The sequence below is a fragment of the Diadema antillarum genome, unplaced genomic scaffold (assembly GCF_040938485.1).
Source record: "Diadema antillarum isolate AM-2024a unplaced genomic scaffold, OU_Dant_1.0 scf00000178, whole genome shotgun sequence".
Taxonomy (NCBI): Eukaryota; Metazoa; Echinodermata; class Echinoidea; order Diadematoida; family Diadematidae; genus Diadema; species Diadema antillarum.
This window is the reverse complement of record NW_027271067.1, coordinates 244,200-316,288: the sequence shown is the minus strand read 5'-3', so window position 1 is coordinate 316,288 and position 72,089 is coordinate 244,200. Positions and strand designations below refer to the sequence as shown.

At 38.9% G+C, this 72,089-nt stretch overlaps 3 protein-coding genes across 3 annotated transcripts in view; 2 read left to right on the top strand and 1 right to left on the bottom strand.

Moving 5' to 3' along the window:
• Positions 1-9,381, bottom strand: part of LOC139722930 (biotin-dependent 3-methylcrotonyl-coenzyme A carboxylase beta1 subunit-like) — an 11,791-nt gene extending 2,410 nt beyond the window's left edge. Inside the window, exons 1-8 of the mRNA XM_071634212.1 lie at positions 8,723-9,381; positions 7,419-7,597; positions 6,804-6,884; positions 6,065-6,243; positions 5,360-5,549; positions 2,974-3,065; positions 1,779-2,055; positions 564-659 (exon numbers count right to left, since the gene is read on the bottom strand). Coding sequence (XP_071490313.1) covers positions 564-659; positions 1,779-2,055; positions 2,974-3,065; positions 5,360-5,549; positions 6,065-6,243; positions 6,804-6,884; positions 7,419-7,597; positions 8,723-9,182 — 1,554 coding nt within the window. The 5' untranslated portion in view covers positions 9,183-9,381. The remainder of the gene's footprint in view (positions 1-563; positions 660-1,778; positions 2,056-2,973; positions 3,066-5,359; positions 5,550-6,064; positions 6,244-6,803; positions 6,885-7,418; positions 7,598-8,722) is intronic.
• A 13,208-nt stretch (positions 9,382-22,589) lies between these two features.
• Positions 22,590-27,289, top strand: LOC139722958 (allatostatin-A receptor-like). Its single transcript, XM_071634240.1, has 2 exons — positions 22,590-22,866; positions 26,307-27,289. Exons 1-2 carry the CDS (start codon positions 22,590-22,592, stop codon positions 27,287-27,289), a joined length of 1,260 nt encoding a protein of 419 aa, XP_071490341.1.
• Positions 27,290-38,465: 11,176 nt separating this feature from the next.
• LOC139722957 (DNA repair endonuclease XPF-like) lies at positions 38,466-63,777 on the top strand. The gene is made up of 25 exons (XM_071634239.1): positions 38,466-38,542; positions 39,331-39,427; positions 40,308-40,390; positions 41,306-41,428; positions 41,990-42,160; positions 42,609-42,648; positions 42,970-43,083; positions 43,696-43,791; positions 44,574-44,629; positions 45,186-45,239; positions 46,053-46,122; positions 48,415-48,517; positions 48,965-49,042; positions 50,097-50,245; positions 51,986-52,079; positions 52,146-52,219; positions 53,184-53,305; positions 54,725-54,818; positions 55,318-55,455; positions 56,457-56,597; positions 57,280-57,366; positions 59,531-59,704; positions 61,023-61,163; positions 62,396-62,562; positions 63,519-63,777. Exons 1-25 carry the CDS (start codon positions 38,466-38,468, stop codon positions 63,775-63,777), a joined length of 2,802 nt encoding a protein of 933 aa, XP_071490340.1.
• Positions 63,778-72,089: the final 8,312 nt, after the last annotated feature.

Genomic DNA, 72,089 nt, shown 5'->3' with positions numbered 1-72,089 from the left:
AAATAAGGTTAAGAGCTGGTCTGGCCACAAGGTACCCTTGAACAAGCCTGCAAATAGATGATCTAACAGCTGTCATTTTGAAGGTACCAAAATTCTGGCACCAAATTTCGCAAAAATATTTCCCCTCATAATGATGGTCGCCACAAGGCACAAACTAGCAACAACAATCACATTAATGCACATCTTTCATAGGGGATACAACCAATGTTGGTGTCTCACACCTATGCAGTCAAAGTAGAAATGGCCCAACCAAAGAATTACACTGTCTTGGCTCTTGATATAAGAGTAAGACATTTTCTATTCAGCTTTGTCAGAAACTCTGAAGTCAATTCTAAGTCATCCTGCTTGCATTGAACTATAAACATCTGCTAGTCCCACAATGTGTTGTACCAAATGACAAAGACACTGCCATTATACATCTTATAATTTGTTTTCAAGGGCAACTTAAAAGTTTAAACTTGGCTTCACATAGTCCCTTTACAATATCTGTAATCCTACTGGGATTGTGACATTGCAACATCAAAACAGAGCAAAAGAAGTACAATTGGAAGTATTACTCCTACCTCTGCTACCAGTCTTGCCCTCTCTCCAGGCTGCATGAGAGCAAACTTGGCATTGGGCCACATGAAGCTGAAACGAGGGTCAAACGATGCACCACACTGCAATCATAAAACAAGGACACAAAGAAAGAAGGGGGGAGGGAGTGAAGGTATTATACAGAGAAAGAAATGCATAACCACATCACATGCCAATACAGAGGACTCCCATTATAACGGTCCTCTTGGGACCGGCAGTTTTCTTTCCATATACCAAAATTTCGTTGTAACTGAACAAATACACACACACAAAAAAACATGGAGCGGAGAATGTTGTGGTGTGAAATTTTACTTCGTTGTAACCGGAATTTCAACATAACCATGTTCATTATAATGGAAGTGCAGTGTGTCTTTCTCTTGGGAATAATAATGATGGTGTATCATAGCACTAATGTGCGCCATCCACTTAGTACATTTAACATTCAGATTAAAAAAGAGGGGGAGGGGGAAATGGGCTACTTTTCAAACAAAATGTTTTCAGTCTGGTCTCAAACATTGTCAATAATGTTAAATTCCACACACTAGGCAGTTGAATATGTGTCACAGACATCATTTTCTCAACTGACTCTGTGTGTGTTCCCCTCACTACAAGTAGCATCTTCCTGTCTACGGACATGCCTTCCTGTCAGTGACACTAAACAAGCAACCAGCCAACCAGAGAAGCACTGTTCTTACACCGACACAACATGGTGCCAACTTTGCAGGACAAAAATGTGTTTCTCTGAACCAAGATTGTCTTTTTTTTGATAGGCTGACCAAAGCTTTCATGCTAACAAAATACTGAGGATCAAAAAATTTTAAACTTTTTGTTGTGATAAAAATCAGATTTTCTGGGAAACCTCATAAAGTGGCTAAAGGATAAATTTATTGTTGCCCTTCTGTGTTAATCATGAAGTGTTGTAGTCTACTTATATAGAGATGACGGCACATGGACTAAAGCAAAACTTCTAAAATTCATAACTTTTAAACAGACTGTCTAATTTTCCTTAAACTTCATAGATGTGCACTGCTAATATTTATGGATTAACCCAAATCCAATAATTATCTAAAGCAAATACCCCTTTTAAGTATTCAAATCCTTTCTGCACCAGGGACTTTGGACAATGCGTACAATGCTATGGAGGTTTGTGCCAATCAGCACTCTGAGCACGCAAAGGTTTCAACTGTCGAGATCTCGCTTACCATGGCAACGCTGCTGGAGCCGATGCTGTTGCCGACGAGGAACGTGATCTTGGGCACCGTCAGGCAGGCCACCGCCGACGCCATCCCTGCCCGGGCCCGGATGGTCTCCCCCAGGAGCTCCGCGTCCCCCTCCGCCCAGCTCTCCTCGACATCCGACACACTCTGGAGGAAGACCAGCGGGACGTTCCGGTGCTGGCACAGCTGGGCGAAGTGCGCCCCCTTGATGGCGGCGTCGTGCGTCAGGGGGCCATCGTTCGCCGCAATGCCTACCAGGTGGCTGACAAATGGAGAGATAGAAATTTCAATGAATCATTTGTTTGACGGTAGACATTCAAAATCTTACAGCGTGAGTAGACAAACTGGCATACAACACAAAGTCAATTTTCTGTGTTTGATGTTACACGTCACAAACTCAACTGTGTTAATGCTGATGGATATCCCCACAGGATGATCAGACTGAACAATCCCAAATCTAGACTTTGGTATAATATTCTAAAAACCCAAATGTCTTTCTTTTTACCATACGTGATGCAATTCCAAACTATTCATGATTACAGTATTAAGTTTTTGTGTGCCACATTATGCTGAGACCACAGTGCATGAGCACTTTTGGAAAACATGCTGGTTTTTCAAAGCCATGTACTAAACTTTTTATCAAAACATTTATGCTTAAAATGCAGTACAGCAATCTTTGCTGTGATGCCAATTTTATTACAAAGTTATGGCTATGACGCCTTTGATGTACTATGTCATATTGCTACTTACCAATCAGTTTGTGCACAACTGTGTGTCTGAGCAAAATTTGCGTAGTTGGCAAGCTGTCGATCGAGTCAGGCATGCAAACGTGGCACACAAAAAGTTAATTCAGCCACAGAAAAAAGAGATTAACTTGTGGCCACTCACAACAAGACTGGGCTTGAACCTCAGACTTTCTTAACAAAAGTAAAGCATGCCTTCCCTCAAAACATGACTTGTCCACTTTCACACATAAGGCAGCACTCATTGAAAAATGGCGTAGGCACTCACACAAAAAGGTACATTTCTGCAGATCAGCAATTGATATTTGATGTGTCAAATAATATTTTGCCCTCCACTGATATTCAAGATTATAAAGTGACAGGGACAGGACAGGGAAAGCATGTATACAATATATTTTTCAGGTGAGTTCTCTTGCAGAATTCTGGATATTTCTCACCCTTTCACAAATGCAAAGCCTGTGATCAGAGTTGGACCGAACAGCTTCTTGAATTCATGCAGTCTACTGCCGTCCACAAGTCGTGCCAATATCTGCATACAAGACAGTCAGGAGATATTTTAAAAGATTTGCTATCAAACTCTTCCGTGAATACATGCATAAAATTGTCATAAATTCATGGGAAGTTGGTGGGGCATACCACATGCTGATGGTATAACAAGTATCTATAAAGACAGCATATCTTTTTTTTAAACCACATATCCTTTAAATCATTCATTATATAACAATCCACTGAAAAGACAACCATTTGCAAAATTTGGTGATGAGAACTTCCCCAATTCCCAGCCTATTCAAGGTTAAAGGACAAGTTCACCTTCATAGACATGTGGGTTGAGTGCATGGAGCAATATTAGTAGAACACATCAGTGAGAGTTTGAGGAGAATTGGACAACCCGTTCAAAAGTTATGAATTTTTGAAGTTTCTCCTCACTCAAGGCTGGATGAGAAGACTACTATAGCTTGTGATGTCACATGAGTACAACGATATTTATAAAGAAAGAATAATTCAACATATTTTCACTTTTCTCGCATAACAAAAGAACACTTGACTTCTTTCAGAAAGCAGGGGGAATAATATTACCCTTAACGATGTATAAAAGTAACATGTCGAAGAAATGTGCACTTTATTCAAAACGTGAAGTTTTGTGAAATTCTCCTTTTATTTTCTTTATATCGTTGTACGCATATGACATCATGCACTGTAGTAGTCTTCTCATCCAGCAGTGACTGTGCAGATACTTTAAAAATTCATAACTTTTGAACAGATTGTCCGATTTTCCTCAAACTTTCTGATGTGTTCTACTATATTGTTGCATTCACTCAATCCACATGTATATGAAGGTGAACTTGTCCTTTAAAACACTCCCTTAAAGTGTTTCATGCCATGGCGCTAAGGTCACACAAGAGAAAAACAGAACAGAACAAAACAAAAATATAAATAGGCAAAACAAACTTAAACAAGAAAAAGAACAAGAAGACAAATCATACTGTTTTCTCTACAAGATGCCTTCATTCATATTTTCCTGTTAGAAAGACTACTTTAAACATTGACAAATGACTACATAGATGTACTGTCCTTCACATTGATATCTGTAACTGTAAGTACCAACAATTATCTGACAGTGACATTCCTCTTATGAACTTCTGCAGATACCTTGTGTACGCTGACAGAGCTAATCTATGTCTAATTACACTTCTGCACTCTAAAGCGGCTCAAAAACAAATGTACTGTAATGATTAACAACTCTTGGTCAAAGTTCATGCAAACGTTCCATTTGTCCATTCAAATGTTCTGAAGGACGGGCAAGTGTAGCACTTCTCATTGATATGATTAAATAGTATGATCTTTATCAAATACTACATGAATATATGCTACAAAGGTTAAAATGGCTAAGTTTTAATATAGAACACACTATTGATGACTGAACTAGCTGGGGAGCATTTCAGGGTGCATTTTTTAGTGTGCAGAGAATGTGTATAAACCAAAAAGAGTATTTTCTTTACATGTCAAGCAAGGTGTTGTGAGGATATCAATCATATGGGCAAACACCACACTTGATTTGAAGCTTTTTTCAATCATTTATTATGTGTATACATGAGTAGCTTTTCCTGCACTCACAACTGACAAGAGTTTTTAAAAATAAGAGCTTAGCTCTTGAGAAGACCGCATGGTTACCTATCCATCATTTGGACAAGTTCGTATTGACCACAATGTAGCAGATGACTCGTAAGCATCGAAGTTTTATGTAATCACAATGAATTGTGAAAACAGTCAAATTTATTAGTCAAAACCAATGAACACATCACAGTATAGCCAATTGGAAAGCTTTATCCTTTAGCCCAAAACCAGGCACAAATACCCTATCTCCGAGAGCACATTGACACAAAATGATTTGACCTGTATTCTATCTGTGGTAATACACTGTACGTGATCAGGATAGATAATCCATTTAGGTGATTATATTTTTAAAGAGAGAGAGCGAGAGATTGAAAAAATGCAGCATTCATCACAGATACAAAATTCTCACACAATCATCTACTGTATACAAAATGTATGCTCCTTCTATAAAACGTTCAGAAATACCTTCAATGTTCAACAAGACAAACTTGTTCAATTTTTCCAGAACTAACAGCTCTGTTGTACTGTGTCATTCAATAAATCAATCTGTTTTTGCAAAAGAACAAAAACATAAAATACTTTTGAGAACTTTGTTTTGTTTCAAGTAATGTGTTCACTGTTGCATGAACAAATTTGGACAAAATTTACATCTAAAAGTGAGGACAAAATGCTAAATTCATCCAGAATAAAGAGCGCAAGAATCTTTACCTGCCTCATGTGACCTTCGACCTCTCCTGCCGCGCTGACAAGCCCGAGAATCTCGTCCTGGCTGTAGAGAGGCTCGTTCCAATCCCGGGGCTCTTCGGGCGTGGCCACGTTGAAAGTGGAAACGGCATCCCGCCCCATGGCAAACGCCTCCTCCTCGGTGGCCGCAAAGTGGTCCGTGACCCCGCTTACCCTTTTTTGTATGGACAGGCAAACGAACAAAAAGGTAAAAAACAAAAAACAAAAAAGGAGACTGGGTGGAGAGAGAGAGAAAAAAAAAAACTTTACAATTGAGCACTGGACAAGAGAAGAACCAGTCTGGACCTAACTGTTATCCCATCAAAATCCAGCATTTTTATACTTGTCTTTGACTTGTGGCAGTCATGACCTATTTGTTATCTTCACTCAAAGATGCTCGCATATGTGTAATACATTACATCCCCAAAGAAAAGAAAAAGTGAAGTCTAAAACTTGTTGCAGGACACATCTTGCTTCAAATCAAAGACAAATCTCAAATATAATATGTACAATCTTCAGTCTGAATTTTGTACTTGGAGTTTTGACAGTGAAGTCATTCTCATTTTTGAGGCTTGATCATGAATATGACACTTTGTGCATCAGTGGTCAAATTATTCTTGATTCTATGAATTGGCAATTTAGTCAACAAAATTCTATTGCATGTGGGTCCAATGACATGATGATTTGTACCTGCAGTGAAGCGTAGCTCCACCCAGATTCTCTGCAGTGACTACTTCCCCCGTGGCTGCTTGGACCAATGGAGGACCTCCAAGGAAGATGGTGCCTATCTCGTGGACAATGATGGCTTCGTCCGCCATACTGGGAACATAGGCTCCGCCGGCTGTGCATGACCCACACACGATGGCTGTCTGAAATGACAAAATATGCTCATTTAGTAACCATTTTACCTTTAATAGCTTTGCTTCATTTCATTATTTGTTTATGTTGTGCAATTTGATTTGCTTTGATGCTCGGGTTCAAATCCATCTACCTGGTACAAAGACTAATCAGGGGAAAGAGGACATGCTACAATGGTCTTTCTTGGAATATGGATCTAATCAAGTCCATAAATCTCTCATGGTAATAGAATCTAGTGGTCTAAATATATATTTAAAAAAAAGAAATGAAGTGCGAGAGAAGATGACATTCTTGTTACATTGAATGCTGTGGAGTGCTTTATATGTCATAGTTTCACAGCGACTGATTACCCATCTACGATGTGTGTATACTAGTGTTTGTAGCTTATAGTACCCACTTTTCAATCCAGAGGGGAAAATTCTTTGCCTCAGTACCTATCATCACGCTAGAGCTTCTAAACCTGATACACACACACGCACTTTGGTTTTAAACCCATGGCTGCAAAGAAGGAGTGAGGCGACATGTACCAGCCATTTTACCAAGTCTATCGCTTCAATATTGTGCTATTCACCTGTGAAACACCGAGCGCCGAGAGAATGGCCTCCTTGTAGAAAACACGCCCGCCATGATTCTTGTCCGGAAAGATCTCCGACTGGAAGAGAGAAACATACAATCAACATTAACCCGTTGAGGATGGACAGATTTTGCTACAAAACGCCTTTCCCATAGACACCTGCGCGAGCATACTCGTGACTCGTCTTCAACAGGTTCATGGTTACTACCTCATGATCCTGATAAGGTGTGCTTGAGCTTACCACGCTAGGCAAAAGTTTCTTGACCTATACTTTCATGTACTAACCATTACAAACAAACAAAAGAGGGAAATCATAACAAAAACACCTACTGTACAAAAACTGTCTACAGATTTATAAAAGGCAGTTATTTACTGGTGTCAACCTTGCCAGGATGGTAACGTTCCATCACATGCTATTTAAACAGTATGCATGAGTATAAGACCCATTCAAAAGCAAATGTTTAACAAGCAACAGAACTTTTACAGTTAGTTACATGGACAAAAGCATTTTTTTTTTTGAGGGGGGGGGGGCACTGCTTGCCCAATAAAGCACATTCATTTCGGGTTTCAAAACAAAACAAAACAAAAATCAATTAGCATTATCTGTTTTACCTGCATGGGAAGGAAGGCCCCACCGCTGTCGATGATGTATATTGCAGGAATCCTGCTCTGCTCACAAATGTCCTGCAGACGCAGCTGCTTCGTGATGGTAATGGGATAGCTGGTGCCCCCCTTGATCGTGGCATCTGATCCACTCACTGCACACCACTTGCCACGAATCTTCCCAATGCCTGTAATTTGTAAACAGTGCAGTGGAGCCAGACAGAAAAATAAAAATAAATAAAAAATATGGCCTCAAGGTATGGCCTAAAATAACAAACAATGGCTTATGTTGCAAATTTTAATGTCAGTGGGTAGTGAAGCATGAAATTCAGTAACTGTGACCGGCCCGAGTATATCTGTGTACAACGGAGTGGCCCGGGGTAAGAAATTCAGAAGTCATTTTATACTGGCTTGTGCTACAACTGTAGTTTATGAAAATATATTAAAAAATCAAAGGTTTTTAATTAGTCTGATGATACTTACAACACAAGCACAAAATGTGTATGATCTAGCAAGAAACAATACAAAAGTGGGAAAGGTACTGCTGATCTGGAGCACAAAACTTTGAATCTTTTCAAACTAGAATGAAGTCTCGCATCCTGGTATGACAGCTGCATCACTTCAACTTGATTTAAGTTGTGAAAAGGTGAAGAGTTCCCAGTCATCAACTGACATGAGAACCACGAACAGAAACATGTATCGTAAACAAAATTATTCAGCACTTCTAACGCTGAATGACAAGAATCTCCAACCCATAATTTCCTGATGCAAACCCAATAAACCTTTTGACACAATCAAATTGTTGAACTCCCTGCCACAAATTCCGTATTAAATACATAGCACCTCCCTAGTCTAGGTATCGGTACAGATCTTGAAGCATGGAGTGCATCAAGTTAGGCTTCGTAAGGCCTCTCTCCTTTTGTTTTGATTTGTTTGGTTTTGCTTTGCTTTGACCTGCACACAGAATTGTACAATTTGCAGCGAGGTTTTCACTTGAACTGTTGTGTTTATTTGGGCACTAACAAGTAGGCCTACAATAACACACCAACAGCAGTCTGTATTCAGCTTGATCAAGGAACAATTGATAATTGAGAATCTTTTTTGGGGGGCGGGGGGTTTTCAAAACAAAATTAAAAGTAATTTTGTAAGCAGGAGCAATTTAATGGGCAGAATCTAGATTTATTTTTAGGGCATATTATATTGTTTGCATCTAGAAACGTCTAGACTAGCTAGCCAAAAACATCTCACTCCCCTACATGGCCTGGATATTTGCCCTTCAGGATTGTATGAGTTGTAAGCAGACCCCTATTTACCACAAACATTGCTTCCAGCTGGTATTGTTCCATACTCCATTTCCCAGCCACACAGGGGAGACAATTCCAAGAACTCGTTGTCGTAATCATCCAGAAGAAGACGAAGTCTGTCTCGGATGAACAGCTTTTTATTGCGCTCGGTGTGCTTTTTCATTGCCCTTTCACCGCCTCCAGCTCGAACAACTCCGAGCATTTCAGTCAACTGCTCATTCAGTTCATAGTTGTGAATGTAATTCGTCTGATAATCAAGGTGTGACTGGTCAACTTCCCCGTCGATGGGTACGAATGGAGTTTCCCCTCGCCGAGACGCCCCCGCTGCGCTACAGGAGCGGGACGGCGTGCAATGCCACTTCCAGCGGCTCGATGACGATGTCTGCAACTTGGCTCTCGAGCAGCCGACAGTTCGCGCGATCGAGCAAACCGACTTCATTTTGCAAAAACCAGCGATCAGATTAGACATGCTTATTCAGTACCACAAGGCGTGTGTCACAAGGGCAAATCCAATCGCAATCCAGACGGTTAATAGCCTGCCTTCTACGAGTTCAGTCGTCAAGTGCAGCCATACTGCCTCGCCTCTCGGTCCAGCAGCATTCACATTTGCCGAGCAAATCAAGGTAACGTGAGAGCGCTATCCCTATGAGCGTAGTGCAGTGACTGAAAAACACATGCAACAGTGCAGTCCCAGTCAGTCTGTGCGTCGATACACGTCCTTGTGCTGCCCTACTCACAACATCACGCTACGAGCGCAGCTGGGATTTGTAAAATCGTCGGGATTTGTATAAACGTCTCGTCAAACGTCTCGCCGGGAAATGTAAAAATCTCGAATATTGCATCAACGGGATTTGTAAAAACGTCTCGCCGGGAAATGTAAAAACGTTCAATTTTGCCGGGAAGTGTACAAACTACAAACGCTGCGGGGAAATGTAAAAATCATGTACATATCAGGGGCGGCACAGCCGTGGCCTGGGGGGGGGGGGGGGGGGGGGGGGCTTGGGCCCCCACACTTTTTGTGCACCATACTAAGGAATACATAAGGTGTCATCACTTTGGGCCCCACACTTTTTTCAACCCGGAAGTACGTAAGAGGCACTACAGGGCTCACACCCATAAATATTTCCCCATAGGGATGTGTGTTAAAAATCGAATTTCAAAAAATTCTGTAAAATAGCTGGGAGAAATGAAGTGTTTCAGCTTCACTAACCTGGATAAGTTATGATGTAACCTTTCATCAATCAAATTCTCAGGGTGGATAATTCAGTTCAAATTCTGTCCAGGGGTCCGAAAAGCCAGACTACGAGTTCTTGTCACTCAAAAAATCACCCATTTTCCGTACACGTACCCAATGAAATATAGTCCCCTCAAATTCCACCAGAAAAGCTTTCATCTTCTAACCAAAATGCAATTTGTAGAGGAATTCATACTCAATATCTACAGCTATTCAGTTTCTTGCCAAACTACATCACTGATTTTTAATTAATTTTTTTCTTCATTTATTTTGGTATCTTTGGTACGAATTTGTGAAGGGGTCTCAGACATTCCATTGTATTTACGGGTGTGAGCCCTATAGTGAAGGTCATATTTCTCATTTGACTTTTAAACATCATAAATGTGTTTTTGATGATATTTGCACCTACATCATATGGGAAATTACACATTCAAGGGTTATAAAGCTTCTCAAAGGGACACTTTTGAAACTCACACCCTTTGAGGTTTTTTTAAAAAAAAATAAAAATGTAGTGTTGATCAGTTCTTCATAAGATGAATACCTAGATGCAGGCAGTAATCTTTGATTATGGGGGTGTCATCATCACATTATTGCCTACAAAATACTTGAAAAGACTTTGTTTTGTCAAACAGACTAACTTTATGAATTTTGACCTGTTTCAGTGGTAGCCAAACAAAGAAATACATTAAAATAACACAGTCATTCAAAGTTGTGTGATACTGATGACTGCTATGTACAAAGATCTATCTATACCACAACAACATAATAAGAAAACAAATTATAGCCAAACAGAGTTGGGGGGGGGGGTAGAGGAGAGAGGTGGGGGGGGGTAGGAAGGGGAAGGGGGGAGGGAGGAAGAGATCTGACACAATAGATCAACATAAACCAGCAGAGTTTGTATGGGATGAATACTTCCCATAGACTTGTGTGCATTGACCTGTTTCAGTGGAAGAGATCTGACACAATAGATCAACATAAACCAGCAGAGTTTGGGATGAATACTTCCCATAGACTTGTGTGCATTGCATGCATCCTCTATAGTGAAGGTCATATTTCTCATTTGACTTTTAAACATCATAAATGTGTTTTTGATGATATTTGCACCTACATCATATGGGAAATTACACATTCAAGGGTTATAAAGCTTCTCAAAGGGACACTTTTGAAACTCACACCCTTTGAGGTTTTTTTAAAAAAAAATAAAAATGTAGTGTTGATCAGTTCTTCATAAGATGAATACCTAGATGCAGGCAGTAATCTTTGATTATGGGGGTGTCATCATCACATTATTGCCTACAAAATACTTGAAAAGACTTTGTTTTGTCAAACAGACTAACTTTATGAATTTTGACCTGTTTCAGTGGTAGCCAAACAAAGAAATACATTAAAATAACACAGTCATTCAAAGTTGTGTGATACTGATGACTGCTATGTACAAAGATCTATCTATATCACAACAACATAATAAGAAAACAAATTATAGCCAAACAGAGTTGGGGGGGGGGGGGGGTAGAGGAGAGAGGTGGGGGGTAGGAAGGGGAAGGGGGGAGGGAGGAAGAGATCTGACACAATAGATCAACATAAACCAGCAGAGTTTGTATGGGATGAATACTTCCCATAGACTTGTGTGCATTGCATGCATCCTCTATAGGGCTCACACCCATAAATATTTCCCCATAGGGATGTGTGTTAAAAATCAAATTTCAAAAAACCCTTTGAGGTTTCTGTAAAATAGCTGGGAGAAATGAAGTGTTTCAGCTTCACTAACCTGGATAAGTTAGATGTAACCTTTCATCAATCAAATTCTCAGGGTGGATAATTCAGTTCAAATTCTGTCCAGGGGTCCGAAAAGCCAGACTACGAGTTCTTGTCACTCAAAAAATCACCCATTTTCCGTACACGTACCCAATGAAATATAGTCCCCTCAAATTCCACCAGAAAAGCTTTCATCTTCTAACCAAAATGCAATTTGTAGAGGAATTCATACTCAATATCTACAGCTATTCAGTTTCTTGCCAAACTACATCACTGATTTTTAATTAATTTTTTTCTTCATTTATTTTGGTATCTTTGGTACGAATTTGTGAAGGGGTCTCAGACAATAGATCAATTCCATTGTATTTACGGGTGTGAGCCCTATAGTGAAGGTCATATTTCTCATTTGACTTTTAAACATCATAAATGTGTTTTTGATGATATTTGCACCTACATCATATGGGAAATTACACATTCAAGGGTTATAAAGCTTCTCAAAGGGACACTTTTGAAACTCACACCCTTTGAGGTTTTTTTTAAAAAAATAAAAATGTAGTGTTGATCAGTTCTTCATAAGATGAATACCTAGATGCAGGCAGTAATCTTTGATTATGGGGGTGTCATCATCACATTATTGCCTACAAAATACTTGAAAAGACTTTGTTTTGTCAAACAGACTAACTTTATGAATTTTGACCTGTTTCAGTGGTAGACAAACAAAGAAATACATTAAAATAACACAGTCATTCAAAGTTGTGTGATACTGATGACTGCTATGTACAAAGATCTATCTATACCACAACAACATAATAAGAAAACAAATTATAGCCAAACAGAGTTGGGGGGGGGGTAGAGGAGAGAGGTGGGGGGGGGGGTAGGAAGGGGAAGGGGGGAGGGAGGAAGAGATCTGACACAATAGATCAACATAAACCAGCAGAGTTTGTATGGGATGAATACTTCCATAGACTTGTGTGCATTGCATGCATCCTCTATAGGGCTCACACCCATAAATATTTCCCCATAGGGATGTGTGTTAAAAATCAAATTTCAAAAAATTCTGTAAAATAGCTGGAGAAATGAAGTGTTTCAGCTTCACTAACCTGGATAAGTTAGATGTAACCTTTCATCAATCAAATTCTCAGGGTGGATAATTCAGTTCAAATTCTGTCCAGGGGTCCGAAAAGCCAGACTACGAGTTCTTGTCACTCAAAAAATCACCCATTTTCCGTACACGTACCCAATGAAATATAGTCCCCTCAAATTCCACCAGAAAAGCTTTCATCTTCTAACCAAAATGCAATTTGTAGAGGAATTCATACTCAATATCTACAGCTATTCAGTTTCTTGCCAAACTACATCACTGATTTTTAATTATTTTTTTTCTTCATTTATTGGTATCTTTGGTACGAATTTGTGAAGGGGTCTCGGACATTCCATTGTATTTACGGGTGTGAGCCCTACAATGGGAGGGAGAGAATGAGCTGAGGACCCTTTTTTTTTTTTTGCTTGTCAGCTGAAGAAACCCGGAAGTGGACGGGGACGGGGAGAGATGAGCTGAGGACCTTTTTTTTTTTGTTTTTGCTTGTTAGCTCATGAAACCCGGAAGTGGGCCCCCACACTTTTGAAAACAGTGCGCCGGCCCTGCATATATATACTGTACTTCAACGGTAACCAAGGTTATCAAGGAGCTTAAAGCTCCTTGGTTTATACATTGGAGTTCAAACTGGCTGCAATTATTCAAACAGTTGTCAGATTTCTATTGATGTACAAACGGATTCCACAGGTGCACTTGTGCCTTTGATGATCGATGTTCCAAGCCGCCGTCTTGCTGAGCAATCTGAAGATTCATTTTGAACGTTATCATATAATGTTGGCTTATATTTTGCTTATTTATTTATCAAATGAAATGAAATTTTGCATAATGATAAAGCATGTAAAACAAAAGTCAATTCCGTCCAGAAATTTGCGCAAAAGTGTAAATCAGAGCTGTATCATGTGAAAATGTTAAAAAATGTACAATCCTGGAAAGCTGCTTTTATCGACTTTTCCTCTTAATTCCCACAAATGAAACTAATATGGAATAATCTTCAAGTATAATTCTTTATTGATAGATACATCAGATTAGTGCCCGGGTATGCCCAGTCGAGTAATTTTCATCATTATTTCAGCGTTTTTTGCTCAATTTCTATTCGCGCATCCTCGTGTCTGTACCACCTACCTTTTATAAGAAGGGACAGCGAAAAGTAATTACCATCACAAAGACATACCTTCGTTTGAAAGTGGCTGGTGATTATGCAATGAGACTCGAGTCAATTGTCTTCCTATCTGAGCGGCAGATCCAATTTGCCACATGCTTCAAATATTTTTGAGCGGCGGCTTCGAACATCTAGCAAACTTAAGACGGCTGTGATTCCATTCTCTAGAACCTTTTGGTATTACCAAGGAGGTTATATGCATAGTCAAATAGAGACATACAGAATAAGCGTATACAATGTATTGTGATATAAAGAAATGAAAAAAAATGAACACGTACTAGTATACCTGCCATTTTCATTCCTTTTTCCAAATATTTCAATTTATTGTGTATTTCCCCCATACACTGTTGCCGAAATGATAATAAAATGAATTGTTTAAAGAAAGATGAAACTGCCAGTTTCTAAGTTGTCTTTAATTGTTGTTGGTATATTGTTTGGCAGCCATGTGGCCTTGTTTGTTTTGCATAATGCACTGATAGATTAGAGTATAATATGAGCAGAGGCAAAAGGACTCACATAATTATTTTGGGTTTGTTTATTCGTTTGTTTGTTTGTTTGTTTTTTGGTTTGTTTGTTTGTTTTGAGGGACCATAATGCAGCTTCGTTAGCCTATTTGTCCCTTCTCACACCAATCAGTATGCCAGATAATCACAACGAAACGAATGTCTTTTTTTAATCTTTACTGATAGAAAATAAGTTTTTCTTTTTTTAAAATCCATTGCACCAATTGACTGTCGCTTCACTCATGGTACAAATCCTGCACTGTCTCGGATGCATTAGTTCAATTCAATTTACCGTTTCTGTGGAAGCGTCTGTGTAAGGTCCGTATTACATGCAGCGCTTTTATACAATCTGAGGGGTTTTTATTAGGTTGGCTGGGCCCGAAATAAAGGCAGAAGAAAATAGACGCCCATGTTATCGGATTTTGGGACGGTTAAAATACAACATCTATAGTTCATGTTTATGACGGACCCGTCATTTCTCTTCTCATCCGAGATTGAGCGATCTGTTTTTGTTTTTGTTTTTCGTAATAGTGTATGTATGTTTGTTTGTTTGTTTTTAGATACGCCTATGAGAATTCAGTCTGCGCAAACTATAAACCGTATATGTATTTCTGTTGTTTTGTTTTAGATTGATAGACGTCCGTAAAGTATACGGACTTGGATAGGCTGTTAGGGTAATTCATTCATTCATTTTCATTCATTTATTTTTTCCATTTCCAGCAGAAACATATAGATATTTTACAGAAATTGAAATACGTAAATTACATCATAATGCATAATAAAAGATAAGTTTTCAGTATATTCTATTGTTAGTATACGGAAATGCTGGAAATAGGGTTCTTTTGCAACCATATTAGCACAATTCTACAACTTCATGATGTTAATAAACAAAACATTAGTTTTGGTGATAAGACTAAGATAGATTTTTGTAAATAATCAACAAAATTTGTCTTTGAATTATTTAGAAAGGACTTGAACTTGGGGACGCTTTTAAACTATCACTTCATTCTGCATTAAATATACGGTCTTACCACATCCCAACATGCAGATGAAAATTTCGTTATTCCTTTGCACCAAAGACGCGATATTCAACAATCATTCTCTTATAATAAAATCATCAATTTATTCAAACAAGACTACACACACACACACACACACACACACACACACACACACACATACATATGGGTATATACATTGTATTTGTATTTATATACATTTCATATATTGTTTTCATGTCTGACAGGTGCTATTTTAGGTGCTACAAACCCGAAAGAGACGGCTGTTGCTGCTTTATGCTGTTAAAGAAATGCCTCTTCGAGAAGTGTTGACGGGCAAGAGCAGATATTGAATTCCCGCATGCATTGCAGACGTCAGCTCAAAAAAGAGTATGCTTCAGTTATACTCGTGCTTACTAGAAAAAAAAAAGAGAAAGAAAAACTGAACCACATTCTGAAATTGTTTCATCAATCCACAAACTGGATTCGTATGGCTCATTAAATCTTGTTTCGGAGTAAATGAGGCGAAATATTATATGATTGCAATTTTCTTCATTTTTGCGGTATCGCAAGCCGGCAATAATATCAGACGGCTGAATATTTTGATAGCCAGGCATCATGTTCAAGCATTAGTGATGCGTGAGGAAAGAGAGGGACAAGAAATTGACAGGTCTGACACATTCTGAACGCTTGCCTTTTAGAGATGTAAGGTGGCGTTCAGTTGACAGGCGGAAAGTTATGTGTGTATGATCACGTATAATAACAACTGCTAGTATAATCGAACATTAACAATTATACCTAATGTCAAGAGCAAAGCTTCCGATTTTCTGACCGTATGGTGAGTTTGATGAAGCATGATTTAGTGACATCGTATAATATGGGAGGCGCGTGGACAGTTATACTGAGAAAAAAAATAGTTATGTCATTATGTAATATCAAATACTTTGTATATATAATTATATATACATTATATATATATATATATATATATATATATATATATGTGTGTGTGTGTGTGTGTGTGTGTGTGTGTATGTGTGTGTGTGTGTGTGTGTGTGTGTGTGTGTAGTGTGTGTTATGAAATCACGCAGTGACAGCGTCACTCTTATCAGTCATCAAGCTAAAATGGTCGAGTGGCAATAAAGGTATAGTATCAACTATAATTTCATTCAAGCTTCTTTTTGTCATAATGTCTTATCAGGATGAGAAAATCACACCCGTAACGGAACGTACCTTTCGGGGAATTTTAATAGGCCCAAAGTCTGATGCATCCACCTTTTATTAGACACCTAGCAAAGTAATCAGAAAAGAAAAATGGTTCCTAATAACATATACACTGGATTACCATAATGAAAAATTAAGAATCGCCCAGCCTCCTATTGCACTTGAACAACAACAACAGCAACAAAGACCAGTATCAATTTTATTTCCAGCCGCGCTCGAACTTTACGATTTGAAAACACATACTGCAAAATTCGAAAAATGAAACAAAATGAAAGAGAGAGTGGAAAGTAAAACAAAGCGATTATAATTAAAGATGGGTCCCATCTTTTATTATGATTGTTGGGTTTTTTTTTTTTTTGGGATATCTCAGTAATTTCAAAACCAATTTTAATCAGATAAATTTGAATTCATCATGGAATTATATGCTCTTTCATATTTCATGAGAGGTTTCTAATTTTCTCCCCCCAAAAAAAACATTAAAAAATGGGAAACCCGAAGCCCCATCTCAACCAAAACTACACCAGCCATTTAAAGAGCATATCATACTAAGAGGAATTAAGAATTCATTTGACAAAGATCGGTTTGAAATGATTAAAATGACTGAGATACGTGTAGATGGAAACAAAGAGGTCCTAATAAAAGGTGGGACCCACTTTTTGTTGGGACCATTTTGTTTTACTTTGTTGTTAATATCTCGGCAATTTAAAAAAGAAACGATTCTCATCAAATAAACTTTTAATTCCGCTTAGAATAGTACGCTCTTTTATATTTTCATATTTCGAGTGCAGGTTTCATTATCTCGCAAAAGGTTAAAAGCCGAATCCCCATCTCAACCAAAACTATACCATCCCTTTAAAGGGAAGTTTCCCTAATCATGTCTTCTGACCGCCCTTCTCCAGATATAGAAACTCTGCGTCTGTTTGTGATGTCAGAGTAGGAATATCATTTTAAAAAAAAGTGTAAAGAAAATGACAAAAATTATTTTGTTATTGTAGTTTCCTTCACTTGTGACATGGGCCTACCTTAATAACTCCTCAACGTAAGCAGGTACAGAGGTATTGAGTTGTTTTGTTTTGTTTTGTTTTTCATTAGTAGGCCTTAATATCGTTGTGCTATATTGTCACATCACAATTTGTTGTAAAGTTCCTATCGATAGAGGTCGTCACTGTGGAATTAAGCTTCAAAAATTCGTAAAATTTGATTTTGTTTTTCCCTCAAAAGTTTACTATGATACTCGTCTCATACCGTTTCATTATGATCTCTCTGCATCCACTATACACGCGCGTATGTTTTGCAATACATATCAATCGATTATCCGATTTTCCTTGGACTTTACTAATTCTGCTAAAACATTTCTGCATTCGCTGAACCCACATGATTTTGGGTAAAATTCCCTTTAAGTGACAATTCCACGCGAAGAGATATAACTTGGTAAGATAACTGAAGTAGACCTATGAAACATCTTGATTATGATCATGGTTTAACACAGACATAACGTCATAATATACCTTTGCTGTACACTCTTCTCCATTCGTCGTTACAACGCCGTTCGCCTTTAAATTCTTTAATACACTGTAATCTCTTTCACGCATGCGCGATGCATGCGCGACGAGCAACACACACACACACACACACACACACACACGCTCTCTCACACACACACACACACACACACACACACACACACACACACACACACATGTGCATTATTTTCGGTGACGTACGTTCCCCCGTACGTCGAAGTACAATTATGTAGTCATTTGCTTGTGGGCTTGGTGCGACTTTCTTTTAATAAAAAAATCAATATAAAATTGTGCATCCGGAAGGAATACCAGTTCCATCTTGGCTCAGCTGATGCAAGGACCAAGAGGTAACCCTCAAGGCTAGATCGGAGGTAAGTTTTCACCATTTTCCCATCGAGGGGCCGGATTATTTTCTGCAAAGTGGAAATCCACTTCCGATACGAAGTATTTCAAATTATCTGCGCAGTCGAATTCGCTTTTTAGTCTGTGTGACAGAGATCTCATGTAGTCTTGCTTTTCCCGCTGTTGCATCCCACAGTGACATATTGGACAATATTGCAATCTTGGACACTTTGCCTTGAGTGTACTAATTGAATGTGATTTGTTAGATATTATTATGTTTTGTACAATATATATATATATATATATATATATATATATATATATATATACCAGTTACACCGCGCATTTGTTTCTGGCCAAGTATCGTGGAAAGGATTAGCTTAGGGTATTTTGTTGTATATTTTCACGCGTTGGGGTATTTTAGCTGTCAGATGAGGAGAGCAAAGCCATTAAAACTTGTGCCAAATTAGGGTAATATAATGTTCGGGTTTTTTCCCCCGAAAGTTCGTAATCTGAAAATGAGTTAATATGGTTTGTTATTCAATTCATTTCAATTCAATTCAATTCAATTCAAACATAAATCATATTGTAAACCATTTGTAAGAAATAAAAATCATAAAGTGTAATTCAAAATATACATTGAAGAAATGATTATAAACAACGCATACTTTGCAATGTGTGGTGACAAAATAAGAATAAATATAGCGACGGGAGAAAAAAGATCTACAGAAAAACAGCTTGTAAAACGTGGATCACTCGAAAAAAAAAGTTTAAACATTCGTATCCCAATTCATCTGTTTTTAAGCTGCTTATAACGGATATGATATACCATGCCTTATGGGTAATATAAAAAGCAAAAATAGTACTTCTTTCTTCTTATAGGACTTCGGAAGGTTCGTTATTCCGTAACACACAAATTCTATATACCTAGATGTTCGTTATAATCCGAAAATAAAATGTGGCTCGTTATTAACAAATCCAAACAAAGGGCCTAATAATGTGGCGTTATTCAGGAGGTTCGTTATACCGAAGGTCTAGATTGTTACTAGGGGACTATAATATGTATAGTAATCCGAATATGAAGTATAGAGGGTTCGTTATTCCGAAGGTTTGTTAATCCGATATGATATATATATCATCCAAAGCAGATATAGGAAGATTGAATGTACGCGAAAGACATAATCAGTGTGATACACCTGCATGTATATAGAGCTACCTTATGGTGCACAAGGAGGTGCGCATAATAGACTACATGCATACGTCAGGCTTATAGTAAGTCAAACCCAAACCAAAATATGTTTGTGTCCATGTATACTTTACATAACGATGTATGTGCGTGTGTATGTGTGTGCGTGTGTGAGAAGATTACATGTAGAATTGATATGAGTGTGATATGCCAAGACACAGAGAGAGAGAGAGAGAGAGAGAGAGGAATTGTATATTAAAGTTGCTTTCTGTGTGATAAAAAAAGAAATACATCAAGGTTGCTTCGTGTCAAAGTGTATTCAATGATATTAATTACTAGTGGTAATATCTGACAAATGAGTGTTCGCGTCTGTACACGGAATCGAGTCTGATATATGCCAAGAGACAGGGGGGGGGGTATGTAAAAGTTGCTGTCCGTGTGATTTAAAAAGAAAAATACCTCAAGGTTGCTTCGCGTTGAAGACAGTGATATAATAGTCAATTCAATGTTAGTGGTAATATCTGACGATCGAAAGGGCAAGGCTAAGAGATAGCATAGATAGTTCCTAAATGTTTCGCCTTTGGGGGTTATCTGATAGGCAACACCTAAAAGCCAGAGTGTGTATGTATACCTCGTTGTTGTGCAGCTCTTCTGGTTATAATTTGCTCACTGCTGAAGGCTAGTCCAAATAAGATCAGATATACAGTGCGAATGGGCGATGAAGCTGGGGAAGTGTCATTATTGGATATCAAGTTTCGACTTAAGAGCTTGATAGTGAAAACCAAGTCATGAGTTGTATTTTATGGGGTTTTACGTGATTGTGCTGCAGACGTGCTCCACTTATTGTGTCGCTATTGCTTCTGTTAATAATGTTAGTTCCATATATGCCAACTATATGTATTTGTTTTGTATTTCGATCTGAATGTATTTAGAATTAAGTGATAATTGACAAATTGCCCTACATCGACGTAAGTAAGCACTGAATTGATCGGTGTTTTTATAGTAACCATGATAAAAAAAAAAAAACCATAGGATTCGAACCTACGACCCCCTGATCTCCGTAGGTTCGAATCCTGCTCGAGTACGTACGCCCATGATTTTTTATCATGGTTACTACTAAAACACTGATCAATTCAGTGCTTATTTACGTCGATGTAGGGCAATTTGTCAATCAGTCGCAATAAAAACACCTCGAAAGAATTTCATGAATTTGAATAACTTTTATTTGCAAGTGAATATTAAGTAGAGGGGTGAAGATTGAAGTTTGAATTTTCTTCAATAACAATTATTTGTCTCCCTCTAACAAATGAAATTTGTAAGATTTTTCCAACATGCTTGTTAAATTACAGATCAGCAGTTGCGATCTTACAAATTTCATTTGTTAGAGGGAGACAAATCGAGAAAACAAAAATAAAACCTCAAATAAACTTTTAGCTACCTATATATAAACCAAATTAGCGGCCTACTGACACACAAATCTCTGAAACTTGTGACTGCAGTCCTGCTTATACACGTCAACATGAGAAATTCACATTTCAGCTTCGAAAAACATTTATTTTGTGCTCAATCTCTTCTTTTTTCTTTTTATTTTTGTCTATCGTTCGCGTTATTGTTTGTGTTCAGTGTGATTGTTATTGGTGAATGCAACAGATAAAAACGCCGTGAAAGGGCTTCTGATGTCGATTAAACGCATTCCAGTCAAAGAACCCGATAATATTTAATCATTGAATGACAAATTAAAGTTTTATTGCAGTGAGGAGAAAAAGAAACCGTCATCCTTCTTCTCCTTCTTTTATTTTAGCATACGTGATGGAGATGAATAGAACGTAAGGGTGGATGATTATTCGTCGTTGTTTCGCTGAAAGCCGCCGTAGGCCGACATTACTTCAATCAAGTTAGATGTTTATCATGTACAAATGAGTTTGAATATATCATTGGTAAGGGTTGATTCAACCGATGAAATTTTCTCCCCACACTTTTCACCAACCTCAGACTTGAACAGTATTTACCGCAGTATACCGTGTTCGAAGCTGTTGCATATACGCGTCATGTCAATGTCTTTACGCCCAGTTCATTTCTGATGTTATTATCCCGGTTCGCATGGTTGATAAACCACAACATTACACCTCATTTCGTGTCTGCACCTCGTCTATGTTCTCCTCTCAGACGCGATCGTCTTCTACTTTCCCTATTAAGGATACACTTTCCTGCCCTCTACATTATATAGATACACTAACTGTATGGAGTATACTTTACATTTTCTCTCGAAAATCCTCTCATTATTTCAGCAGTATCGTGTTTGTAAAGGCAGATAATATTGTCACAGATCAATGGCAAAAAAAAAATGTTTGTCCAGGCGGTGGTTATATAACTTACTTCTGTCCGTCATGTCAGATTTGAAATCAATCAGTTGAGATTAGGTTCCTTTTAAATTCTCTCTTAGAAATATTGGATTGTATTTCTTTTCATTTATTTCTTATGGTGAGGCTAAAAAATGTTATCTCTTGGTACAGTTTTGCAAACGCATATTCGCTTTAGTGGAGATGGGTTTGCGGCTACACCATGTGGTAACATCAAAAACACACTATGGACAGGTTGGGAAATTATATCGACATTGATCTTTAGTTGTCGTCAGAAAAGGGCGTATAGCTGGATTAAATTTATCACCACCAAATTGCTTCTTTATGCGACTCGGAAAAGTCAGTATTCCTATTCAAAATTCCTCTATTTCAACATGATCCTTTTCACTTGCCTTCTAAATATTTCCACCCTCTGTTACTTCTTTTCTGACTGCATCACTCTTTCAGAGCACATTCCATTTTTGCTACAGACGTCCCCTTGGTTCACGTGGATACCATGCTAGCAGACTTAATTGCCAGGTCGAGTTTACTTGCTACGCTGTGCAAAATCATCGTCTATATGCAGCATGGCACCTTCCCAGTTGACGCCACCTTATCTAGCTCGCCCGAAACAGTGGGTCATTCGGCCTTTACTACAGACGTGACGGACCTCCTTTTCACAATGGACGATTTCGGCAGAGGGAAGAAAGATGTTACGGCGTGGGCGACCATGGAAACGGTCATCGTCGACTACGAGACAGACGTGATTCTTAACGAGGAAGTGACCGAAGAGGGTAAGTAAACTCGCCATGTTGCTATTTGCGATCACATTCAGGTATGTATAAGTTCCTACGACGGCGACGCATAATCAAGTTCAGAATTAAGCTTTGAACTGTTTAAAATAACTATAAAGATGGTGTTATGAAGTGATGTAAAATTAAGAAGCTGAAAACTTAACGGACGGAGAAGAGCAATATTATTTCAAGTAGCATCGTCGTTCCTCTTTCAAAGGGAAAGAAGTAAATATCGACGACATAGCAATAAAGAGTTATGTATGTTCAATTGACATCCCTCTAGTTTTGTATCAAGAATGCTGTGATAAGAAGATAATATGACCAAATGATAACATTTTGTGAAGCAGGGTGATAGACGATTCAAATTACCTCGTGAAGTAAATTATATCGTGCAAAAGAGACAAGACAGGCACAGCGCCCGTGGATAGTAACGTGCTTCGGAAAGTTAAATCTTTTCCTTGAATTTGAGGTAAAATACTGTAAAAATAATTCTATGCTCGCATTTAAACAATTCCATTGAATCCAACTATTGATATAATAGCATGTAATTGCCTCACTAAAAATTTGTATTGGGCCCACGAGAGTTGGGCAATTTATTTGCTTTGTCTTTTGTTGCATCTAACCTCGCATCTTTATGGTGATTTCTTTTAGCTATCTCTGGAAAAGCAAGCAACTAATCTGTGAGGTGTTGCTGCTTTTCGAATATGTTTGATTCAGGGGCGTGAAGTATCAAACGGGGCCTTCGATACCCAAAATCCTTTCCCTCTCATGACCTCATCCGCGGAAAACCATTTTGTGATTGGTTTTCGTTTTCACTCCTATATAGTTTAGATATAAGTATCAGCATGTCTCCCCTCTGTTCACTTACTTTCATCTTTATTGTCTTATTGCTACCACTTGCCCTTACCAGCCTAAGGTTCCTTTTAGTTACAATGTGTTTTTTTTCTTCAAAAAGTGACAGAAATCCAATCGAATTGTAGTGACGTCAAATCAATGTTTGTGGAACAAGACAATAGAGATTAAAGTGTCAAGAGCGTGCGTTAGTGTGTCACTCATAAAATGGGAAAAATCGTCTATGATTATAGGAATGATAATCATTATTCACTGAAGCCATAAAACATGTGGAGCTGTGAGTATCTCAATCGCCACCACATCAATGTGAACATGAATCTGTAGATCTCGCAGCACACATGAAAAACACGCCGATCTCCCGTTCATGATGGGGTACCCCGGGGGTACTCCATGTCATTTCAGAGACGCCACAGCCAGTGGGAATGAAAGAAATCCGAAATAGGAGTGTTGTCACTTACAATCTCCTTTCGGTGTGATAAGGTTGTAACCGCTGAGTAGCAGTCCATATTGCAGCTGTAAATGGATTCGATCCTGAGGCAGTGTTTGATTCTCAAAGGCGGTGTTTTCTAGAGGTATAAGTTCTCGTCACGTAATGGGGTAACGCCGATAGACGACGAATTAGACTGATGCCGAAAAGGAGTGGTAATAGATGGAGCGCAGCATCATTAATGACGGTTTGATCAAGCAGGTTCAAGAGAGGGAATCAAAATAGACTTTCTTGTCCCCTTTGAAGCCGCATTCGAAGTCGCCACTAAAAAATATTTATTGTATGTGCCAAACTAGATCTGCCCTCACAGATAGGAAGACGATATTGATCAATCTCTCATTACATAATGATCAGCAGCAGCCACTCTCTGAGAAAGAGTCTTTGGTCATTATTGTTCGCCATCCCTACTCATAAAAAGATGCGGGATTGGTAAAGATATATGAGGATGCGCAAATAAAAACTGCGCAAAGACCGATTGAATAAAACTAAAAATTACTCAACTGGGCATGTCCACGTATTATAAATGCCACAGTTTATAATAGCAAACTATACTACCTTGAAGATTGTACCTTAATCATGTGTTATCAGTCACATTTGTATGAAATAAGTGGAAATCGGCTTTAAAGGAGGGTACAGTTTCAAACACCTTGACAACATACAGCTCTGAATGATACTTTTACACATTATCATTTAAGTATACGAGATTGATTTTAGTTTGATATGTTTATCAATACTTAAAGTATAATTTTGTTTGATTTAAAAAATATACTCAAAACATATACTCGGCATTAAGGGTGCAAAATTAATGTTCAATTTAGGCCTACCAAAAAAAAAAACCAACAAACAAACAAACAAAAAAACAAAAAAACACGGTGGTATACCCCGATAATCAAAGGCGCAGTAGCATGCACCAGTGGAATTCATTTGTCCATCCATAGAAAACTGACTGCTGTGTATAGCCAGTTGGAACTCCAGCTTTTGAACCTCATTGGTTTGACCAAACAATGAGATCGACACCTACGAGTTATACAACCCACGAGTTATACAGCCCACGAGCCAGACACAAGTGAACAAGACGCACTTGCTAGCCACCAGGCAGATAAAGGTCCACGAATTCAACCTTACATCACGGGATATAAGCTCATGGGCCGTATTTGCCTGGCTTATGGGTCTGTTTTACATATACGGTAGAACTAGTGAGACTGTTTTATTTAGTGTCTCACTCATGGTCTGCGGGACTCGAAGGCGTATGACTCACTGACTTATTTTTTTTCAATGTTAAACTCGTGGATGGTATACTCGTGGGTGTGGAGCTCGTGGGATGGCCCCTGAGAGAAGTGGGATCTCATACTCAATTCTAATTGCTCAACATGAGGGAATGGACTCCCTTAAGCTTTTTTGACAAATACATTAATGACTCCGACAAATATATATATATATATATATATATATATATATATATATATATATGGATTATGCATTAAAATGCATTAAAAGTGACTGGCGTCAAGGCATCTAAAACATTATAATCGATAATGGAATTTTTTCCAGCCATGTATAGATACTTGATTCTGGAACTTCTATTCTGCAATGGAAGATATTCGAAACCTTAGGCAACATTTTGCAGAAAAAGAAGGATAAAACTACATGTATCTCTCTAATTATAATTTACTATTGTTGTTGGTATTGTCAAGACGAATGAATAAGCATTACGTTTCATCACTCGATGTATAAAACCTGTCTATTACACTTTAATGCAAGTATATTTTTATCTATGTATACCTTTGGCAAAGCTCTCACAAATGGCGTGTTAAAACCACTCGCTGTAAGTAGTCACTTTTGATATTGTCTTGTCTTATGATGAAAACAAAAATATCTCTTTCCTAAAAAGATAAAACAAATTGAATTTGCATCAGGCGAAATTTTGTACGACCCATTTTGAGCTATAAAAAAGCAACTTAATTAGGCTGAAAGATCTGTCCACATGCATCTGTTCTGGACTATACACAATCATCTGGAACCGACTTTTGTCTTCGTTGACAAAAAAGCGTCACCTAATATTGTGTTGGATTATTATCATTCTTTCTGCCACCATTCCCAGGCTCCATGGTAATCGACGGATTTCCCCCATCGAAAGGAACGTGGTCGTGGATGCCGATAGAGATAAACTTATGGCTGTCGCTGCAGCTGGTCTCGGCCGTCGTTGGCATCATAGGCAACCTTCTCGTCATCGTCGTCCTTTTCAAGCGGAGAGCCAAAAACCGCTCAACCGACACCCTCATCAACGCGCTCGCCGTCGCCGACTTCATGACGTCGTTGTTTCTGCTCCCGTGGCCGACGGCGCTGACGATGCCGAACAACGTCCTGGGCTGGCTTTACTGTAAAATCATTTTTAACCACTACCCACTTTGGGTGTGCATCTCCGCATCTGTTTACACGCTTACGGCCATATCAGTGGAAAGATATATTGCCATCAAACACCCGATCTACTTCAACCGAATAGTGACGAAACGGCGCGTGAACATTGTCATCGGTTGCATGTGGATTATTGGCCTGATAACTCCGTTACCCGCTCGCTTTGTCTTCACCATCCACCCGATGACATACGCCTGCATCATCCTGTACGACAAGCCCTACAAAAATCTCATGGTATCTTTGTTTCTGGGCACCATGCGTTTGATTATCCCTCTGTTGACGATGCTGTTCACCCAGAGTGCAATCATCATTGAATTGTACTTGCAGTCAAAGAAGTTTCGACGCAACACCAAGGGAGACGCACCGTCTTTCCACATCGTTGCGAGGACGCGCGTGATCAAGATGATGATGGTCGTCATTGGATTCTTCTTTCTCTTCTGGACTCCGCTCAACATGTACTTCATACTGATCGGTTTCCAAGCGGTTCCCGTGTCCAATCTCATCGACGAGCTCATGTACGAGCTCTTCATAGTCCTCGGATGCTACAACTCCTGCATCAATCCCATCATATACACTCTACGCGGAGCGAACTTCCGAGCAGCGGTGAAAGATCTGTTCAGGTCCTCGAAAGAAGCCTCGAGTGTGACCGACCGAGGAGGTCTGTTCTGAGACTGCTCGTGGAATGTCATAAACCGTGAGTTTCCGCGAGATTCAAAAGGTCAAATGTTCTAACAGCTATTCCTGGTCCTCAAATTCGAATGAAAAGGCAATCCTCTTGACCTTAGTTTGATACTCAAGATATCAGATATTTATCATTATGATTTCTATTTCTTTTATTTCAGTCCAATTTATTCAAAGACACTGAAGCAAAGACTTGATAGGGAAGTTGTCATAATTTCGATCTAAAGTCTTTTGATTTGTTACCAATGATGACATCATAATCACATTATCATTAATGTCAACTGCAGATTTTAAGGATTGATATGATTATTCATGAAGTCTTGGTTATTAATGTATATATATAATATATATTATGTGTGTAAAGTGTGTTCTCCATTTCATGGTTTGATAATGTAATTGATAATTCCGTTTATATCTTATAATTGCTTTTGCACATTATAGAATATATAGCTTTTTTCGATTCAAAAAGCTAGGCTGTCAATGCAACTTCGACAATTCATGGCGTAATACGGGTAAGGATCTTTTGTTGTATTGGCGGATTATGGATATAATGCAACTATCATCTTATAAGACTACATCAGTATTGCAACTGATTGAAAAATTGCCCTACATCGACGTTATCATGGCTACTATGTACTTAAACACTGATCAATTCAGTGCTTATTTATACGTCGATGTAGGGCAATTTGTCAATCAGTTGCAATGAAAACATCTCGACGGAAGAATTTCATGAATTTGAATACATCAGTATTTGTGATAAGAATGCTAACATAGATTGTCACGACAATGCAAACGGTTGCAAAATACATACCAAATGGATGAATACTAATTAGACCTTGATATAAGCCTTGTAGTTGTGCCTCACTCTCTCATTTATATACATATGTATTCTATTGTGTTACAAAGTGATTTCCTCGATGTTACCTATAGTTACATCACTTCCCTGTTTTGTTGCTTAAGTGGTAGGTAATAATTAGATGCAAGTGAATATTTTTTTTAGTTTTATTAAACACAGTTGATTAGACGTCATGAGGATTTTTGTTTGATCAATCAAAATATGAAACAGCATGAGAACCGCACGATGCGTCAAAAGAATTTATACTTTTATGCATTAAGTTGGGAAATGGAACATGCAATGGCGAAGCACGTCAGTTATGTTCTAATCTCATAAGAAAACACATATTGATCAGGGGGGGGGGGGTTCATAAAGCTGTTCGTATATTTACGAACGACTTACGAGCGACTGGGGATCAGTCCTTGTGCTGAATTATGGAAACTATGATAAGTATATCACATCAGTACTGATCACCAGTTGCTCGTAAGTTGCTCGTAACTTTACGAGAAGCTTTGTGAAACAGGGCCCAAATTGAACTGCAGCGTAAATAGGTTTCTTCTAACCATTTTTAAAGTGTTCAAGAGTTGAATTGGTGTGAATATCACGACTTTCAAAGGGTATAATATACCATTTCAACAAATTCAAGGTATTGACCAAAAATTATGTGTTGTGATGTGGGGTTTTTGTTTGAAGTTCAATGCCATTATTATCTTCACCTTGGGACCAAACACAAAGCATATCTGTTCTATCGGTAAAAATATTAATGAGTACGATACGGTTTAGCACAGCGATATATCTTATTGTTAGGACGGCTACGAGAAATTGCGATATAAACAGCGTTAAATTTCCAATGCAAAAGCTGCTGCATTATCATTGTTTTCAGGATATGAAGAATTGCCTTCTGTATCCACATTTTTTCTATAAACGTTATTTGTTAATTGTCAAATTGCAAGAATGAACAAACGAACAAAATAAACCTTTTCAGGATATGAAGAATTGCCTTCTGTATCCACATATCTATACACGTATATTGTTAATTGTCAAATTACAAGAATGAACAAACGAACAAAATAAACCTTTATCTTACTCGAATAATTTTCAGTTCGATGAACACAGTTAGTTATCCATCACACCTGTCAATGTTTATGGCTCACCTCATGGAAATGAAACCCTTGACGGGGAAATAACTAACAATGATCTAACCACAATTAATTCATAGTTGCATTTTACACTGACGTTTATAATTGACGGCAAAAATTGAATGAAGAAACTATAAAAACACGCAAACTTGCCACTTAAAAAGAATGGTAAGACTTGTTATGCTCTCCGTCTTGCTGTACGTTGAACATGTAAAGTGAAACCGCGGAGAAGAGTGACAGCGCATGAATGTACCCACCAACGGGATTCATTTTATGGTTGATTTGATTGCAGCTCATCAAAGCGGAAATAAAGACTCGATTTCTTTTCCACGTCTTCCAGTGTATGCAGCATCCCTGTGTTTTGTTGGTTTTTTTTTTTTTTGTTTTTTTTTTTGGGGGGGGGCATGTGAGTGTGGGATTGTGTGATGGGTGTGCGGTGATATTTGTGTGATTGTGTGTGTGTCTGTGTGTGTGTGTGTGTGCGTGTCTGTGTAAGTGAGTATTAATGCATGTGTGTGAACGAATGCACGCGTAGGCAGCATCGAGTATACAGTCTATATTGTAATTATGTTTGATTATCTATTTGTCTTGTATTATATGCAAAAGACACTAGTTATAATAGAAAGGATAGATAGGTATACACTGCACTCCCGTTATAACGAACACGGTTATAACGAAATTCCGGTTACAACGAAGTAAAGATTCAGGCCGCAACATTATCCTCTCTATGTATTTTCCTTGTTTATTTGTTCGGTTATAACGAAATTCGATATAACGAAAGAGAACAGCCGGCCCCGACGACTTCGTTATAACGGGAGTCTAACTGTAGAATGGGCAGATAGATGGAAAGAGAAATAGCCAGGTTGACATATATATATATATATATATATATATATATATATATATATATATACATATATATATATACATGGATCTGTATATGCATACAGAATCTGATAGATAGCACAGAAAAAGAAAGAGAAAGATTCGTCAGTAGATAAATATATGGAGAGATGGTAGAGATATATTTGCGGTGGAAGCTGAGAGGCGAGGGGAAGATTCGTTAAAGGACACAGCAAAAGAGAAAAGACAGAGTTGATGAGTGTAGTTATACTGCATAAGGCAAAAAGGAAATTCGGCATCCTTTTCGCAGTGACATTTTCCTGTTTGACGCGTCGTGGGTTTGAGGCTTGTCGGAGAGTTTTTGTTTTCCTTCTCATACGTGCTTGTTTTGTTTCGTTTCAATAAACGAATTGCATTCTTTTTAGGAGTATAGGGGGCTGTGGAAATTAATGCGAACATGCACGTTTGATTGAAAAAGTGAATCATGAATACATCGAACAACTCGCGAGGTAAATATCAAGTTAAGGCATTCATTTCATATAGTTGATGTGTTGTTTCTTTCTATTAAAAAAAAAAGAAAAGAAAAAAGAATCGGGCCCTGTCGCAAATATTCGCTCTAGCAGTATTGATACCATTAAATAAACGATTGTAAACAAATCAAACAATATTGTTTAGATTTACTGATAGAAAAGCTCTCCACATGGGAGCTCAAGTAACAATAAATGACATTATGAAATCATGAAATCATGAAATCATGAAATACCTATAGTTTGCATCACCTTATATGAAATATACCCATGTACATGTATGTCAGGGGCCGCGAAACGGGGGGGGGGGGAGCTGGGGATGCAGCCCCCGTGTTTGGGATCGTCAAAAAAGTGGAAAAGATCAAAAAAAAAATCTGGAAAATGGCAGCACGTATGAAATTCCAAAGATTCTGCTCTTATAGATTGTTTCTGTCCCCATCCACACTCAGAAAAACGTTCCGCTGCCTGTATTGGATGCAAGAACACACGCGCGTATGGCAAGCCTTTTTACTTTTTACAGTTATTTTCTGATATCGCAAATTCCATCCTGAGAACGTTTTTTTTTTTTAAATATATATATATCACAAAATCGAATGTGTGATATCACAAATTCATTTCGAGATATCAAGAAATCCATTAATTTGTGATGTCAAAAAAGTCAGTTCGGGATATCACCAATTCCAATTTATGATGTCATACATGGAATTTCAGCATTCATCTTGTAATTGTGCAAAAGGACACTTTAATTTCGAGGGTTAGTTTTGTGCTGAAATTCAATTGCGAATTGGAGCGTTAGTTTTATGCAGAAATACACAGGGATTTGGAGCGTTCTCAGACAGCAAAATGATATCTGGGGCCAATATGGGCTTGGTAAATGGGCCCCATATGAGTTTCCCATATGGGACCCATTATATATTGCACCGTACAGTCCGTCTAGGGCCCATATGGGCCAAATGGGTTATTATATGGGTTCGAAACGGGCTTTGTCAGATCATCCCCATATCAACTATAACGGGACCCAATGGTCCCCATGTTCAACTATGCGCCCCACTTGGCTCATAAGGGACCCATACACCGTACACCCCGTCTGGGGCCCATGGTATGGGTCAAATGGGTTCATATGTATGGGTTTGATATGGTCTTTGCAAGGTCAGCCCCACGTTTTCAAGGGATTACCCATATGGGACCCAAGTGATCTCTATTTGTACCATAATGGGACCAATAACGGTGCAATCAGGGAGAAAAGTAGTGTACATAGAAAGCTGGGTTTTAAATGCTGTTTTCCACAGTGGAAACACAGATATTTCACATATGTGAATGTTTGCAATATCATGAAAAAAAAAACACATTTTGAGATGTTTTAACAATATACCAGTTCTAATGTAATCAAATTTTATGCATGCTTTGTTTACAAAAGTTGCTCTTAACAACCACAAAGCTTGCCGGAGGCTTGCCCGTCCTAGCTACAACTAGGCCAATTTCTGCCTGGATGGAACTTGAGCAGGTGAGCAGGGAGCAGGTGAATGAAAGGCTATTGGAAAAGAAACATCGATAAACCGTAATACATTATACAGAAATGGTATACAATGTATTGGCACAAGAAGTGATGACACTTCAAAAGCTAACAGGTATATGGAAAATAAATATGATGTACTGCATTATGAAAACATGCAATCCAGATGCAAAGTTGAGATGATCGGAGGAACACAAAGAACTTAAATCTGACTCAAAACTCACATGGTTTCATAGTACTTGTATTTGAAGGTAGTCAGGTACACTACCTTGAACTCCATAAAAACAAAGGTCTTCCAAATGCTTGTCCCACTAAGTTTAATCATCATCTTATTCTGGGTGTATTGGCGACATAAGGTTGTTGTTGTTGTTGTTGTTTTATAGAAAGAAAGAAGAAAGAGAAAAATGGGGCCCTATACAAATAATTTGCATAAGGTTTCTTAGTCCCACCCACTCTCTATGGTGGGCAATGAACAGCAACAATGTTACTTTTCACTGGTACTGTAGTCCATGCCGTGAGTTTGACTACAGTTGTATGTTAAGCTAATCAAATGTACTAATGATTAAGTCTGTATATATATATATATATATATATATATATATATATATATAATATATTTTAAATCTGCAGTAGAACCCCATTCCCAAAACTGGTCACAAATTACATAGAAACATTAGGATGTGTTAAAATATCCATCCACATTTAACTGTCGTAAAGTAAACTCAGCATGCACTGAATGTGAAAAAATGACTCTTAAAGGGGGATTAATTTGTCAAATCCCTGTTGCATGCACTTGCTAAGCTTCTTGTGCCATAGCCATAATTATTCTGATTAACTTATTGCATGGACGTCTATACAGATGGTTAACCAAAGATGACAAACAACCTGATAACAATATTGTACCATTAGCACCATATGGCCTGTGATATAAAACAAACAAACAAACAACAAAAAACAACATAGTTTTGACTGCAAACCTCACAACCTTTCTGACTGAAAATAGGGATGATTTGGATCAAAAGTACTGTATAGGAAAGAAAAAGGCATTTCCCAAAGGAGTGTATAGAGGAAAAAAAGAAGAGGAAATTCCCATTGAAACAAGGGCTGAGAATGGACAAAATTCAGATTCTTTCCTACAAATTCAGATTGGTTGGGAGGTCTACTGAACTATTCCACTTTTCTTTTTACACATTGTGTTTAGCTCTCAATATATTCTTTTATAATTCTTTTATTTGTCTATAAGACACTGTTATACCCACATAGGGACAACAATAACATAATTTCAATACCGGTACTTAACATACAGATCACGAAGCTAAACAAACCTGCTAAACATGTAAATTATAAAAAAAAAACCTCTTATAAAGTATAACAGGTGAATAAATTTCTCTTTGAAGAGCGCTTGAATTGACTTAAACTGGTCAGGGGCGGATCCAGGAATTCAGTAAAGGGGGGGGGGGGGCGCAACTAATATTTCTGGTGCCACTTCCGGGCTTTATTTCATTTTTTTCCTTTTGATTTTTTGTTTTTGTTTTTAACGAAAAATAAAGGGGGCGTGCGCCGGTTGCGCCCCCTCTGGATCCGCCACTGCTGGTAATAGTGCACGTGATGACACAATGCCAATCTCGTACCGTACTCCGCAAACGAAGATGTCCCCTTTTTTGCCCAACATGACGTAGCCCCGTAGATCTTTCTGATCTCATGGCCCACAGTATCTTCTTCTGATAGTTGCCACACACCCGCCCAAGCCATCAAGTTCCACCGTGGCCTTTCGTCAAGGCCCTCTCGCTGTAAGATGGCTATAACGGGCGAGCGAAGCGAGCCCCACTCGGCTAAAGATACCGTCCCTACATAAGATAAAAGAACGTATTAAATATAAACAATCGGTTGAGGCAAATGACTAATTTCTGATATTTTAATAATTCAAACCACATTTCTCATATTTTGTGGCATTGAGTTTCATATTAACACTCACGTACAGAAAGTTCGCCATCATTAGAATGACTTGATTGAACATTACAAAAAAAAAAAAAATACAGAGGACAGACGTCAATACGAAAAATGACACCATTATGAGCCTGATTTCAAAAGTTCTGCTCACCAATATCTTTCTGGCAGCATAAGAAATCTCCAGAAGGCTGTTGAGCTCCTGGAAAACTGCTTTATACTCTCATAGGATAATGGTGGCAAAGCATGCAGTCTCCTCACCAACCTCCATGTTTTATGTTGGTAAAGCAACCTCATGCTGTGCTGGCGCTCTGCAATCTGAATGAACGGCCGCTCATCTTGGTCTTATAGCCTCTAGATGACCTCAAGGAGAGTGAACATCGTCTGGTCTGAAAATGCAAATGAAGAAAGGCATTGCAAAGTTTAAAGAATGCAAAAAAAAAAATTTGAAAATACAATGAATGAAACAATCAAACTTTCTACACCATCACTCACGAAAGTATATTTGACACCCATAGTCACTTATCTATTTTTAATTTACCATTATTTATTTTTAGGTAAACCCAACATAAATCTGTACAGAACTCATGATGTTGTACCAAAATCAAACCAGTCACAGTCATGGAGGACAACACCCCCTTGTAGCATATACAATTCATCCATCTTTGTATCGTGTAATAGACAGCTAGTAGCTGCTGTCGGCATTATACCTTAAGGTTCAATGCTATATACCCTATTTAATTCCTATAATACGTCCCATGCTGACGAAATTGATACCACACACACACACACACACACACACACACACACACACACACACACACACACACACACACACACACACTTCAAAGAAGTCGCATATTCTGTGCAAAACTATGCGCTCGAATTCCCTGTGTATTTCTGCGCAAAACTAATGAACGAATTTACAATGATTTTCTGCACTGTTAACGCTCGAATTACCTTTGCGTTTCTGCCCAAAACTAAAGCTCGAATTCACAACTAATTAATTTCTTCACAAAACTCGAAATCACTGTGTGGTATGATAAGGTATTTCTGCACAAAATTAATCCTGTAATTGACAGTGGGTTTCTGCACTAAACTAACGCTCGAATTCCTTGTGAAGTTCCGCGCAAATTTTAACACTTGAATTCCATTTGTGTTTCAGCACAAAACTAAAGCTCGAATTCACAACTTAATCTCTGCACAAAACTAACGCTCGAAATCACTGTGTATTTCTGCACGAAATTAACGCTCGAATTCACAGTGATTTTCTTCATTGGACTAACCTCGAATTCCCTGTGTATTTCCGCGCTAAACGCACGCTCGAATTCCCTTTGTGTTTCTGCAGAAAATTAAAGCTCGAATTCACACCTTAATTTGTGCACAAAATTAACGCTCGAATTCACAGTGATTTTCTTCACTGGACTAACGCTCGAATTCCCTGTGTATTTCCGCGCAAAACTATAACGCTCGAATTCCCTTTGTGTTTCTGCAGAAATCTAAAACTCGAATTCACTATTTAATTTCTGCACAAAACTACCGCCCGAAATCACTGTATTTCTGGACAAAATTAACACTTGAGTTCACAGTGATTTTCTGCACTGAACTATAACGCTCGAATTCACAACTTAATTTCTGCACAAAACTAACGCTCGAAATCACTGTGTGATAGGGTATTATTCTGCACGAAATTAACGCCCGAATTCACAGTGATTTTCTTCACTGGACTAACGCTCGAATTCCGTATGTATTTCCGCGCAAAACTATAACGCTTGAATTCCCTTTGTGTTTCTGCAGAAAATTAAAGCTCGAATTCACGACTTAATTTCTGCACAAAACTAACGCTCGAAATCACTTTGTGATAGGGGATTTCTGCACGAAATTAACGCTCGAATTCCCTTTGTGTTTCTGCACAAAACTAACGCTCGAAATCACTGTGTGATGGGGTATTTCTGCACAAAATTAACGCTCGAATTCACAGTGATTTTCTTCACTGGACTAACGCTCGAATTCCCTGTGTATTTCCGCGCAAAACTATAACGCTCGAATTCCCTTTGTGTTTCTGCAGAAATCTAAAACTCGAATTCACTATTTAATTTCTGCACAAAACTACCGCCCGAAATCACTCTATTTCTGGACAAAATTAACACTTGAGTTCACAGTGATTTTCTGCACTGAGCTATAACGCTCGAATTCACGACTTAATTTCTGCACAAAACTGACGCTTGAAATTACTTTGTGATAGGGTATTTCTGCACGAAATTAACGCTCGAATTCCCCGTATATTTCCGCGCAAAATTAATGCTCGAATTCCCTTTGTGTTTCTGCAGAAAATTAAAGCTCGAATTCACAACTTAATTTCTGCACAAAACTAACGCTCGAAATCACTTTGTGATAGGATATTTCTGCACAAAATTAGCCCTCTAATTCACAGTGATTTTCTGCACTGAATATGACACTCGAATTCCCTGTGTATTTCAGCGCAAATTATAACGCTCGAATTCCCTTTGCCAGTGTTTGCAGTGGCGGATCAAGAGAGGGCGCACCGGGCGCACGCCCCCTCTTTATTTATTTTTATTTTTTGGTAAAGCAAAAGAAATAAAAATAAAAAATGGGGGAGGGGCGTGCGCTCCCTTTACAATTTTGTAAAAGCGCCTCCCCTTTATGGAATTCCTGGATCCGCCCCTGCTTTGTGTTTCTGCACAAAATTAAAGCTCGAATTCACAACTTAATTTCTGCACAAAACTAACGCTCGAAATCATTGTATTTCTGTACAAAATTGACACTCGAATTCACAGTGATTTTCTGCTCTGAACTAACGCTCGGATTCCTTTTGCGTTTCTGCACAAAATTGAAGCTCGAATTCACAACTTAATTTCTGCAAAAAAAAAAGAATAATTAACGCTCGAAATCACTTGTATTTCTGCACGAAATTAATGCTCGAATTCTCAGTTCAATTTCTGAGCTGAACTAACGCTCGACAGGGGCGAAGCCAAGAAAGAGGGCGCGAAATGATTTAAAAAAAAAAATGATAAAGGGGGCGCACGCGCCTCTTTCATATTTTTCTTTTTATTTCTTTTATTCTAACAAGAAATAAAGGGGGAGCGCGGGCCCGGCACCGAACTAAAACACAGCTATTGGGGCCTGGTGCGCCCCTCCTGGATTCACCATTGCTCGAATTCCATGTGTATTTCTGCGCAAAACTAAAGCTCGAATTCACAACTGAGTTATTGCACAAAACTATTTAAACGCTTGTTGAACTTGCAAGTAGAAACGCCCACTAATAATATAATGAATAACATATGGACAGTGCCCAAAAAAAGAAAAAAAGTTGATTTCAACTGTATAAGTCTATGGCAGCCTCCCCAGTCGTGTGCTAAGGTAATTTAATAGATTTTATCTTTTGATAAAACGGGGCCCTGACTGTGACAGAGTGATATTATTCACATCTAGATTAAAATCTCCCCTCCTCCAACAAAACGGAGATTCATGACATCATAAAAGAAAAATAATGATAACAGTATTGACCGCCAATAAGGTATAAAATTGCGTCCAATACTATCCCTTCCCCACCCCCCCCCCCCAAAAAAGGAGAAAGTATGCATGGGGATTGTCAATATGCCCTGTATATACTGCACAGGTATAATATACACAGAATTTTTATTCCTCTACTTTCACTATTACTTGATCGATCTGGGCCCCGTTTTATCGAAAGATAAAATCAATTTTAAATTTCAATACCACACAGGCTGCCATAGACATACAGTTGAAATCAACTATATAATCAATTCTAACTCTTCATAAAACAGGACCCTGTAGATGTAGGCCCATCATTTCATCTATAAAGTTATATTCGTGACATATATGTCACGAATGTAACTTCATAGATGAAATAAATAAAGTAGGATAATCCACTAAATACTTTGTTTTACGCCATCATCTGCGACCTTCAAATGAGAAGAAAAAGAAACTAGAAAGAAAGAAAAAAGAAAAGGAAAGAAAGAAAGAAAAAGAAAGAAAGATAGAAAGAAAGACAGACAGAAAGAAAGAGAGAAAGAAAGAAATAAAGAAAAGAGAAACTAAATATAAGAGCTCATATAAAATAGGAAAATATAAGGGAAGGGGGAAACTGTAGAAAGAGAGGGAGGGAGAGACGGAAGGAGAGATCAAACACGCGCGTACTGTCATCACATCAGCGTCGCCTTGCGGCGGCACGGCGGAGCGGCGCCGCGCAGTGCGTGCACTATCACTGCATATGGAATGCACGTATGACGCCGTTTGTCCGGAGAGCTACGAAGCCTGTGCTGTGTAGGTCGGGCCGGAAAGTTTGTTTGAATCCAGCATCTTCCAATCTCAACACATGATGTCTCTCCTAGAGTATGAAAATGAGATGTTTCTTGATGCATTCCATGAGGACGGGTTGCTCGTCGTCGCAAGGTGGGCTTTGATTCTCTGTCTGATTTGAGAGTTGGTAACTGTTGACAGTACTGCTGCTCAGTCCCACCTACTGAAAGTTGTGTGTTTTCTTCTGTGCTTGTTGTGAAGAAGGGAGTTTAGCTAGTCTAGTACAGTTCGGGAAACCCACTCACAAGGGGGGCCCCTCCTTATAAGTAAACCGTCCCCCTTATAAGTAACCCCGTCCCCCTTATAAGTAACCCCCGGAGCACCCCTTATAAGGAGTCTCCACGCTTTTTTGCAATGCATCGCGAAAATGAAAGGACTGCGGCAATTCGCTTGATTATGTCCATAAAGCTTCACAAGTTTCCTAGTTACTCACGAAATTTGAGCAAAATCGGTTTGAGGCATCATATCTAAAATCATGGATTTAAATGCGATGTCAAACGACCCATGCGAATGCTGAAATGCGAGCGATTACTGGCGTGAGTGTCGCCAGGCGCGGCGGCGCGGCAATGCTTGAGTGCAGACGTGGCGACTGAGTACGTACTCAGTCGCCACGTAAAATGTGATTTTATGCCAGGTAAAATGTGATTTTATGAGAATTCAATTTAAAGTCACAATGACAGAGTACATTGTAATCGTTACATAAAGACATTGTTGCCTGGGAGAAAATGAAAACAGTTCAGTGAAAAGCTCCTTTAGGCTCATCATTTGTAAAAGTGCAGAGTACCAGTAATGGCATCCCAAATTATGAATTCTAGCCAATGACTGATTTATGATGCTGTTTCTCGTGTGTTCTTGTTTCCATCTTGTGGATGCTTCTTTAGGGGCCTTGGCATAGAACGACTGATGATAAACTTTGTGAAGCTTTATTGTGATCCTGGAAATCTTGTCCTTGTCATCAATACAAGTAACTATGAGGAGGTAAGGAAGTTGTGTTCAAACTTCAACGCAAAATCTGTATGCTCTGTTCTCTTTGACCTCGATAGTCTCTCACGATAAGGCCCAGTACTCTTCAGACTTTACTCATCACAATCACATTTTCCCATTCAAATCCATAAACCATTGCACTATAGGGACACCCACTGTGTAATTGAATGATTGAAGGGTTTTATATATTATCAAACTTCGTAGCCCAAATGGCTGAATTATGTCTGCTTTGCAATAATAAGAAGTACAAACAGAAAAAATTATCCAAAGAAAACTCATTTTAGGAAATAAGATTGAGAAATATAATTAACACACGAAATGGAAATTGTAATATGATGATCTTTACAGGTAAATCTGATAGAAGTAGGGATAGCTGAATTATGTGAGAAAATAAGTCAGTCCAAGTTTTATACATGATACACATTATCTAATGATGGCATCATCTATGAATGTCGAACACAATATTTTCCTCCTTTTCACCAGGGTAATCAAGTTCAGTTTTATAAGTATATCAAAGTTGATAAAGTGCATTATACCTACAATTGAAGATGATGTGAGAAGCTCTTGTTTGAATTTTTGTCAATGTTTTCACACTGCTTTTGTGTAATACTGCTGTGCCATGCCAGGCTCCATATTCCAGGACTGAGGAAGTGCAACAATGATGAATTGTAGCTTTTAGAGAAAGAGATAATTTGTAGGATAACTTTGAGATGGTTTCTTGTGGGGAGGGGGGGGGGGGGGGAGTGGGAGAATGTGGGCTTCACAAAAGCTCTGCTGGGGATGTAGAAATATCTGCCTGTCACCTTAAGAGAGAGATATGTACATTCTGTTGTCATAATATTTCACCTGGTGTGATATTCCCACTGTCTTGCAGGAACACTTGATAGCGGAAGTCGAGAAGGCGGACGTGAAACCCTTGCCGCGAGTCATCACCAATGAATGTGGCACCAATGAAAGGTACATGGCATTGTTAACAGGATGTATTCCGGGAATCCAAATAGCTTGCTATCAACCTATTCGGTTTTAAAACACTGTAACTATTGTCAGCCGTAACTGGGTGGGGCTTCCAAAAAGGGAAGAAAAGATGAGTCAGTGGGTTAAGCAATGAGTCGGGTGCATTGCTATGCCTGTGCATAAAGCAACTATTTGTTAGGCCTGCTCTGAAGCCCCCAGTTGTGGCTGAAATAGATGGCATAAAAATAGCACCCAAGCCAAATAGGTATATTGATATGGCTGAAATAGATGGCATAAAAAACAGCACCCAAACCAAACGGGTCTATTGATAGGCTCCTTGATTTACCATAATAGGTATCTGCTTTCTTCAGCAAAACATCTTAATGGAAGGAGAGGGGTAGACAGTTTTAAAGGGAGATATCATGCTCTCTTAAGCAGGGAAAGATATGTGTTTATATCTGTTATTTTTCCTTTACATGGGGCATTATTTTCCTCTAAGACTGTGTGCATGGTATACCTGGACATTGGGTTTTTTTTTCACATTTGGAGAGGGGTAAAGGAAAGATGTCATAGGACAGTATCGAAGACAGTTCAGCAAATATTGCATTCTTAGCAGTGACAGCATACAATGGCACTCTTTAGCAAATGTCTCATTATGACCAGTCAACCAATGGGATGACAGGAATCTTTGTAGATGTATAAAAACTCACTATCATTCAGGTACAGTAATATTACTGGTCACTACGGTGTTAGAAATATGAAATACAAAATATCCTTTTATGCAATATTTGAAGAAAGATCTCTTGTGAAAACCTGAAAAGTACAACATTTTATCCACAAACATGGCTGCAGTATACCCAGAAATGTAATGAGTCTTGAAGTCTATGTATGTTTATTTTCTATACTTTTTGTCTGCAGGCAAGGTGTGTACATGCAGGGTGGGGTACTGTTTGTGTCATCTAGGATCCTGGTTGTTGACCTCCTGACAGGAAGACTTCCTGTGAATCTGGTCACAGGAATAATCGTCAACAAAGCACACAAGTAAGAAATTCTGTGAATGATTTTCTCGTGTTATCGTTTATTGAGCAAATTCGAAGTGCAAGTATAGGTTTATAAACTTAAAGAGACTAGCTAAGTGTTGTGTTGAATGTGTGATCATGCACTTTATTTGATTTTGAATACCAGCAAGAAATTAGCAAAATTAATTTAACATTTGCTGGAGGCCATACATTCACTAAAATTTGTCCATTAAAAAAAATGGGTTTGTTTGCAGGGGCTTCACAGTGTCTGTGTTCATGAGCTCCTGTAGCTACTGCTTAAACTTGAATACGCTGAATTGCAGACTCTGCTGCGGCCTTGTAAGAGTCTGTTGCTGTTTACACAGGTTAAATTCTGCCAAGGGAGACAAAATTAGTGACCACTGACTGCATTAGATGGCTGCTATGCACAGGGTCTTTAACAAAGCTTTTCAGTCAGGGGTTTGTCAGTGACTGTTTACAGCAGGTGGCTGCTATAGACAGGTGGCCGCTAAGGCAGGTTTGACCGTTGGTCAGTTGACATAGGTAAGGTCAATCGTATTGTCTGCCACTTGCCCAAACGCAGGATCATTGAGTCGTGCCAGGAGGCGTTCATCCTGCGCCTCTACCGTCAGAAGAACAAGAAGGGTTTCATCAAGGCCTTCTCCGACCATCCTCAGGCCTTCGCTGCCGGGCTGTGTAAGCTGGAGAGGGTCATGAGGAATATCTTTGTCAGGAAGCTGTACCTGTGGCCAAGGTGAAAGGGAGATTTCTTGTTCACTGGTAGTACGGGTGATTCCCATGACAAGAAAGTGCTGGGAGACTGGAAGTTTCCTTTTATCATGTCAAAATTTTAAAACCATTGGGAAGTTTGCATCATTGACTTTAAATGATTTTGGGTCGGGACCTGAAGTTTTACTTGGTTGCAACAAAATTTTGGTATAACAGTGTTCATTGTTATGGCAGTGTATCAGAAATGATAGGAGGCATGTGTTCTCAGTGATGGTTATTTTGTAATGAGAAAACACCCTCATGTAACCTTGAATCTGAGATTTATCACTCATGGAGAACTTGCTTTAGAAATCCAAGAAAATCCATCAAAACATTTGGAAAGATTATTGTTTGGACGTAAAAAATCAATTTTAGAGAAAAACCATGTTAATGATTTTTTAATGATTTTTTCCCCTGTATGTGTTGATTTTCAGGTTTCATGCATCAGTGCTGGCACTAATGGATAGACTTAAGGTACATGTAATCTCTCTCTCTCTCTCTCTCTCTTTCTGTATTCTTGTGTCATTTTTATAGCTATGTTCTACAATGCCCAATGAAAAGTGTAACTTTTGTTGGTGGAAATTAAGAGAATGATTAAAGAAATGAAAGGTCCTGACATACCTGTTTTTCTGTGGGTACCTTCTCTTGAATTTCAATTCACAATAGAATCAAATTTAAGAAACAAGTTTATATGAAATCGATACTTAAAAGCAGTAACTTTCAATACTTGTGTGAAGACTACTCTTTAAACTGTAGTGAGAATGTCTATATCACATCTATTTTTCGATGATGCAGCCCGAGGTCGTTGAACTTCAGCTGACCATGACTCCATCCATGGTGGCCATTCAGATGGCCATACTGGACGTCATAGCAGCCTGCATCAAGGAGGTCAAGCAGTCCAACTCTGCAGTAAGTCCTTCAACCACAAAGCTATCCTGTAAAAAGTGGAAATTTTCGCGCATTTCGCACAACCAGGAATCAGTGCAAAAATAAAACACTCAAATATTTGTGCATGCCATATGTTCCATTACTAAATGTCTTGATTCCGCGGAATCAAAAACAAGTTTAATTCATCTTACCCTGCTTAGTGCAAAAAAATTGCGCAAAAATAACCACTTTTACAGTATCTACTGGAGAGTAAAGTTAGGTTACAGTACATGGTAGTTGATCAGAATAATGTTGGCCCCATTGAGTAGATTTGATATATTAGTGACAAAGATATAGCTGGTGATGATTTTGAAGACAACGATAAGTATTGTTATCACCACAATCAGAAGTAATTATGTCAGTGATTATGATGTAAATAATGGCATCAATGATCAGAAAATTGTAAGAAAAGAATGACTTTCATGAAGATAGAAAATAACATGACAGAAAAAAAAAATATCAGTGAATACCGGTAGCATGGAAGTGTTGTAGTAGTTATGGGGTACTGATTTTTACAATGTTATCAATTCAGTTTGTGAACCATTTCTGATGTAATGGACAGCTAATGTCCTCTCTTGTTCCTCCTTCCTGAAGCTGGACATTGACGAGTTGACCGTCGAGAACTCAATCGGGAAGATGTCCCTCAACCAGGCCATCCGACGACAGCTTGACCCTGTATGGCACCAGCTGGTATGCCTGCACTGATCTTTATTGTTTGCTGTCTGAATTCTTGACGTACCTAGCCCTGGCTCCATTACCTAACAAAGTACAACAGATTCATGTTCCACTTTTTTGACTTGTTGTTGGTGGTGGTTGTGTGTTGTTGTTATTATTGTTGTTGCTGCTGTTGTTGTTGGCTGCTGTTCTTGTTTCTGCTTCTGTTGTTGTTGCTGCTGTTGTTGTTGCTTCTACTGCTGTTGTTGTTGTTGTTCACCTTTATTTCTTGGAAGGCAAGTTCTTTGTGCGTTAGCAAACAACTCTTAGCAAATAAATCCTGGCATTTTACAGAAAGTATCAAACTGTAATGTCTCTGAGGAACAGGTTGGCAACTAAAAGTATTGACCCTTGCCATGAGCAATACGATATGTACTTCTCTGACTGGTAGTCAGCTGAAATTAGATTTTTCATTTTCAGGGTTGACATGTGCAAGTGATGTGTGAAGCGTGATTGCAAACTCAAGCCAACAGTAGGCCTTGTAAAATTGTATGACTGCATAGAATGTACACATTGTAGTAGCAGTCTGTGAATAAAAAAGAATACTTTTCCCTCCACTGATTTGCATACATACTCTCTTTAACCCAAATATTTCATGAGAATTTTCAAGTTTTTGTGGGAGGCTTGTCCAACCTAGCAAGAGCTTCTTAGTTTTGCTGTATAGAGAAAAAAGATGAATCTTGTATTGGTGTAATTGTGTTGTTGAATGAAAGTTATTTGACTCTCTTGTTTGTTGTTGTTTTTTCCCTCTTTCACAGTCTGCTAAAACAAAGCAAATCATCAGCGACCTGAAGTTACTACAGATGCTGCTTTTGTAAGATGATTCAGAATATTTTCATTATCATTTTTATTTATTTATTTATTTATTTATTTTTATTTATTTATTTATTTTTTTATTTTTTTTTTTTTGGGGGGGGGACAGGTTTGACTGTTGGTTGAATTGCACCTCAAAATGATATTACTGATGGCAAGTTTTGTGAATTTACAATTAACATGTTTGGAAAGTTTGAAACTGACCAATCTTTTGCAACAGATACAATATAAATGCAATATCAATCGGTGCTTCTTATCTGTTATGTTAATTACTTTAAAAAATTATCATGTCTACTAAATACTACATTATCAAATTATTTTTGAAAATGTGCACTTCCAATTTAGATGAACTTAATAGAGACATTTGAAGTGAATATTACAGATCTGTAGTAGTCATGTTTAATCATTCTTCTGTCTTTTAAAAATACATCTTTTACTGTGACAATGATGCTAAGACAGCAGTATGTACGCAGTAAAATCTGCTTCTTTATTTTTACCAAGACATTGGTAAAAGCTATTTTGACATCCATTGCTTCTTTCTTTCATTTTTTCCCCAGCTATCTGACACAATATGATTGTGTGACTTTCTACAATTTCCTTAAAACTCTGAGGTATGTACATTATATAAAACCATGCTAGCCAACAACTGTTGTGTTCGCTTGATTGTACACCTTGGTTTTGCAGTCCTCACTGATTTCTCTCAGTTTACTTTTTGGACTTCAAATATCATTTCTTTGATGCTGTATAAAGATAAGTGATTAACAATTGTGCACCCGTGTGAGATGTGTATGTATAAAAGGGATTGGTTTGTCATAACCCCCAAAAGATGCATGTGGATTGTATGAATTTGTGACCGTTTATCATCCAAGTTTTGTGCATTCATTATCCTGGAACACAAGCTAACAAACAATTTACAGAGAGAGAGAGAGAGATTTTCCATCATTGGCTGTCTGACAAGAAGTAGTTAAGTTGTTACAAGTGTTTGTTGTGTGAGTAGTGAGCGTGTAACAGAAGTTAGTATGCATCAGAAATACAAGTTTAATCTGACTGAAGTAGGCAAAGCACACTGAGGAAAGAACAAGTAGGAGCATGTTCACACAAGTCAATAATTTGATTGTAATCTCGACATGTGTGAATGTGGTGTATTTGAAGTTTGAGAAATAGAGTTGTTTTGTAATGCATAAATATACATAGATACACTTGCAGTAAAAGTGATGGTTGCTTGATCTATTAGTGGCATTACAGTTTTTGAGTCAAGCTGAATTAGTCTTGAAATGGGATGGTCAACATTTCACAGTTGATTGTCATCACACAAGTACTGGTAGCAAGGTATCTAGTGTAATAGATGTGCATCTTTTAGGAAATATTGCCGTAACTTTTATTTGTTATTTCATCAATTTGTTTCATGTGGTTGTATGTCAAAGGGGGAATGAGCGTTCAGTGGCAAATAATTCTGGCTGGTTGTTTCTGGAGGCAGCCGAGTCCATGTTTGTGGTGAGTACAGAATGCACAAAATACAGTGTGTCCCCCAAAAAAATTACAATCAGATTTTTGCATTGAAAACTTCCAATATGATTAGACTGTCTAAATGCTACTTCAGGGACTTAAAATATAACATCTGAGCTATATTTTGCAGAAAACCCCATTCAGTTTGGTTAAGTTGTTACAGAGAAATGTGGATCTTTGTAAAGCATGTCATGGGTCTGATTCTTCCAAATTTAGCACTCATGGATGCTCTTGGGAGTGCATAATGTGTGAACACAATGGACAGAACTTGGAGGGAAGGGATTCCTGACATGCTCTACAAAACTCCTTATTTCTCTTTGACTACTGAAGCAAATCAAATGGGGTTTTCAGTGAAATGTGGGTAATAAGTTATAGTTTCATACCCTGAAATTTTCTTTGGATTGATTCACTATTTCTAAAGTTACCATTGCGGAGGGTCCCGTTGTAATTTTCTTGGGGACATATGGTACATTGTAGACTTCACAGATTTCAGTAAGAGAGTGTGTATTAGATTGTGCCCTGCATACACAGTATATTTTGAAGTGTTTTTATTTTTTGCAGATTTGGGAGTCGACCAATATTTTGCAAAGCTAAAGACTCACAGATTGTTCATTTGCCTTTTGTGAGGCAAATGAACTGAATATCATCTTCAGGGTGGGAAATCTAAAAGGGATAATTCCTGTTTCTTATTCCATTATTGTTGTTCTCAATTTTGAATTCCACCACTTTCAAAATTATCGTACAAGTCCCAATTTGCCAAAAAATTGGCATATACAGGAGTATCTGTTGTAGTCGAATTTGAAAGACATGATATTGCAAATGTAAACTTACTATTGTAAATTGTACTTTCGTGAATTCACTATTGTACATTCACTGTTAGAAATTTAGTGCTGAAAATTGTTTGACCGAACAAGAATATATCTGTTAAATGATACTGTATATGCCATATATTCAGTGAGTCTGATTTTTTGCGAATCGGGACTTCACGATTATTTCGCAAGTAGTTAAATTCATGATCATGGAGTACAGTACTGAATGGAGAAATGTATGCATGCATGTCACATTTATGTCGAGATCAGAGTCAGTATTTTGTTGTGAATAGCACCCGACTTGCAAAATTCGCAAAAAATAAAACTCATGAAATATTCGGTTTATACAGTACATTGTGGGCTTCACAGATTTCAGTAGGACAGTGTGCCTTTGATTGTGTGTTGCATACACAGTATATTTCAAGGTGTTTTTGTTTTAGCAATTGTGGGAGTCGCCTGATATTTTGCAAAATTAACGACTTGCAAAAATGTTTGCCTTTTGTGATGCAAATGCGCTGAATATCACCACTTTTAGAAGTATTGTACAAGTCCCAATTTGCCAAAAATATAGCACGTACAGTGTACAGAAGAATTTGTTGTAGTAGCATTAGAAAGACATGATATTGCAAATGGAAACTTACTATTGTAAATTGTGCTTTCGTGAATTCACTACTGTAAATTTACTGTTAGAAATTTACTGCTGAAAATTGTGTTGGACTGACCAAGAATATACCGATGGTATCTGTTAAATTCCTTTGTATCGGTCACTGGCTGTCACTCGAAATTGTAATGATCTTCCAGTTATGATCTTCTGAGGGGTAAAATGGGAGAGAGTCAAGGCAGATGATTTGTGAATGCATGCAGCTGTGGTCACCAATGCAGCAAGGGCATCTGATGTTCATATGAACATACATATGAACATTGGTATCTGCCCATCGATACATAAGAATATTCAAAATGATTTCAGATGTATGAGCAGTTTCACCCAAAGCACTTTTTGTTGTCATCTTGCGCCCAGATGAAGCTATGAAAAATAAATGAATGAACATTTAAATAAAAAAAGGAAGAAAAAAATTACTTTACATTATGCAAGGTGAACACCATATGTGTATCTGTTATAAGGTCAATCGTTAACATTTCTTGAACAAATGTAGGAGACATGGAAATGCCTGCAAGTTTAATCAGAGAAACCGTCTGAATCATGTCTTCCCTTTAATGTACATTTTTATATAAAATCTATACTTTGAGACTTATTCAACAATCCATTCTTGCAGAAGAGGACACACATCTTCAAATTCTACACAAAATTCAGATTATTTTCTCATGGTCTTGATATCATTCATGGGATGAGTTTTGGAATGTTTTTCAAATTACTCATCCAAATCTAAAGCTCATGTTGCTGTTGCTGGGTCTTTCGGTGTTACAATTTTCTCTTCCTTATCAAATTTGATGCATTTTGTTAACTTCACAGCATGCCAAGAGGAGAATCTACGGAACACCAAAAGACAGCAAAAACAAGAAGCAGAAAACGGAGCAAGAGAAGACATCGTCCAACACCAAGCCAGAGGAGAAAGGTTTGCATTTAATAGTCCCATGCATAGTCTCTCTTGTTATGTTGTGTCTTTTCTTTTTCCTGGAGATTTCGCATTAGCTTGTGGGATTAGGGCATGATTATGTCAGGACACACACACACACACACACACACACACACACACACACACAATCTATTGTGTGTGTGTGTTTGTGAGTTAGGTTTAAAAGGCATTGTGATATTGGACAGAGTACGGAGATATATCCCTTGGGACATCCTAATCCAGATTATCTTATTGAGAGTTGAATAAGGAATTAGTTTATTTACTTGGAATGATGACTTTATAGTTTTCTTAGTTTTCTTATCACTGTTAGTTTATTGATGCGACATTGGTAGGAAACATGTACATGTAAATACTTGCGTAATATACATGTTAAATATAAGAAGTGTTCTCTATTTAATACACTATTATGGATTTTCCCTCTTGCAGAGCTGATCTTGGAAGAAAGCCCCAAATGGAGAATGTTGTCTGAAATCTTGGAGGAAATCAGGCAGGAAAATACAGGAGGTTAGAATTTTTTTTTTTTAGTTTCTCCACCAAATGGAAGCTACTGGGATACAAGTGGAAGTGTTTTGCCCAACACTGAGTGATTGTTAAATAATGGTATCCATTAACATGAAGCATGTTGTAGTGTTGAAATTTTCATTAGTGAAACAGGACATGATGCCAGCTTGAAAAACAAACACACAACTATTTTGTTTACAACATTGTTACTGAAACTGAAACTACAATGTATGCATATGAATTTGTACTATTACTAGTAACATGCTAACATACAGTAAAGAGTTATAATGTTCAAAAGTCATCTCAATTTGACTTAATACCAAAATCGATGATACAAAAATGTCTACTCTTACAGTATGAGGCAGTGTAAAGATTTCCATTCATAAGTATAAAAGGCTTTCCACCACAAGAAGGGATCAGACCCATCACTGGCTATTGGGCAGAACCTCTAGTCAATTAGAAATAGATGTGGTGCCTGTCTTTCAACCAGGGGTCCATTGGTTCAAATCCCACCTGAGTAATGGACAGAGCAAGGGGGAAAAGCAAGGGAGCGTAGGGACCAAGCCCGAGCCAGGGCCAGCACTGCGTTTTTGAAGTTGGGGGTGGGGGGGGGGGGGGGGAGCCAGTTTATATTTCTGGTGCCACTTCCTTGTTTCATCAGCTGACAAGCACAAAGAAAAGAAAGGAAAAGGCCTTGAGAGGCATTTTCTCGTAAAACTTCCGGGTTTAATTGGCTGGCAAGCGAAAGAAAAGACAGGTTTAAGCTCAATTTTCTAGTGCCGTTTCAATCAGCAGACAAGGGGGGGTGATCCCCCTCCCAAGATAGGGAGATTCTTTTTGAATGTTTATGTTGATCATCATGCGATTTCATGCATACTTTATTTATCTATTTTTTAAATCAAAGGGGCACACGCCCACATGCCCCCCCCCCTTTATTTTTTTTTCTTTCAAAGGAAAAGAAAACAAATTAAAGGAGGGCGCCAGTGCGCCCCCCTCTCCGATCCATCATGTATGCATGCCCATAATATCTCAAAATCATCTGCTGACTCTCCAACAGATCCAGCAGGGAGAGTGTTGATCTGTGCCAGTGACGACCGGACCTGCTCACAGCTCAAGGAGTACCTGATTGACGGATCCTACTCACTGCTGCACAGACTCTACTTGAAGACACTGGGTCAGGGGCAGATATTCACTGCCACAAAGGTAGTGTAACAATATCTGCTCTTTTAGACTTATATGTTACAACACTGGAATGCCTATTCACATAGAGGGCGCACTCCATAGAATAAACACTCGCCACACTCTCAACGCTTCATGATAAACAGCCAGTGTCATGTCCACTCTGTTAGTGTAGTGTCAGACCCCATAGAGTAGGATAAGCATTTTGTTCAGGTACCAGTATGTTAATCTTGCCTTGAATCATATCAGATTCCCTTCACCAAATCCCCTCCACCCTCCACCCTCCCCCATCCCCCACACACACAAGCACACATACACATAATACTGTAAAACGAGGAATTTTCGCGTGCATTTTAATTTCGCGAATTTCGCGAGCGCCAAGATTCGCGAAATTAAAATGCGCGCGAAAGTTCTTGTCTACACTATATGCATTGAATGCCAGTGGCAGTTCGCGAAAATTTCATGCCGCAAAAAAAGGCCGTCGGCTCCCAATTCGCGAAAAATTCATGCCGCGAATATATCATGTTTTACAGTATACAATCGTATGATGTGTGATCACGAAAGCCATGTAAAGTCGAGAAAATAATGTTTCGAAATTTGACTGATACAGATTTGCCAGATATCACGCTTTAAATTTATATATCATTTGTCCTACTTCATTACAAGAAAGTTTTTGTTTTTTTTAATGAATTAAAGATTAGAAAACTGTAAAGGTTGTTTTGCCAAAGTCGACTTTACATGCATTTTTCATCCTTTCATGATTTCTGACTTTATACAGGCAACATGATGATGCACCATATGTATAGATCGTGTGATACCACATGTTAAGTAAACAATATGCCAATACCCAATCCCTCCGTTTTCGCCCCACCCGCACTCTCCATTTGGAGATCAGTTGAATGTGTTAAGATACCTTTGTTTTGAGCATTGTCATGTACTGCCATTTAGTAGGAAAAGTCACTCTGTCGATTTCATGATATTTAAAGTCGAGACAAACGTGTGCCATTGTATTCATATAATTATATAAATCTGTATTCATCTGCAATTCTTGGAGAGAAACATTAGCCTGCTGTGAAAAATATATGTAAAAAAAGTAATTTTAAAAAATCAGATTTTTATATTATTTACAGTCGGGTTTTGTGTGACAGCTTTCAATTGATTATACTGCATACATGCTTTTACATGGTAACTAGCAATCGTCAGCATGGCAGTGTTCTATTCACAAATATTCAGATTGTGTGAGGTGCAACAGAAGCACCTGAATTCTCGTTAATGTCAACTTGCGCAGTGTGCTTTTCACTCATGGGCCCGAATTCACTAAGGTGGTACAATTGAAACTATGGTTTAAAACATGGACAAAGACCGTAGTTTTGTATGGGGCGCCAAGTGTCGCATGGCCGATTTCGTTACGAAATCAGTCATTTCGTCAATTTCGTCGACGAAATGTTAACATTACGTTGACGAAATGACTGATTTTGTAGTGAAATAGGCCATGCGACACTTGGCGCCCCATACAAAACTATGGTCTTTGTCCATGGTTTAAACCATGGTTTCAATTGTACCACCTCCGTGAATTCGGGCCCTAGAGTTTGAACAATGATTGCACGTATTCACCACAGCTCACACCGTTGAGTGACACTGGCTCCAATTCACCGAGAGATTTATGAGACTAGGCCATAAAAACCCTCGATGTCAGACTGCACCATGATGAATGATATGAATTTGTACCACCTTTAGGACAGTGCCAATCTTATGATTTGATTACAGCAGCCGACAGGAAGGGGCGACCCCAGTACCAGGGGAAGAGAGACGGGAGGACGAGAGCGAGGAAGAGGTGGACGACCATGGAGAAAGAGGGAAGGTGCGACGGGAAGGAAGAGAAAACTTGGGGAGGAGGAGGGTGGCGATGATGGGAAAAAGAAGGAAGAACTGACACTGACACAGATGGCGAGGAAGATGACAGCAGGAAAGGAGGAGGAAGAAGAAGAAGAGGAGGAGGATGTAAGGAATGTTTGAAATTATCTGATAAAGTACAAGCAGATATGTTTGTGAATTGCATCTTGTCAGACACTTCTGTGTGTTGTCATTCCGGGGTTCAGAGGGTCTTGTAATCATTTACCTCACCTTTCACAAAATAGATAAGAATAAGTAAAAATCAACAATACTAGTACTGAATGTTCTTACTCTGTGATTCCCTGTGAAAGTATTGTACTCTGCATTCGAAGTATTGTTAGCATTAGCATGTTATGCCCCAGATTTCGTCATGGCCCTCCATGCAGCGTGCTAGACCTACAGTAGTTCCTTGTTGTGGGCAATCCTTGGCTTGATTTAAAAAGAAAATGGTATTTTTGCACGTTGTTGTTTTAGCGCTTTCTTATATTCGTGTGTTGTAATTTTAACGGTTCAAAGGCAATTTTCGAAATTCATGAAAATATCAAAGACAGCCATGAAATTTTCAGCTCGTACAGTAGGTTAACTCCAACCCAATACAATCTCAGGTCTGTGCAATAAAAACAGGCAATTAGTGACTTGTCAACTTGTGATCATGCTGAACATTTGTACCACAAAACATTACAATGCATACAAATATTAAATGCAGGTACCAAACATGGGATCATTGGGTTTTTGATTTTATGTTCTACCTGTTATGTATAAAATATATTCGTCTGTAGTGTGAGTATTATGTTGAAGCATTAATGAGAATTGATAAATAGTCTTGGCATGTCAAGCCCCACAAGAATACCCCCAGTACTGTATTTATTGAGTTGATTTTATGCACGGGCAAATAACATTGTATGCACTTCATCTTAATCGTTAGTGGAATTAGTTATTCGTCTATTTATGTCCTCTTCTTTCTTGATTGATATTATGATGCTAAGTATGAAGAAGACATTTATAATCCTAAGAAACTTGGGATGCTGCTATTTCCAGTGTTCCTTTACATTGCAACATTGTCATCCAACAGGAAACCGAGTCTGGCAGCAAGCCAGAGGAAGATGGCGACGTCATTGAGATAACGTCGGTGGAAGCGTACTATAACATAGAAACCACACCCATCACTGTTATTCATCCTCTCCATGGCTGCAAGTAAGATTTCCCTTTTCCAACAGAAAGACAGAGACTCCAGCTCTCCCACTTTGAGGCCAGTTTCTAAAAAATCTCCCGCTCTCCCCCTTGAAATCTTGAATTTCTCCCTCTCTAGCTGTGTGCATCTCCTCCTTAACTCTTTATGTGCCACGTTCGCTCGTCCGACTCAGTCGATGGCATGCCGACTTCGCATATTCTGCTCAAACGCACAAACCGATCAATAAATCGCCAAATGCCACAGTACAATGAAAGTGGTCCTCGCGCTTCCGTTCCTCTTACATATAGCGTGCATTTTATGTAGTGATTGACTATCAAGCGGTGTTCTCTACTGGATTTGCGTGTAAATTGTAACTTTTTACCACTGTTTTGTGTGCAAAAATCATGCCCTTTCAGTAATGTAGCTACTGGTCATTTCAAAGAAAAACAATCATACATTTGTCATACAATTTACATCAGAGCAAAGCTTGACATTTTCTCTACAACTGTGCTCACTATATGCCTGGATTAACATAAATCTATAGCAGTTACATGGATTTGAAAAAACAGAATGCTTTATCAAAGCATGACCACATTGGTGTCTCAGAGTAATGTGGCACACAGGTGGTTTCCACCATGGCTTATAAAGAGTTTAAACAAGATGTGTTTTCTCCCGCTTAAAATTTAGCTCTCTCTTGCCCAACTTTAGTTTTGTGATATATACGTTCAAAAGTAAGGTTAACAGTAGCACCAGAAAGCATTTATAACCTTTGAGCTTCCAGGGCCCTGAAACTGGTCTGGCCTAGGCGGGATGTAGCACTTGTGTGCATGTTCGCACGATCAGAGCCTCCAGTTTGCTAGGGAGGCCAGGTGGAAGAATGTGTTTAAATGCTTGGGTTTGGAGTCTCTGGATAGACTCCACAAAGATAAAGATCTGTACGTTGTGATTAAGGGACAAACCATTATGGGAGCCTAGATAAAAGCAGCCAAGGTATCGGCATGTATTTTAGATGTAGGTGACAAGAACCAGAGTGTTTCGTCAGTGAAAACAAATTTTTGTTGTCGGTTGAAAATTCAGTCAGTAATGCAGATTTTCATCATACACAACTCAGATAGTTACTGACCACTGGCTCAAATTCTCTTAGGGGTTCTTGAGATTATGCCATGATGATCATGTGACTTTTAACTACCTAAAGGTAATTTTTTGTAGAAAAAAAAGGGCTCTAAATAGCTATATTATTCCTGTATCCTATAGCAGTTGTTTGTTATCATTAATGATACTTTTGTTGGAGCACAAAAACTTTTTTGAAGACATGCCATAGTCTCACCATGTTGTATTTCTTGCATGCACTTCTGCACATTTCATCTTCCATAGACCCACACATTGATTTCCATGTTGTATGTATCTTGCAATGTTTTCTGACTGTTTCTCCCACACTCCAGAGACCCATACAGCCTGTCCAAAACCCTGCATGAGTTGGAGCCCCGCTATGTCATCCTTTACGATGCTGAGATACAGTTTGTCAGGCAGCTTGAGGTAGGTGTGGTTTGAAGAAAACAAAATGTTTAGATCAGATAAGTTTTCAGACAAGTTATCACCATAGTATCACCAAGAGAACATTTTTCCACGGAGGAAAAACAACAACAACAAATCTGCAAGTAACAGTCATATTTTGTCTGCAAAGAGTTTATGAAAGACATTGCACTATACATTTTCTGTGATTACCTCATAAAGTAATGTAAAGTAAGTTCTTAATACTAGATAATAGTACAACCCCTTAAATTTGCATCCGAAATGAAGTCATACTGTGATAGACAACATGCATGATTTCTTTTAATTGTTGAGTGAAAGTTCTTGCATATCATATAATTGCCTTTCATGTAGTGGTAGGGTATTAAACAAAATATACACTGTAGTGATATATTCCGATCTGCGTTTAGGTCTGACAGTCGAATCTACCATCTATTCTGCAATTGTTTTGTTTTTCAATTTGTTCCTTCCAATTCCCCCACCACCCGTACCCCATTGCCTGCAGGTGTTTAAGGCTTGTCGTCCAGACCTTCCCCTCAGGGTCTACTTCCTGATGTACTCGGGATCCACGGAGGAGCAGAAATACCTCACCTCTCTAAGACACGAGAAGGAGGCCTTTGAAAATCTTATCAAGGAGAAATCGGTGAGTGTAATGTCAGGAGAGTGCAGAGAATTATAGATAAAGAACCTTTTTGTGTTTGCGTGTGTGTGATTGCTTTTAAGGGACTTGTAATTTCACATTTGGAATTGGGATATTTTGCATGGATGATTCCCTTACATTAGCAATATATCCTGATATGTCAATATGAAATTTAGTGATAATGAAGACCCCATCATTATGAATGAACACATGGTACTTGTGGATGTTGGCATAGTCTACCATTCAAATATCTATAGTGCTGCATTTTTTGTGGTAAACTGGCTGCAAACTTCACCAAGACCTCTAGGCCATGTTGAATGTGTTTATTTTGTAGAGTAACATGTGTATGCACTTATCTGTCAAAAGGTATTCAGATGTCATTTCTGTGTTGCTGCACATCTCTGCACCAATAGAAGACTTGTCCATACAGTTTTCTTTTATTTTGCCCTTTTTTGATCAAGTCAGAACTGAGATTTGCATGTTTTTATATTTGTTTGTAGTGTGTGTGTTTTCCATCTAACCCTGTCAAATTAGGGAAGTCTTTACATGACTTGCAGTGAATGTAGCAATGTCAATGTATTTGTTGAATACAAATTGTTCCTTGTCACGGTCATATTGTGATTTGTTGCACTGCAGTGCATATCTCTATCTCGAGAGCCTGATAAAAAAGCAGCATTTTCCTACCGGTATTTCATGTGTTGATCAGTTGAGGGGTCACTCAATTGTTTTGTCGTTTGGTCAGACATTTTCTTGTCCAAAAAAGCTGGGGAATTAACCAAACTGCCTTTAGAATGCTGGTGGATGAATTCCTCAGATGAATAAGGCAATGAAATGTGTCTCTGAGCAAATTGTTCCAAGTTTACTCTATAGCAGTAGATATAGGATGTGATTTTGAGCATGCCCAGAGAAGGAGTACTGCGAACTTTTTATGTGTTATGTTTTTGCCTCCATATGTGAACTTGACCTCAATTTACCACTGATGGTGATCCCCTCACCTCCCCCAGACCATGGTGCTGCCACAGGAGGTTGACGGGAGGAGTGAAGATGCCCCCCAGCTGTCTCGTGACCCCTCCCTTCCCTCCGCGTCCGCCGTCAACACCAGAGTGGCTGGAGGTCAAGGGTCAAATCCCAAGAAGGAGAAGAAGGTGCGTGGACGTACACTGTGCTATGACATACTAATTTTGATTGTGAAAAAGATGATTTATCTTATTATCATGCATTTCATGATGTATAACATGCATAAGATAGCAGAACAACCTCCTGATAAAAACCGGATATTAGAGATGCATGAATGTGCCTCTTTGCTCTCATATAGGATATGTGCATTTGAATGAAATACATTGTTGTCAGTCACACCAATTCTTGGTCGTGGGAAGGAGGTGGAGAGAGAGAAAAAAACAAACAGAGAGAGGGAGAGATTGCTGCAGCAAACAGTGTGTAACATTGAACACCTGAGGTTCAATCCATCTGAATGTAGAAGTTGGAGATGCAAGCATGTCGTGTTTGTGTGATGATGGCATACTGTAAAACGAGAAATGTTCGCGTGCATTTTCATTTCGCGAATTTCGCGAGCGCGAAGATTCGCGAAATTAAAATGCATGCGAAAGTTCTTTTCTACACTATATGCATTGAATACCAGTTCCAGTTCGCGAAAATTTCATGCCGCTAAAAAGGCCGTCGGCTCCAATTCGCGAAAAATTCATGCCGCGAAAATATCATGTTTTACAGTAGTTGTTTGATAATCTGTTACCTTCACTGAGTAGTTTGGCATGCCTGTTGATGTTTTGCACCTTAATTCTCATTAAGTTTACAATGTAATCCACACAGGTGATTGTTGACATGCGGGAATTCCGGAGTGAGCTGCCGTCCTTGATTCACAAACGAGGGATTGACATTGAACCTGTCACCCTTGAGGTAGGTTGGAGATTCATATCTTTTGATCCTGCTGCCAGTGATCACCTCCAAAAAGGAAGCAATTTGGTTGGTTTTTTTTTTCCTTCTAAACTTAACATCATAAAGTGCCACTTCATGTTTTGTTGATTTTCTTAGCATTATCAAAATCTGAGAGCTTTTTGTGCCTCCGCCACGAAGTGGTGCCGGAGGCATTATGTTTTCGGGTTGTCCGTCCGTCCGTCCGTCCATCCGTCCGTAATGAATTTTGTGGACAAGGTAACTATCAAAAGCTGTTGAGGTAACCTAATGAAACTTGGCATATATGTGTATTAGGGGGTGAAGTTGTGCCTATCAACTTTTGGGTGCACATGCTCAAGGTCAAAGGTCAAAAGGTCAAGGTCAAATACATAAAATTTCACTATTTCCACCATATCTATGCAATGCCTGAAGATATTTTCTTGAAACTTAGTGTATACATGTATTACCCAATTTAGATTCTCTGGTGAAAGTTTGGGACATGAGATCAAAGGTCAAAGGTCAAAAGGTCGAGTAAAAGTATTAAAACTTCTTTTTTTTCTCTGTAAATTGGAAAATTGTTCAAGGTATCTTCATGGAACATACAGTGCACTCCCGTTATAACGAAATGCTCGGGACCGGCAGTTTTCTTTCGTTATAACGAAATTTTCGTTATAACCGAACAAATACAATATATAACGAAAACAAGAAAATCACGTATATTCTGTTTGCTGAATACTCATCATACACTGGAAAGCTACAAATGTATGTGAAATGTGATGGGATAACTGTATCACAATAATAAACGCAAGTTCCCCTCAGAAACTGTGCGTGACACAAGGAGCGAACACACAGTGGTGTGAAGCGTTCACCCATGCAGAGAAGCTGTAAATGCTTGTTCCGCTACGAATTTTCGAAAGCAATTCGCATTTTGTTATAACGGAGCACATTTCTTTTGTTTTTCTTTGTCTGTGGCGCTCGGAAAAGACTGCGTTATAACGGAAATTTCGCTATAACCGTGTTCGTTATAAGCGAATTTTTTTAACATAGACTTTAATGGTGATAATTTTGGGACCAGAAGATTTACTTCGTTATAACGAAATTTCGTTATAACCGTGTTCGTTATAATGGGAATGCACTGTAGTATATATACATGTACTGACTGGCAGTGATTATCTAGAGAATGTAGGGTTCATGGGGTCAAAGGTCAGGGGTCAAAGGTCAAGTGCAACACTTCAAAATTTTACTATTTCCCTCATGTTCATGCAATGCCAGCAGGATTAGTATTTTTTTTTTTTAACACTTGGTGTATGCATGTGTAACCTAATAGAAATTCTCTGGAGAGTTTTTTTTCTTTTTCTTTTTTTATTGCCTCAAAGGTTAAAAGGTCAAAGATCAAGTGAAAGTGCTGAACTAACTTTTTCCTCCATATCTCGGAAGTGGCTCAATTTATCGTGAAACTTACTGCATATCTATGCATGTTCTACCTGAAAGTGATTATCTTATGAATTTTAGGGTCTAAGGCCAGATGAACATGGTAACAATTTACTATTCAGTACAGAAATTGCACTTTTTCTCCATACCGGTACCATGAAAATTACTCAATGCATAGATGTATGAATGGGTCAATGTCAAGTTAAAGTCCTTAAATCCCCAAATACATGCTCTCCTATTCATCCAATTAAACCAAGTTCAAGGAAGGTGAACATTCAACACATTTCTGACAAACTTGTCATTTCAATATTTTGCCAGTTTTGTGAAAATGTAATCACACATTGTCCACATGTACTATCTAGACCTATTAGGAGAATCATGCATTATGGCGGAGGCATACCAGTCGCCATAGCGACATTTCTAGTTGAAATTTTAGATATAACTAAATGCATTTGACATTTGCCAATATGGAAACCTGTGTTGAAAATTGGTGTCATATACACTGTACTTCTACAGGGATGACCACTATCAGTAAAATGTCCCTGTTGATCCTTGACCACTTTCTGTGTCTTGTAAGTAATAAACTTCATGTCAACTCGATAAACATATATCCAGTTGAGAGGTAGGCTCACAGATTTGCTTAACAGCAAAAAGCAGTAGCAACCCCCACCCCATTAATGTATGTCCTCAATGATATCAGAGTTTTGGTTTTTAAACCAAACATGTTTTCTTGCAGGTTGGAGACTACATCTTGACCCCAGACATCTGTGTTGAGCGCAAGAGTATCAGTGATCTGATTGGTTCGTTGGCAAGCGGTAGACTCTACAACCAGGCCGTTGCCATGACAAGGTTTTACAAGCGCCCCGTCCTCCTAATAGAGTTCAACCCAAACAAGTCATTTGCTCTTCAGGTATTTCACATTTTAAAAGAATAAAATTGTCTTGTTTTCCAAAACAGTATCTACCTTGAAGGTTTTGCCATAAAGATTATGAACATGAACATTTAAGCCTATTGTTCAGTGGATTTTGTGGAGGAAAATTCCTTGTAGTATATTCATATCTTAATCTTGCGTGTTCTGTATGCGGACCTCTCTTCTTTATTCTCTCCTCTTCCTTTCCTGTCTTTGTTCTTCGTAGACTTGTATTGTTACCGTCTTCTCTCCTCTCGGTACTGTCTCGCGTCTTATATGTGTGTGGGTAATGTGCGTACGAGTGTGTTGTCCTTGTCATATTTTCTCGGTACACGTGGTTCAGTGAACAGTGTCCAGGCATTAACATTGATATTTTGTATATTTTTTTCCCGACCTGCATATCTCAATATAACTACACATATATTTTTTACAAATGATTTAAATAAACTATATCAAATATAATAGCTATAAAAAACCCTCGAATAATATATTATTTACTCATTATTTATCTAGCGATCCACGTCCCACAAGCTTTGCTTTTTAGTGGATCACTATTTTCCATAATCGAATCTATTTTTCGCACGTCCACTAAGTGTCTATGTATTATTGTATATATATATGTATATATATATATATATATATATATATATATATATATATATATATAAACATATGTTGTTATATACATGTAATTTATCTCTGATATTACATGAATCTTTTGCAAATGTTTGAACAATATCATTTCATGACATGTATACTTTGTACTATGTTTTGATTTTTGTTGATTGGAAATTGTACTATGTTTTTTTGATTTTTGTTGAATGGAAATAAACTATGATTGAATTGAAAAAAATTGGAAAAAAAATCTAGTCTGATCTGTTTCTCAAATATGTACAGTACTCCTGAATTACAGGGACTGTGAAATATGCATCAGGGGCTTTCAAAGGCTTTCTAAGAGATATGCTTGGCCTGTGCCGCAAGAACAAGATGGAGAATAGACATACATGTATATCTTGCCTTGATCACTAAATGTGAATGTATGTTATGTGAGGTGGTACAATCCTGGACTAGTTCAAAAGTTTATGAAGATAATCTATTGACATATTCAGGTATGCATTTTCAGTATGAATTTCAAGTCTTATACAAGAGAGGCAAAGAGCTATAGTCTGAAATTTCTATGTAGTGGTATTACAGTAATTATAAAGAGATGTTTTGCACATCACGAGACATTCAAACTGAGAAATTGCACTGTCCAGCAAAGTGATGGGTGTGATGAAGTGATGTTTAATGGGACTGTTGACCCAATTTCCCCATCCAGACACAGTCCACCATGTCCAACGAGATCTCCTACCAGAACCTGTCCTCCAAGCTGACCCTGCTCACTCTCCACTTCCCCAAGCTCCGTATCCTCTGGTGCCCCAGCCCTCACGCCACGGCGGAGCTCTTCGAGGAACTGAAGGTATGTAGGTAGTTAAAGGATAATCTGTTCAAAAGTTATACATTCTTAAAGTGTCTATGCACTCACTGCTGGATTAGAAGACTACCGCAGTTTATTATGTTGCATGCGTAGAATGATCTGAAAAAAAGAAATGAATTTTAAAAAATAGAGAGAGAAATTCACAAAATTTCATTTTTGTAAAAAAGTTCATTTCTCTCAACTTGTTATTAACGTACATGCATGATATGTTGAATTTTCTTTATATTGTTCTACACATGTGACACCACAAGCTATAATAGTCTCCTCATCCAGGGATGGTGGCATTGAAGCTTCAAAAACTCATAACTTTTGAATGGATTGTCCAATTTTCCTCAAACTTTCAATGCCATATTTTACTGTTATTGCTATATTTTGCCAATCCCCATGTATATTACGGTGAACTTGTCCATTCAACTCCACCCCAATCCACAGCAACAAGAGCTGAAGGGTTTTTAATTGAGGTAAAGTCAAATTGTATCTCTGAGTGCATGGTTGTTGCCTCATGTATATTTTAAATATGAGATGGATTCAATATTGTACTTTTTGTTGTTTTTGATGTTGTTTTTAAAGATGCAACATACAGGTAGAGAATAACATCTGTGTATCATAGCTAGAGTGACTCAACTGATTGATTGCCTTCAATTTGTGTTTGGTACATATACATGTATCTCACTGACTAAACAGTCATGATTACTTGAAAGATTTACCCATTATGCATTGGAATGGAATCAGTCTTGAACTGGTCCCATGAGAATCGCCACACTTTGGAGGCAATGACTTAACAACATAATGGCGTCAGGCTAGTGTGCAAGTTTCATGAACTATATTGACCACTGGTAGTGGAAATGAATGTAAGAGTTTTGCTTTGGTCAGGAAATGATGAATTTTGTTGTTTTGTTTTTGTTTTTGAGGTTTTGGAGCAGGGAGTTCTTTTATTTGACAATATCTGTCGGTATGATTGTGGAAGTATAAGTAAGAGTGTTATGCAACAAATGAAGAACATTATATTGGTTTAGAGCTAGAAAGGTGTTAATGCTGTTCAGAGTCAATGGAGTTAACATCTTTCTGGCTCTGAGATACTTCAATCATCAAACTGCTTTGTAAACAGAAGTGAATGGACGGTTTCGTACTCCTTTTTGGCCTGGTAATGAAGCATGAGAGATCTGATAAACATGTGAGGAAGCTCACAGAGCTGAAAATATCTCCCATTGCAGACTGGAAGGGCAGAGCCAGACGCTGCAGTGGCTGCCAGCATCACATTGGAGGAAGAAGGAGACGGGACAGGCACGGACGAGGCGTCCCCCCTCGCCAAGCAGAAGTACAACCACGGCCCCTATGACATGCTGCTCAAACTCCCAGGCATCAACACGAGGAACTGCTGGTGAGTTGATTATCACCTAATAAACCTTTTCCTCCTCCCCTTTTCCTATGGAGGACTTGTGTCTTGAGCAAGACAATTTTTATCCGCAATACTCCTCTCAACCCGAGTGTTTACATTGGTTCTTGGTAGGTTTTTAAAGGCTAGTGTATATGTGGCTTGTTTTATCAAATTTGCCCCGTTGAATACTGTATACGCTGAATATTTCATGATGTTTCTATTTTCGCGAATTTCGCAAGACAGATGCTATTCCCAAATTTAAAGACACGCGAAAATATTGACTCTGATCCCGACATGAATATGACGTGCACGCATACTTATCTCCAGTCAGTAAACTGTACTCCGCGTTTGCGAATTTAACCACTCGCGAAATCGTCAGGAAATCCTTATTCACGAAAAATTTAGACTCGCTAGATATATGGCGTATACAGTAGCAGCTTGGCTGCAATGCTCCTCCCAGAGAGTGCCTCAAGTGTTCTGGAGGTGTAGATTTGATACCACTGACCAAGGTAACGATAGAGAGGCATACAGTGCCTTTGAGCACTTTTTTTAAAAATCTTGTTTTCGAAATGGGAGATTTTTCGTGCAATCCTTGTATTCTTGTGCAAATGTGATAGAATATGTGATAAAATACCGGTATTTCATGTTTTCAGAAGTGTCAAATCACTTTTTTTTTTTTCAATAATCTTTATTTGAATTTTATAATTTCACATGACAAAAACATTAATCTTTAATGTATAAACGCAATATACAGTCAGAGATGTTTGATCAACTTGAAAGAAAAGTTTATCAAACATTTGCGAACAAATCGCATACACACAGAGGTCACCTGCTAGGATTCTTCTGAACTGGAGAAGACAGAAAAGAAAAAGGAAGAAAAATAAGAAAACAAGGGATAAATATCGAAGGTTACAGTGTATCTATGAATTCAAGAAACATTTTCTTGTGCTGCTGTGCAGGCGCATCATGAGGAACGTACAAGACTTTGCAGAGCTGGCGTCGCTGTCCGAGGAGAAGCTGGCGGGGATTCTCGATCACCAGGGCAACGCCAAGTTCCTCTGGGACTTCCTCCACAAGGAGAGGGGAGGGGAGGGGGAGGCAACGGTCCCCAAGGGTGCTGCAGGAAGGCCCGGAGCAAGCAGGGGGAGGTTTGGACGAGGAGGGGGAAGAATGTTTGGGGGTAGTCGGGGGAGCAGGGGGAGCGGCAGAGGAAGGTGATGAATGGTAACTGCTCTGCTCTTCATTTTCACTTTTGTTTGAAGATGGAATTAAAGGGATGGTACAGTATTGGTGGACATGAGAATTGGGCTTTTAACATTTTGCAAGATACCAAGGAAACACTTTTGATATAGTACAGAGCATGCCATTGTAAATGGAATTCAAAGTTTATTTGATGAAAATCGGGTTCGGAATGACCAAAACATCCAAAAACAAAGTAAAACAATGTGATCGTAATAAAGTGTGGGTCCCACACTTTATTAGAATCCCTCTTTTTTGGATATCTCAGCCATTTCAAAACCAATTTTCATTAAATAGACATGAATTCCTCATAGAATTACATGCTCTTTCATATTTCATAGGAGGATTCTCATTATCTCACAAAAAAAATGTTAGAAACCTGAAATTAGGTCTCAACCAAAACTATGTGATCCCTTTAAGGGGGAGGAGGGGAGTTTCTGATATTTGTATGTAATTCATTCATATTCCTCCTACTCCCTCTATAAAGAAGTCCTTTGGACCTGCAGTTTTCCTTTATTATATCGAAATATGGTTGGAGCCAAACAGTAAAGTGTGTACAGATATATACAAAGATTGTAATTTTGGGATCTGAATTTTTACTTCATCGTGGTAACAATTTTGTGATGATTATTGTGGTTCGTACACTAGATCATTAGAAGAATGAGACTTTAGGGGACGATCACCATTACGTTCGGTATACAGGAACGGTCGCCAATTATTTTCTGAACTTAGCAGCACATTTCTTGGCACACTGCATAATACAAAGTATGGTGTCTTCGAGGTAGCAAAATATAATATGCTCAGACACTACATCCCTTCCCATGTTATTTGAAAACATAAGATTGTGTTGAACGTTGTACTTCAATCCTTTTTGTGTACTTCCATTGAATGAATCCAAATAAAAATTGACCTTTTTTTATCTTAATTTATTTTTTTAAACTTTGGAGTTCTGTCGTTGGTTCATGCTTACAACAAAATGAATTGGGTGTTATTGCCTGAGGTGCATAAAATTCCAGCTGTATGCATAAGCACTAAATACACAACTGTTAACTCAAACTTATTACTAGTGAAACAGATACCAGTTTCAAAACACTACAACAAACTACTAACAAAGTCAACCTCTTGGTAGCTCGAGGTACTAAACAACTTTCAAACTCTTCAAGCTAATGCAGATGACTTTCTGCTCTATTTCAATTGTTGCCAGTCTTTTGGCTAAACCTTGTTCTCTTCAACATGACGTCCTGCGTTGTTCCATCCTGGATTTCGCTCGTGGTCATCGTCTTGGGACCGTGTTAACACTCACATAGTTGACATGTTGCTCAGCAGTTTTCTCCTTGTGACTCGTGGGACTAGAGTTTGCGAGCGGGTGTCGTGACAGGTAGTCAGTTGGGTTTGACTTTCCCGTGTGATAGCTCACGTTGAAATCATATTCCTGTAGCTTTAGCAACCATCTTTCAATCCTTGTGGGCGGCTTGCTGTGCGGGTTATTGAAGATGGTAACTAGCGGCTTGTGATCCGTAATCACATCAAACGCATTCCCATACAGGTACAGGTGAAAGTGCTGGATGCCCCACGCGATTGAGAGCACTTCTCTCTCGATTTGGGAGTATCTCTTGTTCGATTTCAGTCAACGATTGGCTTGCGAGTGCGACTACTGACAGCTTCCCATCTTTGTCTTGATGAGCGAGCACGGCACCTACACCAACTGGGCTTGCATCGACTAGCAATTGCGTCGCTTTTCTGGGGTCATATTACGCCTTGGTGCATCCTGATGCGAGTCTATGTTTGATGTCTCGTACCGCTTTCTTGTGCTCGGATGTCCACTGCCACTTGGCATTGCTTTTGGTGAGATTACGTAGAGGAGCGGACAGTGGGGCCAGGTCAGGTATGAACCTGCCACAATAGTTGATAAGTCCTAGTAGGCTTCTCACTTCGTGGACACTAGTAGGATCTGTCGCTTTGGTGATCACCTGAACTTTCTTCGGGTCTGGGGACACACCATCAACGCTCAGCACATGCCCAAAGACTTCTACCTTTTGCTTGCAAAACTCACACTTATCCCTGTTCAATGTGAGGTTGTTGTCACGCAGTCGTTTCAAGCACTGTTCAAGCCTGACATTCAACTCGTCTTGTTATTGGGCAAATATCAGTATATCATCACTGATATTTAGCACTCCGTCGAGCCTGCTGAGAGTGGTTTGAATGAGTCTTTGGAAGACCTCAGCTGCTGGTTCACTCTGAAATTTATCGTCTTGTACCTGAACAAACCGATATGGGTGGAGAAGACAGTAGGAAAACGAGACTCTTCTGCCAGTTCAATTTGGTGGTAGCCTGCATTCAGATCCAACTTAGCAAAGTGAGTTGATCCATTTACTTTCGATATGATTTCGTCGATCGTGGGGGTTAGATGGCGTTCACGCTTTATTCGGAGCTCTCATATCCACACATATGCGTATCTGGTTGGGGCTCTTGGGCTTTTTCATGACTTGTATAGGAGAGACCCAAGGTGTTGGCTCATCGCCAACAGCTTCGATGATGTCTAAGTCTAGCAATTGCTGTAGTTCCTTTTCTGTCTGTTTGCAGACGTGGAATTTAATCCGTCGATGTGGCTGGGCCATAGGCTTTATTGTGTCATCAACGTGCAACTTGCACGTCACCTCTTTGAGCTTGCCCAAGCCTTGGAACAGATCAGCGTATCGCGACACGATGTGGTCGTCAGACTGAATGGCGTATGTAATTTCGACGATGTGTAGCTCTGAAGCTGTTTCGAAACTCAAGAGGGTGTCGGAATCACCATTCACAACGTAGAATTTTGCAGATGTGCTACTGTTATTGAATGCGAGCATCGTATTGAACGTACCGCAAATGTCGAGTGGTGCGTTGCTATACATTGTATGCGTAAATTCATGCATTCTTGTTGTGACCTAGCACGGGACACTTCGCTAACTGCTTGTAGCAATCAGAACTCATCACGTTGACAGACGATCTGATATCTATCAACATATTGATATCAGTCTCCTGAAGATTGACTGACACACGGGGACATTTGTCATTCCTCTGTTTGATCACAAAGCTGTAGTCCGCGTCGTCATCACGCTTCGTGTCAACTTCATTTGCATCATCAGATGTCGTCAACTCACAAATGTGTCGAGGCTTCCATTTTCTGTCACCCTGAGCGTATGTTCTCTTAGCTCAGGGCTTGCTTCCTGATGATGATGATCTACAAACTTTTGCGAAGTGATCTCTCTTTCCACAGCTTTTACATGTTTTCCCTCTCGCTGGGCAAATGTTGGAGTGTTGGTAGTCTCCCCCACAGTAGAAACACTGTTTGGTGCTGTTAGCTGACTGCTGTTGCCACTGGTTTGCTTGAAAGGAAAAGCTATGACGCTGTTTGAGATTCGCTTTGTCCACTTAATTAACACGTGACTGTGCACTATCGCCCTTCTCAACATCTACAGCACGAGCTGCCGATAGAGACAGTGATCTAGCTAATTTGAATAGTTCGGCGAGTGTTGTGTCCTTCTCAAGGGCTTTGTGGCATAGCTGCCTTGATGAGCAGCCTTTGATTATTTGCGTTTTCAAATCTCGATCCATGTCACATGGCTAGTTGCCTTAGTCTTGTGCAATATTGATCAACCGTTTTGTCGGGTTGCTGTGTAGTACGTCGAAAGATGATCGTTTCATAGACAACATTTTCCTTTGGCGTGAAATACTTTGTTAGGGCAAGTTTTGCTGCGTTGTACTCACGTTCATCTTGCTCCCGGCCTGTTGAACTCTGTTGCTCGCTGTCTGTGGTAAGTGTGTCGAAAATGTCCTGCAGTGCTTCTCCGCCAAAGTGAAGCAGTAGGGCCTTTTTGCGCTTGCTGGCGGTGATTCCAAACCCGGCCATAGCCCCTTCAAGTCTTCGAGGCCACCGTTCCCATTGGATGAGCAGTGATGTGGGGTCCTACGTGGGATCGAAACATAGGATATTCGGCATGCCCGCGTGCTGCGAAACCATGCTGAAAAATGTGACTTACCGCGAGCCGAGAATAGACTTATGCCAAACACATCTTGCGCCCGTATATTATTTGCTTTTCATCCTCGTCGCCATTGTGATATTGTGGTTCGTACACTAGATCATTAGAAGAACGAGACTTTGGGGGACGATCACCACTACATGTACGTTCGGCATACGCGAACGGTTGCCATTTATTTTCCGAACTTAGCAGCACACTTCTCGGCACACGGCATGATACAAAGTATGGTGTCTTTGAGGTAGCAAAATATAATATGCTCAGACACTACAATGACCATGTTCTTTACAGGAGAGCACTATATTTTACAGACACTGTGAGGTGATTATTGGAAGACTAGGAAGCCAATTTTTGTCATCAATTTTAAAGTGAGCCAATTCCCTGAGTATTATGTTTACTATATTTGTAGAATATACCTGAGACATGCCCTCTGCAAAATACTGATTTTGTCACTCCATTTTTTATATATTGGGATTTAAATGTAGATCTAAAGAGTATACAAAAACAAAAATGGCTTCAAATAGACTAGTCAATCACCCAATTCTTTCAATCGAACGATCGCACTGTCAACATTTGTTTCCAAATACAAGTGTACATCTTAAACGATAGTGATAGCACTCACCCTGCCACATGAATCTCATGTACTTTCCACTGCTTGGAGCTATTGGTATGGAATAATATGCGTCTCGGAGGTTGATTGATGCAAGATTGCACTGCAGGGAAATCAGATGCGTAGCAGTGTAGATGTTGTCCATTTTGAAGTGCTGTACATTCAGGCTTTCATTGAGTTCTGATGGGTCCAAGATCATACGAGTACCCCCCCCCCCCCCATCTTTCTTGGGTCTCGTAAATATGTTTGAGAGGAATTCTTCCTCTTCGAAAGAGCAAGGTTCAGCAAAGTTTTTTGCTTTGCAGAGTCAGGATCCCTTTTATGATCTGTTTCATTTCTGCTGGACTCTTTTCTTTATTCATAGAGGGGCTTATTTTGTGTAGGGGCCTCTTTTGAAAGATCAAACTGAATCTCATTATCTTTGCACCACTGCTAGCAGAAATTAATCTGATGTTAAATTACACCATCTGCAGTAGAAATGAGACAATCGACTTCCAACAGGCATATTTGATAGGCACTCTTGATCAAGTGTACATGTATATGTAGAAGCATAATTCTTAGTATTCTCAAAATATCTGTATGTGCTACCTACCTCTTTGGATAGTGGTGTAGCTACTTTCTCCTTGCTGCCTGTGGCTGCTGGGAGGGTAGAGGCTGTTTCAGCATGTTCATGGTTTGAGTGTGAGGTGGAGCTCGTGCTCGGTATGGTCTGCCAGTCTGCATTCCCTGTCCTAACAAAGGCCTGTCGTAGTTCCCACTTGAGAGCTGACTACTTGCGAAGGTTCCTGGTGTGCCAGTGGCACTGTTCCATCCTTGTATGCGGGACTGTTATAGGTGTTTGATTCGGACGCTTGGTTCCTGTACGGATGGTACTGGGGCCGTGGCATACGTCGTCCACGCACCACACCAGCTGCAGCTCTTTGCTGTTCTGTAAGGTCTTTTACTCTCTTTGTAAAGTCGTCACCAAGAAGGCTATGACTATTAAACCAGAGTAACTAGTTTGCAGAGTTACGAGTACTTAGCATTCATTTCTGGCGTGATTTGTTCTTTTCGTATTGCAGTTGACCTCAAAATTTGCATTGCAAAGCAATGCTGGCACATTCTGTTGAGTTTCTGTTAGGCTTTCAGGAGACAGAGTTTGAATGTACATGTATGCTGTGAGTCCTCTCGTCAACAGCTTGGTTGGATACGTGGTAGTTTGAAGTCTCGGCTTCTTGTGCGTGAAGACAGATTTTCCCAAACTTGGTGCGTTCACTTTGGGGCAGCACAGAGGGGTGCAGTTACTTGGGGGAGGGTGTTTACCTACCCCCAGCTTCCTCCTGCATATTGTCCTCGAGCTGATGGTGAGACATGAGGTATAGTTCCAACTTTGCCAAATCCTTGTGAATAGCATCCCCAACCCCAGTTGGGATTGCAAATTTCTTCGTGAACAGGATTTCATCTCCAAGTGCATTATCTCCCTCTTCTTGGGCTGATTCAGCCTCATCCATCATAGGGCATTTACCCATGTTCTCAGTATCGAAAGGTTCAAAGTCGTCATGTTTTGAGTAGTGGTGTTGCCTACCAGTGTTGCCATCTTGTTCATGGATCACGGCGGGAAAAACTTAGATTGTCAAAATATGTCACCACAATTTTGCAGGATTCTTTGAATGGGATACAAAGGAGAATTTCTCTCCCAATGAAAATTTTTTTAATGGACCGGTGACCCAAGAAACACACCGAAAGTAGTTATTTTGACTGCCGAGGAAAAGTTGCTTTCCCAGTGCATACAACATGCGCGGTAAATCGACTGCACATGCATGAGCACTATCTCATGTAATAACGATCGCAGAAATATGAAATACAGGTACTGTGCACTCCTGTTACAACAAACACAGTTATAACGAAATTCCGGTTACAACGAATTAAAAATTCAGGCTGCAACGTTATTGGCTCTATGTTTATTTTTTATTTGTTCGGTTGTAACAAAATTTCGATATAACGAAAGAAAACCGCCGGTCCCGAGGACTTTGTTATAACAGGAGTCCACTGTAGAATAAAGAGTCAAGCTTACCTTAGGTAAGACCTGTCAGACTATTGAAAAGTACAGCAGCTTTGCTCAAGGCTCTTTTCCCTTGGTATTAGTAGAGTTTTTATTTGTCTACTGTCGCAAAATGAGGAAAGCCTGGAGTTGGTTAGGTTTTCAGCTCCCGCAAGATCAAACTGTTGACCATACTGTGGCATATGCAACCCACTGCTGTGAAAATGTAACAAATTATTATGGAGTTGGAAAAATAAAAGCCATTCTTGTGGGTACATTCTGGGCATTTTCTGGTATATTTAATCACTCATCTTCAATGATGAGGCTTTCAGAATAGGGATGCATTGAACACACAGTGACAGCGACATTAGTGCACAGGAAAAAGTCTTTCGTCTACAGCAGACCATTCCAATAGAATGTTTTGGTAGCAGAAATGTAATATGTTGCAACTTGGAACTTGAGCTCATGATACTTGGTAGACACCTGTGTAATGCAGTGATTTTACCTTATTTTGTTCTGAACTCCACGCTGAAGTCATAGAAATGCAGAAATGATAAACTTTCCTTCTGTAGGAATATTTATCAATTTTCAAGTCTTCATATGATGAATATTTGACCTTCTAATGCCTAGGTTTTTAATGATATTGTTGGTAATAAAGCATGATTTATATTGTTTTATTGTAAAAAGAGCATGAATTATTTTGTTTCATTGTAAAATTCAACTGACCAAATCGCTGATGCAGTGAATTAGTGGATGTTGTTGTCACTCCTGCAAATGTACTCGGGTTGGAAAGACGCATAGGTTTTTAGACAACCATGTACACGTACACTGTACAGTATTTGTGTGAGTAGCTTAATATCCCAGTGGTAAATTGAATAAAACTATGAGTGCTGACAGCTCACTGGCTACAATGCATATTCACAGTCTGATCATCTACATGTACCTTTGTGAACAAAGTCCATACTTCTTGGCAGCTTTTTTCAAATGAAATGCAAAGAAGCCAGAAATCTAAAAACAGACTCTTCTTTGCATTACGAGCAGTGAAATTTAGATGCTAGCTTCCCAATGAATTTATATATGATTTGATCATCCATCTTTGTAAACTAAGTCCATACTTCTTGGCGACTTTTGTCATATGAAATGCAAAGAAGCCAGGAATCAAAAAAACAAACACTTCTTTGCTTTATGAGAAATGAAATTTAGATGCTAGCTTCCCAATGAATTCATGGTTTGATCGTCTTCCTTTGTAAACAAAGTCCATAAACCAGGAACCTCAAAACAAATGATGTAAAGCAAGACATTTTGCAGCATAAAATGTTCATGAATTGCACCCGACGGCCTGGTTTGCGGCATTAAATTTTCGTGAATTGCCACTAACACTCGATGCATTTAGTGTAGACATGAACTTTTGCCTGCATTTTAATTTTGCAAATCTTGGCTCTTGCAAAATCAAATGCAAGCTAACATTTCTGGTTTTACAGTACAATCTAGTTCTTTGCTTTACAGGCAATTGAATTTAAATGCGTGTATTCCAGTGAAACAAATGCAGTCGTTCAAAAGAGGCAATCCTTGAGTCTTAATACCAGCTTGTAAAACTACAAGTATTTTTGTGTCTGAGAAAGAGTACAGTACTGAGTAATGTGGT

Excerpts from the sequence above, each read along its gene's own strand:
- LOC139722958 (XM_071634240.1), top strand. The coding sequence starts at position 22,590 with ATGCTAGCAGACTTAATTGCCAGGTCGAGTTTACTTGCTACGCTGTGC. Across the intron at positions 22,867-26,306 it reads CGAGGAAGTGACCGAAGAGG|GCTCCATGGTAATCGACGGA; the intron begins GTAAGTAAACTC and ends CACCATTCCCAG.
- LOC139722957 (XM_071634239.1), top strand. The coding sequence starts at position 38,466 with ATGATGTCTCTCCTAGAGTATGAAAATGAGATGTTTCTTGATGCATTC. Across the intron at positions 40,391-41,305 it reads GAATGTGGCACCAATGAAAG|GCAAGGTGTGTACATGCAGG; the intron begins GTACATGGCATT and ends TTTTGTCTGCAG. Across the intron at positions 46,123-48,414 it reads CAGCCGAGTCCATGTTTGTG|CATGCCAAGAGGAGAATCTA; the intron begins GTGAGTACAGAA and ends TTAACTTCACAG.